The 72,089-nt window shown below is 42.7% G+C and overlaps 1 long non-coding RNA gene across 1 annotated transcript; it reads left to right on the top strand.

Moving 5' to 3' along the window:
- The first annotated feature begins 40,416 nt into the window (after positions 1–40,416).
- Positions 40,417–43,187, top strand: LOC307225385. Its single transcript, XR_013842959.1, has 2 exons — positions 40,417–40,522; positions 42,375–43,187. It is a non-coding gene; the product is annotated as an uncharacterized lncRNA (long non-coding RNA).
- The last annotated feature ends 28,902 nt before the right edge of the window (positions 43,188–72,089 follow it).

Raw genomic sequence — 72,089 nt, 5'->3', positions numbered from 1 at the left:
CTGGAAAATCGGGACACTTGGAGAGTCTGCATAATGCCAACTGGATCACTTCTATCTGTAGGGTTGTTGACACTCTCAAAGAGCTCTAATAGGTTTGTGAGTTCTGCTTCAGTAAAGCTTGATCTTCTATAGGCTTAGTTATTTTATCTTTAACAATGCTTTCCACCACTTTTCCCAGGACATGTTTTAACCTAACCAGCCTGTAATCTCCAGGGTCCCACTTCTTAATACTGGTGTTGCTGCTACTCACCTGGACAGGGTGGCTCCAGAGTTGGGGTTGCATGGGTGTGCCGGCAAGACCACCACCCTAGAAGTTCTGGCAGTGGGCCTGCATGGCCTCAGCCTTTCCACATCTGCTCCAAAGCACCATCCAGGTAAAGCAGGGGCAATGCCAGTGTCAGGAGGAGGGTGGATCTGCACCTCTGCATGTGCCATTACTAGCAGGATGTCAGGGAACTGCCATCGGAGCTCAGGGTGGTGGAGAGGCTCTCGGATGCTGGGAGACCCTCGGATGCTGAGGAGGGAACCAGCAGGGGGAGAGGGAGAGTTTCCGCTGAAGAAGAAGGGAAGGAGGTGAGGCTCAGAGACACTTCAAGCGAGACAAGTGGTGAGAGCTCAGGACCTCCCCTTGGAACACCCACTCTGCGCAGAAAGCTGTCGCGCAGAGAATCAAGGAGGAGACTTTCTGTCAAAGAGCTTTTATGTTGGAAGAAATTCAGGAAACGCCCACTGACGGATTCTGCCAGTGATTAAGGCAGCCACGCACGCATGGCTGTCCGGTTAGGGAAAGTTTGAAACTAACTACAAAACTGGGAGCATTTTAGCGCTTACGCACAAGCAACCCCTTATCCCATTACACAAGAGTACAAAGGCTTCTGGGGCAAAAATGAGTGCTGATCATTACGCAGCCAAAATGGCACCACCCATGCACAGGGGAACGCTGAGTTTTTGTGGAAGTCTGAAAAAACCCCATAACCGGGCACAGGCTGCCTCCACCAAGGAGCTGTCGGACAAAAGAAGAAATTACTGGTCATTTCACCCTGGAGTTTGAAACCTTAATAGTGGCTTTTGCGACCACTTTGCTTTCCTAGTTCTTCATGCGCTGTTCCTAAACCTGAGTGTCTAAAGCGAAGAAAATTTGTACTTGGGAAGCACTGAGGAAGCAGCTTTTCTTGCCCCATCAATAAAATGGATATTATATTGACTTGCCAGTGTGGTGTAGTGGTTAAGAGCGGTGGACTCGTAATCTGGTGAACCGGGTTCGCTTCCCTGCTCCTCCACATGCAGCCGCTGGGTGACCTTGGGCCAGTCACACTTCTCTGACGTCTCTCAGCCTCACTCACCTCACAGAGCATTTGTTGTGGGGGAGGAAGGGAAAAGGAGATTGTTAGCCGCTTTGAGACTCCTTAGGGTAGTGATAAAGCGGGATATCAAATCCAAACTCTCCTTCTTCTTCTTCTTGAGATACTGCAAGGTGGGATTCCCAGCAAAAGTTGCTAGACACTCTACCAATGAAATGTGCTGTAGGAGTAGAAAGGAGGAAAACTCCCGGTCATTTATGTTCGTAAAGTTTTCTGCCTGATGTTGCCCGTCCCCCTCTCTGCCAGGCTCTTTGACGCTTCAGCGATGGAGGTTGTCATGACAACTTAATGCATGTTTACAGCTATGACAACGTACCTCCTTGTGAAATCTGTGGCGATAGGCACACCCATTCCTTTTAGGGAGAGCATTTCACAAAGCGGATGATAATAAACTGGGCTTGCACAGTTTCCATCTGTTTTTGGTTTTGTGAATATACCATGGGAAAGAGATCCTTTCTAAAGTCATGATTATCAGGGTTGGTTTTTTTAAGGAAATAACAACCAGTCTCTACTCTGCTGTGCCTGCCATCCTTCCCCAGGATCTGCTTTGCACTCTGAGCATGCCCCTCAGCTCTGATAGCACCTCTTGTCTGCCTGGAAGGACGATAGAGAGAGGTTTGTGACATTGTCTAGAAACTGGCCTGCTGCAGAAAAACAGCATTTGCTTCTCTGTCCCCTTTTTCCTCTGACTCTGCTCATGCCTGGCAGGTGGCCCCTAGAAAGTTTCCCAGGAAGGAATATGGCCCTTGAGCTGAACAGGGGCATCTCCCTTGCCTGGAGTAGAGGATGCAAGGCGCTAGGTGAACGGTACAAAAAAAACCCTGTAAGGCATTTCCCTGTGCTCCTACCTCCCTGCTCTAAGATGTTGCCATGAATTCGCCTTCAAATCAAAATTTGAAATAGAAGTATTGAATAATAATTGTAAAATATTGTCTAAAATGTATAAATTGCTGCTGGAACGGCATTTGAAATATGAAGAGGTAAAGTCGGTTTTGGGTATAATATGCAGTTAAAAGATTGGGAAAAACTTTGGAAAGAAGGATTAAAATTTATAGCATGTAATGCTTTGAAAGAAAATGTGATGAAAATGATGTATAGATGGTATATTACACCAATGAAATTAGCCAAAATGTATAAAATAAGGAACAAATGTTGGAAATGTAAAGAAAAAGAAGGATCTTTTTATCACATGTGGTGGGAATGTAAAAAAGTAAAAAAAACCTCTGGGAGATGATATATAATGAGATGAAAAAGATGTTGAAATATACATTTATTTAAAAACCAGAAGCATTTTTACTTGGCATTGTAGGAGCTGATATTAATAGATAAGATTGTAAATTGTTTTTATATGCAACAACGGCAGCAAGAATATTATTGGCACAAAAAGGGAAACAAGCAGAATTACCGACGAAAGAAGAATGGCAAATGAAATTAATGGACTATGCAGAATTAGACAAATTGACAGGAAGGATTTGAGATGGTTCACCTTCTAAGGCTCATGGCTCCAGGTGTTCACCCAACCAGGCTGCGCCACATCAGGAGATGCTGCGAGCCCGGGGTGTCTTACTGCCAGGCCTCCTTGGCCCCCTCAAGATTTTGGGGAGCTGAGCCCCATCCCAGTGGACATTAGGGTGCTGCAGAGGCCTCAGCTCCATGGAGTTGGTCCCCTGATCTGACTTGGAACTTCCCTGGTGTTGTGTACTAAGCTTGGATCCTAGATCAATAGGCAGGTAGGCTCCTGGAATGCTTGCAGGAGCATTTCGTCGGCTTGCAGGAGCAGCCCAATCAGACCCCAGGGAGAAGTTCATCAGTGTTATGTACTGAGCTGAATCCTAGAACAATAGGATCCAGAATGCAGCAGTCTGATTGGTCCGCAGGAGTCACCCAATCCAGCTCCAAGTTGAAGTGAATCAGCAACCTGATTGGCCTGCCAGAGCAGCCATTCAGGCTTCAGGAGGAAGTGAATCCACAACCTGATTGGCCTACAGGAACAGCCCGGAATTAGCCAATCATGCAGGGCCCATTGTGTAAATAATGTATATAGAGCTAGACGTTTTGGGGAAAGCTTCATTCACTGATACTATGAGCTGAATAAAGAGCATGAAATTCACACTTGACTCCAAGTATATTTCAATCAGCCTATTAAGCTGGTAGGATCCTAGAATGCAACAACTGATTGGACTGCATGAGAAGCCCAATGAGGCTCCAGGAGGGAAGCAGAATCAGCCATTCAGATGGAACTCATTGTATAAATAATGTATATAAAGCCAGAGGTTTTTGGGGGGACTGTTTACGAGCTGCAGTAAAGAACATGAAATCACTACGCGACTCCGAGTATGTTTCACTGGCGATGAAGGTGGGATTCAAACCCACACATGCAAAGCACCATGCAGACTTTTCAGCAGACTTTTGTTCCAGTGAGCATTTTCTTTTTTAGCCAGAGCCGGTCACAATCTCTTTCTTAGTCTCCTATCTCAAGCAGGACTGGCTCTACCATTAGGCAGAGCTAGGAAGCTGGTTGTGGGAGCAGTAGCTGGGGGCAGGGCAGGATGATGCCCTGTGCCTCCTAAGCTAGCCTGTTGCCCTCAGGTACATTGAAGCTTGATGTTGAAGAAAGAGTTAACTTCTGGTATACATGGCGTAATTATGTGGAGCTTAAGGGGAACATCTGGTTCAATCAGTGCTTTGTATATATATCCTGCTAATCATTTTTGGTTTGAACCTTAAAATAACTGCTCCCAGACAGCTGTTCTCAGGAAGCCTTATATTGTGTTAATCATTTTCAGATTTCTTCCATAGCACTACATAAGTATTATTTCACTGTCAATGTGCCATATCTCTCAGTGGTTTGTCTGATTCACTAGCAGTCAAGCTATGAAATCACGGCAGAGTTCAGTTGTGTGAACAGACTGATGTGTTATGACAGCAGGGCCCTTTTTAAAAGTGAACATAGTTTGATCTCTGCCTTCCTCCTCATCTCTTGCTAAGCATATGGTCTGGGCTGGCTGACAATACATCTCAATACAGCTCAGTCACATACCCGGAACAGAGCTTATTTTTAACTTGCTCCAAATGCAATAGAGCAGCTTATGGTTGCCCTTCACTTACAAGGTTCATTAGCTGCAATTTTGAGATTGACAGGACAGAGAAATAAGAAAAGCAATTGATTGATTGATTGATTGTCAATGAGCACTTTCCTGCCTCTGTTAACTCCTCGATACACTAGGTAGGAGACTGTATGAAATTTCATTGATGCTTTATTCATCCCAGAATGCAAGAAAAGCAAAGTTAGATTGTGCAAAGACTGGGACCCCAAAGGAGACTTGTGAATGAGAGAGGCACGTAGCTGCTAAGCTTAGCCTTCTGTATTTGCTTCGGCAGTTCCCATTCTTTCTTTAAAAATGGCTTGTCTCTTTGGCAGTGGGACACAAACACATGCATGCATATCAGACTCCAGCAACCTACCCGCATTTGCTCTGTTCCCATGCAAATATGGTGCCTATGTCCAGGGAAGAAATTCATTCAGTTAGGATTTTAATGTGAACCAGCCTAAATCCTGACTCAATATGCTACCCAAAATGCTGTTTCTCCTCCAAATTTGCACTTCTCTGAATTTTTTTACTTCAATTCTCTAACCAAAAAAGGCCTACAAAATACATTTTTTGAAACGGGAGTGTGCTAAATATACCGTATTTTTTGCTCTATAAGACTCACTTTTTCCCTCCTAAAAAGTAAGGGGAAATGTGTGTGCGTCTTATGGAGCGAATGCAGGCTGTGCAGCTATCACAGAAGCCAGAACAGCAAGAGGGATTGCTGCTTTCACTGCGCAGCGATCCCTCTTGCTGTTCTGGCTTCTGAGATTCAGAATATTTATTTTCTTGTTTTCCTCCTCCAAAAAATAGGTGCATCTTGTGGACTGCTGCATCTTATAGAGCAAAAAATACGAAAAATACGGTATATATATATATTAATGAAAATAATGCAGAAAAATGCATTGCATTTGGGAACGTTGCTCACAAAAAGTATATATTGGTCAAAATGGAATAAAATGCATATAATAGGAAAAATGTGTATGAAAATGCACATGAATGTTGATTTGTGTGTGGTGTTTTTTGTGTGTGTTTTTTAAGTAAATTGGTGTGGAAATGGGATGAAATGAACTGAAGACTGGAAAAATGAGAGAAATCAAAGCTGGCACTTTTGTATCTCTCTTACTCGTGCCATATCTTCCCATCAAGCCCTCATAAAGGAATTCTACCCTGTTAGCTATTGAAAACATATTGGACAACAGTAAAGTTGCACCGCAAATGTTAACCAACATAACTGTCATGACTTCCGCTAAAGAGGTTCAGGAACTGTAGGCTGCCATGGGCACTGAGCATTTTCTGTTATTTTGGAAACCAGGAAGGTCCCAGGGGCGAGGAATTCTGCCCTTCATTTTATCCATTGGGGTTTTTATTTCTCTACGTCTTTAGCATAATGCCAGGAAAAATCTCCAGGACCATTTTTAAGAGCTAGTCCTTCTAATGAATAACCATATTTACATGCTCGTGTAAATATGTTGCAGTTTCCGGAAGATAATTAGAACTCTGTTTTAAAAATAAAGGAAAAGAAAAGCAATAACTCTTTTTTTCTCTCTCTGACAAAGTTAAAATGGCTCATTAGTGGCATGTAAATAAGAGGGGAATGAGTAAGCTGCGTGGAAAGAACCCTCTCAGCTATGAAAGTCAGTATCCCTGATGCTGATGATGAGTTTGCATGTGTCAGAATTAAAAAGACAGCCGAAGGTTGAAAGCTGTTTGTCAGAAGACTCTCCTGGGAAAGAGTGTTGATTTTTTGTTTCTTTCCTTACTCAATTATTTTTTTGCTATTAAAAGCCTCATTCATATAATATGAACTTTGCTCCAAAAAGCTTCAAAACTTTGAAGCTCTTCATGAAAACTAGGCTGGAGGAAGTTAGGAAAAAGGCCAGATCTTCAGTTGGGTTAGGAAATAACAAGCCTCTCATTTAAATTACTCTGATCTTAATTCTTACTATGGTATTTTCTAAGTACTGGATTACATTTTCTTTATGTTGCTAACGTTTTTCTTCAACGATCACAATATAATCTTCAGTATGAAGATAATACAGTGTGAATTAAGCATTGTTCTCTGAATTGAGCATTGTGTATGAATACTAGTTCATTTTTTATTACAGTGAGTCAGTGGTCCTTACTGCAGGTGATGCTTTAACTTGCTGATCCCGCTGTGTTGCTAAACTGCAGATATGAACCCAGATTAGATTATCAAATAAAAAAAACATTATCCATTCACTAAACTTACACTCATTTTCATTCTCCTTTTTTCCCCAGTGAGAGACTTAGTAGCTGTAATGTCTGTGTTTTTCATCCCCTTGGCATGCACTGTTAAGGCATCCATATACCCCTCCAAAGAATAAGTCCTGTCAAATTTGAGGCAAGAAAAGGGACTTGTGCAGCCATCACATCACATAATGACTTGGTGCTATAGGGAAACTTAAATGAGGTGTGCTCTCCCTCCTTGTCCCTCACCCCCCTCATCTGCTCCATTTGAACTGCACAAACTATGGTTTGTGCAAATCTATAATGAAAAATTGTATAGTTACATCTGAAATTGCCGGTCTAAAATTTCTGCTATGTTTTTTGGGGTGGTTTTATTTATGCAAATTCCAGTGGCAATGAGAACCATAGATCAATCATGAAGAAGTACTTCTATTTCTTTAAAACCTGCTACCCAGCCCTTTACATCTTCCTGACATACTGTCTTTCACTCAGGTCCTGGTATGTCCCCAAACTTCAGATAAAACCAAGAATTTGTTTTCATTGTACCAATTAAAAAAGCAATGGGGAAATGACCGCTGTTTCTTCTTTTGCAGCTATATTATTAACACTGGAATTACATTTTTGGGAGTGGAACTCCAGCAGCAGCACAACAGAAAATGATCTCCTACTTGGGTGCTCTATTTGAAGCCCAGCGTGTTCTCGTGACTCTCAAGAATGCCAAATTGCACATAAACACAGAGTTGAAAAGTCCAAGCCTTTCAAAACAACCACTGCCAATAAAAGGTTTGATGATGATGATGATGATTAGAAGTTGCCTTTAAAAGATACTTGCAAAACCAAATTGGAAAATCAGAACTCCTATTAGAATAAACAAGTTCCATTTTAAATACTGAAATACTAAATAAGATGGATAGCAATGTGTAATAGAAAAAGAAGCATGAAATTAGGTTAAAGGTGTGTGAAAGAAAGTAATAGAAGTGGAAAGAAATTGCAGTTGAGTAGATTGGAAGTCTAACACAAAGGTGGGGTGAGGGGTGGTGGATGGTGATGGGAAAAGGAATTATCTGTGGGACTGAATGTATGTATGTTTGAATATTTTTAAGGATTGTATGAAACGTATGTTTGTATGCTTGTATAAAAAAGGGGGGAGATAAAAAAAGAAGTTGTATTTCATCAAGTTGGACTACCTTGTTCATTATTTACAATTACTGGCAGTGTCTCTCCAGGGTTTCAGACAGGGGACACTCCCAGCCCTATGTAGATATGCCTAGGACTGAACCTGGGACCGTCTCCATGCAAAGCAGATGACCTACCCCTGAGCTGTGATGCAGCCGGTTTAGTTATGAAACACACTCTTAGCTGCTTCTCTGGGGCTACGTGACTGTCACGATTCCTGGCTCAGCAGACGTGAGGTGGTTGCATATGTACCCGTATATTAACCTCAGACATGGGACTTGTCTACCACTGGACTACAGAGGTGCCCAACTTCTTCTGCTTCCCAGTTTCCAGTCATTGGCCTAAGACACGTTTACTTAAGGAAGATCACAGAGGGCAAGTCTTCTGTCCCCTCCTGCTGCCCTGCAGTCACAGAAAACTGGTCAAGAGGGATGCAGCTCTCCTGAAGGATGTGAGATGAGACACAGGTTGCTTCTGATGAGATAAAGGTACAGAGATGTCAGGGGCCAGACTAAGGAGGAATGGTAGGAGCCCCGCTCCCTTTTCTCCTGAACCTTCCCAAGGGCAGGAGACAGTATTGATTTATAACAGTGGTCTGCAGAGGGGCATAGACCAGAGTGGGAAAGCTGAGAAATACTGGGTGAGGAACAGCTAGAAGAGGAAACACCAGGAGAGAGACAGCTGGCAGATTCAGTCTCCTTGGACAGCATTCCTGACCCCACTTCACCTAAAACTAGATGGGCTTTGAGAGTGATAGAACAGAGAGCTCAGCAGCAACAAGCCCAGATTACCCGAAGTAGAAGTGACATAGATTAATGGGAACGGAGAGGGTAAACCTTTACTGCGAACAACACCATTTCTAGAGAGATATGCATTCCTTTGTCTCTCACTCCTTTCATTTGATCTGCTTATTTACTGCTACCAGGTGAGGGATCAGATTCCCCAAAGCAAGACAGGAGGAGACTTTCTTTCCACAAACTTCCTTGGATTGTCTTGGAATCCAAACACCTTCCAAACTCGGCAAAATTTCTATATTAGACAGCAGGTTTGAACTCTAGCACTGCTCCTTTATATAGTATTAGGCTTTGTTCATCAGAGGTGTGCCAAGATAATTGCACCATGCAATGTAGCATGCTTAGGATATGGGTTCATCCAGACCTGCTGCCTAATACAGTTCCTTTACATCAGGGAGAGAACTTGTGGCCCTCCAGATGTTGCTGCACTACTACAGTTCCCATCATCCCTGGCCATTAACCAGGCTGGATGAGGGAGATGGGAGTTGGAGTCTAACAACACTGTCACTTTAGAACCTGCTCAACAGTACATTGCAGTTCCCTCATCGTTCCATCTTCACTGCTGGCTGACTGTTTCCTTCAATACCAGGGGTGTAACAGCAGGTGAGACCTGATTATAACTGGAATCCTGCTGTTAAGTTAATCCGTTTTTTCCAGCTGAGATTTCAAGCAACCAATTTAATTTATTTATTTATTTAAAACCCAAGTTAATGTGAGATGTGTGTGTTGCTTACCATGTATTCATTTAAAGCTGTTACCTTTCTATATAGCTTTTTAACACACTCTCAAAAGGCTGCCACCAAGGTTTCTGTTCTTTCATTCATTCATGTGTGTATGCACACGCTTGGATTTCATTTACTCATCATCTTATTTTTGGAATTATTTCCGAATGATGCTGAGATCCAGAATTTGGTACATCCATGATCCCTTGATTACAGAAAAGGTGAAAACAGGACATTTGTACTTCATACTTGTGCATTCAAACTTAGGGTGTTTGCAAAATATTGAAGGTAACTCTGGGCCAAAAATCTAAACAAACAGACAAACAAAACCTTATTCAGGCACAGGAGCTCTGAAAGAACAAGTAGATAAAAGTACAGTGGTACCTCGGGTTAAGAACTTAATTCATTCCGGAGGTCCTTTCTTAACCTGAAACTGTTCTTAACCTGAAGCACCACTTTAGCTAATGGGGCCTCCTGCTGCCACCGCGCCGCCAGAACACAATTTCTGTTCTCATCCTGAAGCAAAGTTCTTAACCTGAGGTACTATTTCTGGGTTAGCGGAGTCTGTAACCTGAAGCGTCTGTAACCTGAAGCGTCTGTAACCCGAGGTACCACTGTACTGGGACCACCTAGTCACAGCTCAGAAGTACAGCTTCTGTATTGTGTGCAGAAGGTCACAGCTTCAATCCCTGGCATCTCCTGGTAGGGCTAGGAATGTCCTCCATCTGAAATTCGGGAGAGCCACTTCCAATCAATGTACTGAGCCAGAGAGAGCAATGATCTGACTCTGCATAAGGCACCTTCTTATGTTCTCCTCATGCAGGTCCTTCCAGGTCCACCATTTTCCAGTGTAGCCTGCATTTCTAGGCTCCCTAATCATAATAGGAAACTTCACAAGTGGAAAAAGGCCCCAAGATTTGAGGCGGACCTATGCAAGTACAGCTCTGTATGTGATGGGCTTTCTCCATTGGGGCAGGAACCCACGTTGATTCTCAAATCAGGGCTCAATCTGCCCTATACACCATGCCAGTTTAAACCGTTGTGGTTTCCCCCAAAGAACCCCCTACAGGAGCTGTTGTTGGTTAAGAGTGGCGAAAGTTGTCAGGAGACCCCTATTCTCCTCACAATGCTATAATTCCAGAGCACCCTGGTGAAAGCAGCTGATGATTAAACCACTCTGGGAATTGTAGCTCCCAGCAGGATTCTTTGGTGGACAGCATGACTGCTTTGTGAGGGGTTCTGCTCACAACCCTCAACAGTCTTAGCAAACTACAGTTCCCAGCATTCTGTTGGGCGTCCCCTCAACATGTTACACCATTTGCTGGGCCCACAAGCCTCTTTCTGTCCATAGCTGCAGCATTTCTGCAAAGATTTTTGGAAGCTGTTTCAAGATCATGCAGTAGCTGGAACCATTGTTCTTGGCACCTGTAGACTGCCTTAAAAAAGAATAATAACTCTGACCTTGTGCAATGCATTTTTCTCATTGTCCTCTTTCCTCCTGCTGTTCTGGCTGCAGTTGGAGATTTTGACTGCAGTCCTGCACACAAGTGGGCTGCTAATTCCTATTCAAGTTAAAAGGATTTAGGTAGCCTAACTGTGAGCAGGTTTTCCATTATTATCCTCTACCTGCCTCCTAATCTCACAAGGAGTAGCTTGTCTATTGATTCCTCCTTTTCATTGGCTTTGGAGTCCTACGTATCACAGTGTAATGTTGGCCAAAAGCCAACAGTGCCTCGAACTATTATGAGTTGGGCCCAAATGCTACCACCTGGCTGCTTTATGTAAGAATAACATTTAAGGTCTTATATATAAAATAAATGTTCATAAATGTACCAACCAAGCACGTACATAGATCGGCAGAGGAAGTCCGCGCTGAAGCCTTTTTGACTCCCAAACTGACCAAATGTTTTCTCTGCAAGGAGGGAGGGGGTCACGGAGCCTTCCCATTGTTACAGGAATTTAGTAATCACCATTTCAAAGGGTGACTGACTATCAGGAAAAGCAATCAGATAAGGCATTATCAGATAACCTGGCAGACAAGAAAAACAACAACATTCAAATTTCTGTTGTAGACCACCTTTTCTGTGATGTAGGTATGATGTTTGTGGGGGGTGGTCTTGGGTATGTATGTATGATGTATGGAGGGGTGGTCTTGAGCTCCAGGGCAGGGAATTTAAAATGTCTATATAAGGGCAGGCACACCTTTGTTTGGGGTCTTCCTCCTTTTCTGCCTCTGAGAGGAGCACCCTGTTGCAACAGATCAATAAAGATCAGGCTTACTACCTGCTTTGCTTCTCAATATTCTCTGGTTGACCTCTGTTATTTTCTCCTACCGACAGGGAACCCACGTAAGGACTCTATACGGGCTCTTGGATACCCCATAAGGGAAAAGGGGCAGATTTTGTTTAAAACATTTACAAAAGAAACCTGACCAGCTTGAGCAAACCACCTGAGGCTGTTTCCTCCTCCCCCCCCCAAAAAAAATAATTATTTTTAACAATAATAAATAATAAAAACACAACATTGGCTTCAAAGCAAAGCAATGGTTTTTTTGCTTTTGCTTTTTTGCTTTTAAAAAAGAAACACTCCCAAATTAATATATACAACTTTAGCATTGATTTTCTTAGTGTGTTGCACCTGGGGTTGCTGGTAAGAAAATAATGGGGCCTTTCATTGATGTGAAAAACGCACTTTAATCAGGATCTGTTTAGTTGCCTTCATTCAATATATTGTAACAATATTGAATATTTCATTGGCACTGTTCATCATTTCTAAAGAATGTGACTTTCAGTGGAAACAAATTGACGCACACAATCCCTTAGGACCGTGATGTGCTACAAACCCCGCATGTTTGAGAGCATGTATGCACATTTCTTTCCTTTCTTTTAAAAAAAACACCTTTCTCTGTATTCAAAGCCAATGAGATTAGGAGCATCTTCAAACACCAACCACTGGGCCAACCCCCTTTGAAGTGAAGTCTGAGGCTTTGATTTCAGGTCACTCCCCATGTGGCTATCTTTAAAGTTCATCAGAATTAACATTTGGTGGTATTTTTTCACCTCCCAACTCTGACAGTTGGCACAATCATTAAGAATGGATAATAATGCAACTAAACCTCAAAGTTCCATTAAATCATTTAATGCCACATTGTTCTGTAATGAGTGTGGCATTTTAGTCCTTCTATAACATCGAATGCTTTCTTTTCAGTGGGTGTTGGGAGGGGGGAATTTTGATTGTGATTGCACTAAAGTGGACAGAGGTGGTCTGATAGCTCTCTTAGACTCAGAATTGAGGATTCCTATTTAAATCAAAGATAACAGGCGGGATTAGAAAAGGTACAGTGTTAAAGAAACCACAAAAAGGGAATTTCTAGCTTGGGGTTTATGGAACTTGGTCTTCAATAGTTGTCATTCATTGCTCATGAATGAATATCAGAATCTCATCTGACCACCTTGAGAAGACAGATGTTTTCAAAGTGATGCAATGGATAATTCCACCTCATTCTGCAGGGGAGGGGAAGGACAGGGGCAGTTAGGTATCTAAAAATTATTCTATTCTATTTATTTTATTTTATTTCGGTTGGAATTATTTACCACATTACCTTGAAAACATTTGTCCTATTCTGTGTATCTCTTTGAAAAATGTCCCCTACTGTGTTCCATCCAGCAGGTGGTTTTAAATATTAAAGCTGAAAGACTTAAAAAGAGGTTCTGAAACCCAGAAGGCATAATTTGAGATGGAGCAACATTTAACAGAAGGATATGCAGGGAGTTATTATTGTTATTTCTAAATCCAAGTGAATTCAGTGAATCACCCCCACTCTCTGTGAGCTGTTTGCCTCCTCCCCACCACATCTCCCCCTATAACAACTTTAATTCAAACATTTGTATAACATTTTACCTCTTAATCCACTGTGGGTATTAAACCTGCTATGAATATTATTATTACTGTTAATCGAGATTTGTAATCTCCTGCTAGCTTCAAAGTAGAAAAAAAAAGATTTGCTTCTCTGCCTTGTCCTCAAAACAACTTATGTGATGTAGACCACTATTATTTTCACAGGACATCTGAGGAACTTCAATTAAGTAGGGCAGAGTGGAAGGCCCCAAACTGCACATTACATTAGATCAAATGCTGGATCTGTGTGTGAACCCTCATACTAAAGAGTAAAGGACTTTGCCCTTTACTCCCCACTGTGATCCTGACCTAGATCCCTCTATCACCACCCCACTGGTAATTTGCACTGGTGGAGAATTTCCATTCTCTTCAATTATCCCCTACAGTGGTACCTTGGGTTAAGAACTGAATTCATTCTGGAGGTCCGTTCTTAACCTGAAACTGTTCTTAACCTGATGTACCACTTTAGTTAATGGGTCCTCCCGCTGCCACTGCCGCACGATTTCTGTTCTCATCCTGAAGCAAAGTTCTTAACCCGAGGTACTATTTCTGGGTTAGCAGAGTCTGTAACCTGAAGCATCTGTAACCTGAGATACCACTGTATTCAAATTTATGAAATAGAAAAGCCTGGCATTGATACATAGGTAAAGTAAGACACAGCTTGATTATAGTACAGTATTTGAATGCCTTCACACCACACCAAATCTGACCCTCACTCTTACCTGCAAAACTAGACATTATTTGGGATAAAGGGTGAGCTGCAAGAGAAAAACATAGAGTTGAAATAACCTAAATATATACCTACGGGATCAAGCCAAAGGCCTATCTATTCCACTATCTTGTTCTAATTGTGGCTAACCACAGTGGCTAGCTAACCTATGGAAAACCCACAAGCAGAACCTAGCTGCAGCAGTCAGTGGTGTAGTGTGGGTTGCCAGTGCCCGGGCCTCATGGTGAACTGGGGGGGGGGGGCGGAGAGGAAAATGGACAGATTACACACGTGCATTCAACTGCCTAAGGGTGGCTATGTCACCCAGGAGATCACAGCTACAGAGATAAGAAAAGAAGAGTTGTTCCGTTGTCTGGAGAGGTCACTTTCAGGTTCAAATGGAGAAACCATTTTTAATGGATCCCAGCAATGGAAGCACACAGCCTTATTGAGGCAGCACCAAGTGTTGAAATTCTGCATCTGGGGAAACCACCCCTGTGCCCCCCACACTACACCACTGGCAACTGTACTCTCCCCATTTGTGTTATCCGGAAAGGCTGTACAGTAGTACCTCTGGTTACGAACTTAATTCATTCTGGAGGTCCATTCTTAACCTGAAACCATTCTTAACCTGAGGTACCACTTTAGCTAATGGGGCCTCATGCCGCCGCCATGCTATTCTCATCCTGAGGTAAAGTTCTTAACCCGAGGTACTGCTTCCAGGTAAGTGGAATCTGTAATCAGAGGTACCACTGTATAACTCTTGAGCAGATGCTTGGAAACTGTTTTAGAATTCTTAAGGGTTAACTAACTGGAACCTGATCTGGACAAGATGGAAGCACTGTAGGTCAGAATGTTGTCTGTTCAGGATGGAGTTGCATTGTCTCACAAAAATTAAGTAGTACAAAAAGTCCCTGTAGAATCAAAGGGGGGGGTGGTGACTAGGAGCATCATATATCAATTTCTGATGGACTGATTCTCCAGCTATAACCCTATTTAGTCTCCAGAGATTTTATTGCATCAATCCATGCCTGGAAAATATATCCAGACTGGTCTACTACAATGTACTCTACATGGGACTGCCTTTGAAGATGGTTTGATAGCTTAATTTAGTGCAGTGGCTAAGGGGCCAAACTCTTTGACTATATTACACTTATTTGCACTGGTCCTAGAATCATAGAGTTGGAGGGGAGCTATCAACACCCTCTCTGTATCTATTTTTGTAGGACTGTGAAGACATAACTTTCAGTGTGACTGTATATCTAGAGCAGTTCTTGAGCACTCCTGAAATCATCTCTAGCTCCAGGTATTTTAGTCCCTTGTGCCAGTGTAAGCAAACGTCAACAATGCCTCTCAAATCTTTGCCAAACAGCAGAGCGTCACAGCAGCTTAATCAAAGAGAGAATGTCCTCTCTGCAATGGAATTTACAAAAGGGCAATGTTACAAAATGCAAAGTGACCTCGGAAATATCAAATTCGCTTGGCTCCAGAGCCTCATGCCACAGAGATATCATTCGAACTGACAGTTTTTAAATGTTTGACCTGATCTGTCACATTGCTACATGTAGCATCAGTTTGCAGAGATGTGACTTTATCCCTTCAGACATTGGAGGATGTTGTAGCGGCAAGCTCTGTAATACATCTGTAGGTGTTTAGCTCATGGTATTTAAAGAGCGTCTCTGAGCAGAGATGCCATTACTTTATGCGGGATGAGAATCAAATTTGGCATTCCTTTGCTGTGGATAAAGAGATGAGATCCAGGGCTCAGCTTCCAGGAACTAACTCCGTTAAAGAGGATAAACAAACCCAGCTTGCTGTCCCTGCCCCCCCCCCCCCCAGCATTCATCTCTCCCACTTTTAGCCTGGAAGAGTGTAGCAGAAATTGACTAGATTGTTAAGACTTCTCACCCTAACCGATCATTTCATTTTAAAGCTCTGCACTTGAATGCAGATCTTTTTGTTTATGTTTTAAATGCAAATAGCTGCTGCCAGGTGATTGAAATTGATTGAAATACTTTATTGTCACTTGTACAACTTGTATACAGTGAGATTACACGAGCACCCCCCACTCAGCTCTCTTAGTCTTAATTCCCCTCGTTTACTGACGCACACCCACCAAACCCGAAAGTCAGTTGCCCTGTTGTTATCTTTTCATTCAGCGGCCTAACAGCCCACGGATAGAAGCTGTTCTTTACCCTGTTAGTGCGACTAATCATGATTCTATATCTTCTGCCTGAGGGCAGGAGATCAAGAAAGTGCTGGCCAGGGTGTGAATCATCCCTGATAATTTTCCTCACTCTCCTGAGGCAAAGTTCTTCCGCTATTTCATCCAGCGGATTCACGGGACAGCCCATAATATCTTGTGCTGTATTCACCACGCTCTGTAGGTACTTCCTATCAGTTGATGTCAAACCAGTGTACCACACCATGATGCAGTATGAAAGGACAATTTCTATTGTTGACTGATAGAAGGAGATCATCAAATGTTGATTGACATGCTCTGAGGTGGGAAGGCTAAGAAATAGTGGGACCATGGAGAGGAGGAAAGGGGCAGGATGTTTAACTATTTCCTGCTCTGCAGAGTACTGAAGAAAAAAATAATCTGCCTTCCTGAAGCTGGATATTGTCTCCCCCATGCAGAACATGGGTTGTTGTTGTTTTTTGGAGAGAGCAGTTTTTCGACAGGATGAAGGGCAGGGGGAAATCTCCACATTAATTGCAGAATTATTATTATCAATTACTTTAATTTATATACCGCGCTCTATCCAAGGATCATAGGGCAGCTTACAATAGAAAAACACAATAATACATAACATAGTAACAAACAAAAACACACCCCACCCAGTTTAAAAGACCATAAATTGTTTAATACGCCAAAGGCTTGAGAGAAGAGGAATGTTTTTGCCTGGTGCCTAAAAATATGTAATGAAGGCGTCAGGGGAGCCTCCTTGGGGAGAGCATTTCACAACTGGGGAGCTACTGTAGAAAAGGCATGTTCTCGTGCTGCTGCTCTCCAAACCTCACATGATGAAGGGGCTCAGATGATAGGCACAGGGTCCAGGTCAGTTCATATGGAGAGAGGCATACACAGACCCTCCAAGTGTCCCTATTTTCCAGGATTATCCCTGATTTAGAGAAGCTGTCCCGGTTTTAGATTTGATCCCGGAATGTCCCACTTTCCCTTAGGAGGTCCCTATTTTCATTGGAGAAATGTTGGAAGGTATGGAGTTATCCGAACTCCCAAGCCATCTGAAGGTAATCCTGTATAGGAATTTAAAAAATATTTTTTTTACTGGTTTATTATGTTTTATATATATGTTGGAAGCTGCCCAGAGTGGCAAGCCAGTAAGATGTGTGGGGTATAAATAGTAAAGGTATCATTATGGAAAGGGATGTCCCTATTTTCATTGGAGAAATATTGGAGGGTATGCATACATGCAATCAACATCATGCTTAACTCTTTCATTATCAGTGTATACATGCTTAATTCTGCATGGTAGAAATAGTGATGGGTGGAGAAATGAGTTTCAGCTCACATTTCAAAGCAAAGCTGCCAAATTTGCACTTTCTGCATGCGTTTTGGGGGAGGGCACCATCTTTTCTTTCACCTCAGGCAGCAGAATATAATGAGCCAGCCCTGTTTGTATCATGTAAGCCAGACAAATCGGGCTGCACACAGAAACAGTCAAGAATCCAAGGCACCAAAGCAAACATCTCTCTCAAATTAAGATCTAATTACAATAACAACAGCAGTTCAATTAGCCATTCAATTAAGTAAAAATGGGAGGGGGGATCATATTAGTACATTTCACAGAATGTATCCTTTGGCTCCATTCTTAATGAGGGGACGGATTGTTCTCCCTGCCAGAAAACAAAAGCAGGAAAAGAACATAAATGGCATCCGTATTTCTCTGAACATAAAATGTGCACCTGTGTGAGGAAGGTTTATAATGCTGACAAAATACTCAATGGGGAAATAAATGCAATCCGCTTGCAGCACCCAGCATTTTTCTTGCTTATATGGGCACAAGAGAGATCTCTCAAAAACCTTGATAATCAGATTAGCTAACCTTTCTGTATTTGGCAACCTTCCAGAAAACAAAATGAGCACATTTGTAATGCGGTCTTGGCTCACCACTCTGGCAGCAAGATATGGACTAGCAAATGGGTGTCTATATGTTGGCTTGGAAAAAGCTCAGCTGCTTTGCTCTGCAATGAGTGAGGCCTAGGAAAGATGTCTGCTTGGTAAACTCAAATGGAAAACATGCATCTTTTCTTTCAACATTGACTAGGCTTCAACCAAAGTGCTGGGTTTTCATCTATAAGGTCCTGCGCAGCTCAGGACCCAAATACCTTTTGGAGTGCCTCTTCTGATAGTAGCCTCCAATTATAGCTAGTCAAACGCTCTTGGGAAGCCCAGAAGGAGAGTAAGAGAGCTGTCAGGGTTAGCTCCAGATCTAAGGGTGCCCTGGGCCCTGGCAGCAGTAGTGGGCAGCAGCCTTGGCTGCCTTAGGACCACCTTCCCACAACTAGCGGCAATAACAGGTTGAGCTGCCTGGTGCTGCTCACAGCGTGGAAAATGGGCCAGGGCAGGGATTAGTCTTGACAGAGTTCTGGGTCCTAGTAGCAGCCACCAAAAGATGTTAGATGTGGACACCACTCCTGAGTGCCATCACTTTGCACAGCCACAGGTGAAGCAACCCCTCAGCTGTAGCAAAATTAACGTTTGAGGCTGAAGGAAATCTCCAGCGGTGGTGAGAAAACAAAGGGTGTCTATTGCTAGCAATAATGGCTCAGTGGGATCACTCTCCAAAAGCTGAGCCAACCCAAAAAGGGTGGGGTCTTCTTAATATACATAACTGTTATCTATTAAAGCAATACATATGCATAAACTTCCTCCAATCTAAAGTTACAACACAATACATTCCTTTCTACCTGAGGGGGTTAGGACATTTGAGCAGAGCACATCTCATTGTCAAATGTAGACACTTAGGAATGTTGTTTACAACCCTGGGACTAAAGCTGCTCCTAGCACAAGATATGGCGCTACAAAGAACCAATAGACACAAGGCCTCTAGCCTGGCTAGCTGGCTGAGCTTATAGGTCTCTATGTGAATCACAACCTTGGAATGGATCTCTCATACACACAACCCAAAATGCCTGCAACTTGCTCTCTGTGAATAGGATGGCAAATGGATCAGGACATTTTATTTTATTTTTTTAAAATGTTTATTAAGATTTTTTAAATACAAATGCAAAAATAATCAACAATATAGCATATATCATAACATATTTTCAAAACCTCTTTGGACTCCCTCACATCTCCCGCTCCCACTTGCATCGTCTTAAATTTTAACCAGCAAATTGTCATCTTGTTTATATTCTTAGGTCCCATTCTTTTAAATATAGTCTAATAGTTCTCCAAATGGTTTATATTTTCCTCAATCTACTTATCGTCTTAATTCCATCTAGTTTAGTGGTGGTCATTTATTTATGATCTAGCATCCTTCTTAACATTCAACCAAATTACAATATTTTTGTAAATAAGTCCTAAATTTCTTCCAGTCTTCTTCAACCCTCTCCTCTCCCAGGTCTCGGATTCTGCCGGTCATCTCAGCCAGTTCCATATAGTCTATCAGTTGCATCTGCCATTCTTCCAGTGTGGGTAAATCTTGAGTTTTCCAATGCTTGGCGATGAGTATCCTAGCTGCTGTTGTTGCATACAGGAAAAAAGTTCTATCCTTTTTTGTCACCATCTGGCCGACCATACCCAAGAGAAAGGCTTCCGGTTTCTTGGGAAAAGTATACTTAAATACCTTTTTCAACTCATTATATATCATTTCCCAGAAGGCTTTCACTCTAGGGCATGTCCACCAGAGGTGAAAAAATGTTCCTTCATTTCCTTTACATTTCCCAGGACATTTTATTTAGCCCCCATCACAAATACAGCCCCAGGTTTATGATTTGCTTGAGAGATTCCAAGTCTGATCATGTTGTAGGCTGAGGGCTTCTAGGGTGCAAACCAGCAGATCTCCCACGAGAGAGTTCAGCATGTGCTTAATTCATTCCCTCCAGAATCAACGGGACCTAAAAGTCTTGAACTTTGACTGGACTACGTCCAAAGTATTCGCCTCTCTTTCTGAGCCCGGGCCTTCAAGGTGTAGCACCCTGCTTGTGGTTAACGCTTAGCTGGAATGAAATATTCAACGCAGCAATAGAGAAATTAAAATAATAATTTATTTGTCAGACAAATAAATATGAGGCACAGTGGTATATGGTTACCAAGCTCTGGCCTGGCCTCCTGCCATTCTGGCCAGCACTTATATTTCCTTAATCCAGCCCCCTTGCTCCTCCTGTGGCTGCCTCTGTCCAATCAGCCTGGTTGAAATTCCTATTGGCTGTTTGCTAGAACCAATCACAAAAGATACACCCATTTCCTCTTGTCCTTTTATGGGAAACAAAAAGCTATATATTCTTCTATCTATAAATGACAAATAAGTAGTAATATATCTTACATGTGTCTCAACAAGGAACCTTAATTACCAGCTCACCTCGCCCTATTGCCCTCCAAAACAGATGGTTAATCTTAAATTTTTATCTTAAACAGATGTCAAGGATCATCAATGAAAGATCTCCTTCTCTTGAAGGTCTTTTAAACAAAGGCCTGACAACCAGTGCTCTAATGATGTTTCCTGCTTGGCAGGGGGGGCTAGGCTGGTGGCTGATGGCCCCTGTGATCTCTTCCAACTATATGAAATAAGAATCTAGCATAAGGATTTAACATTTCTTAGCTTCTAATTCCTTTGCATAATTACATTTAAGCCAATATATTTAATACATAACATAAATAACCTTTTAAAAGGAAAATAAATCTTAAAAGGATCTCAGTTTAAGAAAGAAACAACTTTAGAAAAAGACTTCCCAAAATACTCTCTTCCTTTCTGCCAGCTAGATGCTTTTCCATTGCTCTTGACCTTTGAACCTTAGGAAAATATGGCTCAAGTTGAATGGGAGGCACATGGTTTTATTTTACTATTTACCCACTCTTAATTATGTTTTTCTCTGCTTTTTTATCTTCTGTAATATGTAGGGTCAGTGTAACCTTGGCTGTCAGCCTGTAATTCCCTTTGACTTTGAGAATTGTTTTCTGCTATAAATCAGGGGGCCCCCTTGTCTAGGAGGAAAAACATTTTGCCAAGGTTCTTAGGCAGCTGCTCTTCTGCCTGGCATGAACATTTGAAGATCTTTTAAGCTCATTTTAAGATACAGGCCCTGATCAAAATATAAGCTTGATAAAAATGCAGGCTTATGATTAGATGCCTCAAAGGCTTTCCTACTTAGATCTCAAAACAACTTGAAGCTGCAGCTTTGAACTCAGCTATCCAGGAATGCTCTTCTTAACCCAATTGAAATTCAACATTTTCAGAAGCACCCTTTAATTCCTTGCTACCACACTTGTTTATTGAAAGCAGAGGGGGTGGACTCCACACAGAGAGAACACTTGAAAGGAATATGAAAACATTTCAGCGTTTTGCTTTAAGTGTAAATTATTTCCACCCCAATTCAATTTATGCTGCCGAATGAGGTAGAGAAAGAAATTTCAACCATTCCCCTCCACTTTATCAGATGAAAGTCGGTATCTGAATGATGGTTTCCTTAGTTCTTTATTGCAGAATATGTCTTCTGGTTTCTGATTTCTACAGTGTTATTCAAAGGCCTTGGCTGGGTCAGTAGTCGACACAGTGAAACTGCCTCGATTTGAGTCCAGGACTTTCAGTTCTTAACAGCAGAATCTTATGCCTCTGAACTGGGTGGGGAGAGAGAGAGAGAACTGCTGAGTGATATTCAAGCCTGGTAAAATAATAATGGCACCATTATAAGTTATAATCAAATTAAAAATATTATGAATAAGAGATGTTTACCAGTATCAGAATACCTGCAGATTAATCACATTACAACCCAAATATTAAGAAAATCTGTTTACTTTGAGATCTTACACCATGCAAGGAATTGCTAACAAATGCAAATCTCAAGGGCTATTTTGACAACATGGCAAACCAACCTCCCCAGGAGAAACATGGAATTGGTGATAGGAAAGGATCTGCATTGTACCTGCAATATGAATCAGAAATATTTTTTAGCATAAATTATTAGCAATGATATCTCATTCCTAAAGTAAAAAAAAAAAAATCCTTCCAGTAGCACCTTAAAGACCAACTAAGTTAGTTCTTGGTATGAGCTTTCGTGTGCATGCACACTTCTTCAGATACACATGCACACGAAAGCTCATACCAAGAACTAACTTAGTTGGTCTTTAAGGTGCTACTGGAAGGAATTTTTTTTTGACTATGGCAGACCAACACGGCTACCTATCTGTAACTCATTCCTAAAGGATTAAGTAAAATATAACCATTTTCTTGCAATAATTGTTGGCAATGTCAGTATGCTGATGCAGACATTTACCACATTTTAAAAAAAACTGATCCTAAAATTAAACAACATTGGTGACAAATGTTCAAAGAAATTAAAAATATGATAGAATAAGAACTATCAAATGACCCATTAATGGTATTATTTGTATGTATTAAAGTAAAACCACCCAAGAGGTTCAAGAACTTGCTGCCAGCTTGTATTACCATAGTGCAAGCATGGAGAAATTCTGAAACACTTAGATTGGAAGACTGGTTATATAAAATCGGGGATATTGCATCAGTGGTCAAATTAACAAATATTATCAGGGTCAAGACAGGCTAGAAAAAGTGATAGTAATTTTATTGAAAAACTGAATGCGTTCATTGCTTACTGAAATGAAAGAATGCAGAATGACATTATCCATATACACTTGGGAGTGAAATTTAATATTAAATACATTTTTGGGTGAATTCTAATAATGATAACCTAATAAGAAGAAAAATCAGATGAGTGAAAGAACAATGGTTAGTTAAATAAGCAAACAATAATAAATGAATGCACACTTATGTTGCAACTGTATTCCCTTTAGTTGCTAACTGGATTGTTGTTTATTGTCTGAAATATTGTCCAAATAGATTTTCTTGCATTAAATATGCACATAGGTACATTTATACTACTTTAAGTGAGAGAGAGAGAGAGAGAGAGAGAGAGAGAGAGAGAGAGAGAGAGAGAGAGTTATAGTCCTCTCCTGTTGTGGCTCTCCAGCAACTTGACAGAAGTGGTTTCATTCACCTGTGCTGTTGGAGATTCTCTATAACCGTCATGGAAAATAGGAATTGAATCAGTGCCTAGGATCCTGTGTGTGCAGAAATAGAGGGTGTTTAGCACTCTCAAAATACCTGAAGGACTGTCACAAAGGTAAAAGAGGTAAAAGACTTTGCAACCCTAGAGAGCAGAACTAGAGTGAATGGGCTGAAGCAGGTGTGCCAATTTGAATAAAATATTGGTGGGTCCAGGTAAGGCCTACCTTGCATAATCGATCACAGGACACCGTGCATGCAGACCATTTGAATGGCAATGCCCATTAACTTTGCAGAGGGTGGCCCCCTCAAAAAAAAATGGTGGGCTGAACTTACAGGAGGGTAGATTTTGGTTGAACATTGGGTGAAACTTCTTAATGCTAGGAGCAGTACCATGCTCTAGTTATCTCCCGCTTGGACTACTGCAATGCACTCTATGTGGGGCTACCTTTGAAGGTGGCCCAGAAACTACAACTAATCCAAATGCGGCAGCTAGACTGGTGACTGGGGGCAGCCACCGAGACCACATAACACCGGTCTTGAAAGACCTACATTGGCTCCCAGTACGTTTCTGAGCACAATTCAAAGTGTTGGTGTTGACCTTTAAAGCCGTAAACGGCCTCGGCCCAGTATACCTGAAGGAGCGTCTCCACCCCCATCATTCTGCCCGGACGCTGAGGTCCAGCGCCGAGTGCCTTCTGGTGGTTCCCTCATTGCAAGAAGCAAAGCTACAAGGAACCAGGCAGAGGGCCTTCTTGATAGTGGCACCCGCCCTGTGGAACGCCCTCCCATCAGATGTCAAAGAGATAAATAACTACCTGACATTCAGAAGACATCTGAAGGCAGCCCTGTTCAGGGAAGATTTTAATGTGTGACATTTTAGTGTATTTTTGGTCTTATTGGAAGCTGCCCAGAGTGGCTGGGGAAACCCAGCCAGATGGGCAGGGTACAAATAATAAATTATTATTATTATTATTATTATTATTATTATTATTTAACTGGAGCTGGGGTGACCTCTTCATCATTGAAGGACCCCAAGCAGATGCTGGGCAGCAACCTTTTGGGCATGTTCTAGTTATGGGTGTCCTGCAATGAGCCATAGTTTGGGCTAACTGGCCCACAATGTGCCTTCCAGCTACATCATTCCGTAAAGAAACACAGGGCTGTTGTTCATATTATAAGTCACTCTCTCTGTAAGCCCCAACACTGAATCCTACAGGAAGTGTGTATTTGAATTAGGGCTGCCAAATGTCCGAATTTTCACTGGCAACCCTAATTTGAATAGATTGCAGAAGCCTCTTAAATGTGCAGGGTTCCATGGGGGGAAAGTTAGGAACATAGCAAGCTGCCTAATACAGAGTCAGACTAACAGCCCATCTACTTCAGTATTGTCTACACTGACTGGCAATGGCTCTCCAGGGTATCAGGCAGAGGTTTATTCCAGCCTTACCTGGAGATGCTCAGCTTAGGACCTTCTGCATGCAAAGCAGAGGCTCTAACATTGAGCTGCAGTCTCCCATGGTTCTGCAGAAAAAGTGCTAAAAAGACCAAATCCTTCAGCCGCAGTGACTCAGGATCCTTTGGGTTCAGAAGTCCTAATCTGAGGTCTATTTTGTATCCGTGCATAACCTAATAGGTCAGACATGCAATATGCAGAGCTCATTCTGGCATTTTGCAGGAAACTGCAATACATAGTTTGAGAACAATCCAGTTGTCATTTAACCGCCATTCACTCCGGTAATGGTCCTCCAGGAAATCACAGGTTTAGAAGCATGTTGCTAAATAATTAAATGCCCCAGCTGCCACAAATCCAAATAACGGGGGAGGCGGGGGGGTTTCCCCCAAACAAAAACCTTTGCATTTGATTAGCTGGCTTTCGTCACAACATTATCTGAAAGCCTGGAAGAAAGTGAGATGGAGAAGAGCTAATTAAAAAGATTGGATGTGACAACACTGATACTTTTGAGGAACAGAGATATCAGAATTAACGCAGACAGCGCTGTGTTTCCAGCATTTGTCACGTGAGGGTTTTAGATTGATAATTAACTTTTTAAAGGAACATCTCTGTGTTGCTTTTCTCACTCGTTTGCCCTCATGGTACTCGTTACAGATGACATCATACAAGACGGATGCCATATTTCATGTATATGCACGCCACTCCACACCTGGCCCCTTCATTCTCAGAATTTTAACAAGAACCCAGGGATTGAAATAAAGAGCTTTTTTGAGGCTATGCATTGCTTACTAATGATGGAAGCAGCTTCCTAATAGGAGCTTTAGAAATGTTAATGCAAAATGCCATAAATCACATGTTAATGTGTTTGGTTCTTCTAATAGCATATAGCTTAATGAAGCCCTTTTCCTTCTCTCCTTGATGTGGGTGGTCCTGTGAAACTCTGTTGCACATGATGTTGGATGCATGGCCACACTAGATTCAGCTGGTTGTTACTGTTCCCTTCTTGGGCAAGGTTCTTGAGCAGGTAAGCACTGGCGAGATCCAGGCTCTTTTGGATGAGACCAATTTTCTAGATCCATTTTAGTCAATTTATAGACTTGGCTTTGGCACAGAAGCTGCCTTTGTTGTATGATTGCCTTTGCCAGAAGAGAAAAACTGAAGTGTGCCCTGTTGATTCTTCTTAATCTCCCAGCAGCTTCCCAGCACCACCATCATGGTATCCTTCTGGAGCAATTGTCCAGGGTGGGCCTGTGTGATACTATTTTGTGATGGTTGCTCCCCTACATGGATGGCTATTCTCAGAAGATGTTGCTTGTGGTGGTCCTGTAAGAGTCAGTTTTATCCCCTGCGCAATTTAACATCTCCATGAAACCACGGAGTGGAGTCATCTGAAGTTCTGGAGTGCAATGTCAGCGATATGCTCGTGATACACAACACTATTCCTCCTTTACATCTGCAGGTGTGGCAGAGGATGTGCTAGGTCAATGCCAGGCCTTGGTGACAACAGCCAATAAAATAAAGCTCAATCCAGACAGAGTGAGGCACTGTTATTGGGTGGTTCCCTGTAGGTGATGGGTGGAGCTTGACCTTCTCTGAATGTGGTTATACCCCCTCTGAAATCATAGTTCAATTAAAGGAAATGGCAAAAGAGCAGGAGATCTGAGAGTAAAATTTTGTCAAAGTCAGTACACTAACACCATTGCATGTTTCGCTTCTCATAGGTTCTGTTTTCAAACAGAACTGGCAAGAATATTAATTCTTCATGCATACAAGTACCTGGAGGTGAAATGGGGGAAGGAGGGTCTTCAGCTCTAAGGTTCATTTCAAGGCAAGTTTTTGCTCTATAACTAACCCTCAGTACTTGTTTTTATCCCTCTCCTCTGTTTTACTTTTCAACTTTTTTTGTGCTTCCTTTAGTGCTGAGTCCTGTTGTTTTAACATTGTTTTATCTCGTTATTTTACTGCTCTAACTCCCCCATATTGCGAGGCTGCAAGAAGCTGGGCTGGGCTGGGCTGGGCTGGGCTGGGTTGAGCACCTTGCCAGGCACTGCCAATCAAAAGGTTGTGTCAAACTTTATTAGATACAAGCTATAAATTAAAGAAGAGAAACACCCTAATCATCAGAGTTACCAGCAAGCCCAAGTGGCAGCTACAGTGAACCCCCAAAGTGTGTGTGTTTTTTCTGCTGGATGGCACTGACTCTGGCCCTTTAAATTCAAGGCCAACGTATTTTGATAATAATTGACTTCAGCAAACCATCGATAACCAACTATATCTACTATGGTAATTACTAGAAAGAACTGCAAAGATCTGGGAATCATGCCAGTCCCGTTAATCAGTTCCCCAGAACCCCGAAGGAGACAGAGTAAAATTACTCATTATTTTCTCCAAAAGGAAGAGAGAAAGAGGGACCTGAATGGGTTAATCTTAGATGAGGTTATTGCTCCACCTTCCACTGTGCTGGATTGGTTAACTCAGCTTAAAGAGCTCCAACGAGATCCCGAGAATATAAACAACTCAATAAGCCTGGCCCAAGACCTGGCCTTAGCTGAGAATACCTACAAGGCAAATACAACTAATATAACAACACAAATGTTGCCTTCTGAGCTTGGAAATAACCTTCAAAGTCAGCAGGTTACTTCCAAAGGTACCCAAACAGAGGAGAGAGGTGGCTATCTGCAGGACCAGGTCCACTTAATATGCACAGACTTATCCAACATGAAAAAATTCTTAACGATAACAAATGGGTTACTTCTGACCCTAGTGGAAAATTCTGCACCTCAAGAAAGAGATGACACTCAGCCATGAATAATGGTTCTTGACTTCTCTCTCTTCCCCTCTTCCTCCCAACTTGCTTTTTTTTCTTCCTATAAGCAACTTTTGAAAGACAAGCAAGAATTATGCAGTAGAGTACAATGACTCAAGAGTTGGTCCTGTTACGTTCTGGTATCTCTGTTTTGTAACCTAGCAGAGAGGTCTACTTTGAGCTCTTGCACTTACATTCAGATGCATCACCCATTGCTGTAGCTTTGGCCTGATGTTTCCATTCTGCCTTCTATTCATTGCATTGCAAATTTGAGGGTTATTTCTTTGCTCGGTTCTTTGATGCATGACCAAATTAGGACTGTTGCCTACAGCTCTTGGAGGCGTTTCTCTTAATGGAGGCTTATGAGTAACAGAATCAAGGATGTCACTCTTCAGAAAGACTCAGCTCTTCCCATGTGAGTAACAAAGAGGAGAGCTTTGAGTCATCACCCCTTTCAGCAGTTCACTGTGTCAATCATCCAGAGCTCCGGCAAGCCTCCAGGTAACCATTATGATTGACAGCTAGGAAAAGGATTGCTGATGGGCCTGTTTATTTTTAGAGCAATTGTGACAGCAAGAAGATTGGGGGAGAGAGAGAGAGAGAGAGAGAGAGAGAGAGGCAGGCACCAGTATATGGATCTCAGAGCTCATACCAAAAGTGAAATTGTTCTCCACAAACTTTTCTGTACAGGAGTGCATAAGGATGGACATAATAATGTAAGAACATAAGAAGAGCCTGCTGGATCAGGCCAATGGTGGATCTAGTCCAGCATCTTGTTTACACAATGGCCAACCAGACGCCTGTGAGAAGCCCACAAGCAGGATTCGAGCACAAGAACACTCTCCCCTCCTGTGGTTTCCACAAATTGGTATTCAGAATCATCTCAGCCTCCAACTGTGGAGGCAGAGCCCAACGCTGATGGCTAGCAGCTCTCTCCTCCATACATTTATCTAATCCCTCACAGCTGCTGAGGACAGACCCAACAAGAGCCACAAGCTCAACAAACAAATCAACCAGCCCAACTGGAGCAGGAGCTAGCCTCAGATAGTACTTCCCACAGGGGCAAGTTCCTATAAGTTGTCTAACTTAGAGAGCCAGTATGGTATAGTGGTTAAGAGCAGTAGACTCGTAATCTGGTGAACCGGATTCACGTCTCTGCTCCTCCACATGCAGCTGCTGGGTGACTTTGGGCTAGTCACACTTCTCTGAAGTCTCTCAGCCCCACTCACCTCACAGAGTCTTTGTTGTGGGGGAGGAAGGGAAAGGAGAATGTTAGCCGCTTTAAGACTCCTTCGGGTAGTGATAAAGCGGGATATCAAATCCAAACTCTTCGTCTTCTTCTTCACTGTGGGTCGATAAGGGGACAGTCCGACTGGAACAGGCACTGCTGTTCTCTTTGCCTCCCTCCCTCCCTTAGGGCCTGGATTGTTTTCTCAAATGTAGGGAATAAAAGGTCACTTTCCCATCATCACCATCTTCATTTTATTTGGTTCTAAAGTATGATTAACTTGGGAACCAGGCCCTTTTCCAAGGATCTTCTGATACACTGCAAACACTGCAGGAGTGATTAAAACTAAACAGGAAACTTCTAGAAGTTGAACCTTTGAAAAACAAATTAATTTCAAATGGAATGGGAGAAGGATCCGAGCTTGGCAATACCAGAAACTCTCCCGCTCAACAGCCATCAACTCTAAAAGTTTGGCATAATAAATCTTTGGGGACCAGCAAGAATATTTGTCATGATTAATTGAAAAAAATAAGAACCCACTTAGTGCTAATGGTTGTTGGGGAATAAAAATATGGAAATCTGTTGAAATGATGAAGCTATCAAATTGAGAAGGGTGAATACAGATAGAAACGTGTGGAGCATCAGGCATTATTTCTTCATTAACAGAATGGGGAACCTAATGGCAATGCTCACTCCATCTCTTCGTTTTCTTTGTTGTAAATTGTTTTGTTTATATCATGATGGTTGGAATTTATTAAAACAAAACAACTATATATGTAGTTCTGTGCTTTTGCTTCAGGCATAGAGTCAAAGAGCTGGAGGCTGGAGGAGATCCAACAGCCTGGAGACAGACCTACAGATGGTTTACTCTGCCCATTGCAATTCCTTTCCATTTCTCATTTTTCGAAGCTTAAGTTCAATTAGCAAAATTTCCACATCTGTTATTTGTGAGCTTCCTTGATATAATGCACTTTTGTATGTGATTTAAACTGATATAATACATTTTTATGCACACTTTCCACTAGTAAATGCCGTTTGTTTGTTTTTTACACCTTTTTCCATTGGGGAACTACACCCCAATATTCAGCGAAGTGTGAATTTCAAAGGTTTCACAATAACTGCATCAGACCTGAGGAAACCATTCCTTAGTGAAAGATTAGATGGAGAAAGTTAAAATCGGGTTCCTTACATTTGCAGTGGATTAAAAGACATCGGTTGCAATAATAGAAATGTACACCCAATATTTCTGATCTGACAAAATGAATAAGAGGACACATTTGTTACTAATCTCACCAATGATTAGCTACTTGTTTCAATTTAGGAATAGCCTGGAGAAGGAGGGAATCTGTAAAGTAGACATAATTCAAACAGAGATAAAACTGTTGAACTTTCTTCCCCCTGTTTCCTTGTCACTGTGACATTATATTGTTGACTGATAAGGGTTTAAGTGATTACACTGGCAATGTAGAACTGAATTGGCACAGATGCTAGCAGTCGTTTTGATTTCTCTGGTGAACTGAGACCTAAGCAGCACATCCAAGGCCATGACATTATATATTGTGTCTTGTTTTACACTTATTTCCTGTTGAGTAAAGAGAGTAAAGAGGGTGTCTGTCTAGAAATGAGGTGGGGGTTATGTTTTAGGGGTGCAGTGGTGATCATAATTCCTGTTAATCATTTGTATTGAATTTTGTATAAACCAGAAAGTGATAGATGTGGTTGATCTTGTATCTTATATTCAAAACTATTATCATTCTCATCTTAAACATCTTTTCCTCCGATCTTAAATCCTAATTATTTCATTCGGACTTCCTAGAAAATATACAATTGCAGCCAGCGTTGATTATGGCTGATTAAGGTTGGGAGTAAGGCTTAAATTAACCAAACAACTCATATGAAGCTGTCAGTTGTGGAAGACCTACTGGCTTGTTCTTTAATAGTGTGGTTTGCAGGAAAATGCGTGCTCTCATGATACTATAATGCTGTAAATATCTGACATACACCTTTGCCGTACTGTTTTCAACACCTACTAAAAATATTTTTGGTTAGGCAAGCCTACCCAGCAGACACGGAACTTTAGTATGCATGTTTGTTTTAAAACTGTTGATTTCTGTGTTAATTGCTTAACCCACACAAGATGTCAAGAAAAGGATTTGTTTTTTCATATGTGGTAGGATTTGGAAAAAACCGAAGGCTGAAAAATTGCACATAAGACTTTGTTTCCTGGCACCAAGTGAACTCTATCATCATTACTAGACAGTCCACATAGGCCCCATTTGCCCCATACATTTAAACCACTATGGTACCACTTTAAACAGTCACAGCTTCCCCTATAGAATTATGGGAGCTGTAATTTGTTAAGGGTTCTGGGGGTTGTGTGTTCTTCTCACAGAGTTATGATTCCCAGCATTCCTCATGATGGTTAAACCACTCTGTCTCACCAGAGTGGGGGCCATGCACAGCCCCCTCTTCAGGTGATGGATCAGCTGTGAAGTACGGGTTGCATACTGTGTGTGACTGTCATGTGTGCATTTTGTGTGCCCAAGAGAGTGTGTGTGGTGTATCCACACTCATTTGTGACTATGCCCACTGCTGACATTTGGTCCTTGCAGAGTACACCCAAGGGTGATTACATCTCCCAGACCAAAGAAATGTGAGCAACCCTGGTTTAAGTAAATCACATGTTACTCTGTACCTGGATTGAAGAATGTCAATGTGACTTGCTGATTATTATTTTCTTAATCTTAACCTTTTCACATTAATAAATTGAGCTAGAGGAGTTCTTTTCTTTGGACCACTCTTGAATTCCACAAGGACATTCTGTATTGAAATGCCAATATTTCTTTCCCTCTAATTATGACTGCCAGGTAATGTCATGGGTGAACCACAATGTTACATTTAATGAGATGAAATATGACACACACAGTTCACCACCAAGTCACATATTTCAGGAGCACATTATTAAGAAAAGGGAACTGGACAGGTTTTGGTTTATTTTAAGGAACCAGAAAGTTTTTGACCTTAAATGTATTTACTCAGTTAGAGTGGGAATAATTAGATATCCATATATGTATATAATTTAAAGCAATCTTAGGAATGTTGGAATCTTAGGCTACTGTTCTTTAAAACAACAAAGAGATGAAGTTGTTGCATCCTGTTGACAGATCCTGCATTGAGCAGGAGGTTGAACAAGGACTTCTGAAATCCCTTCCAGCTATATAATAGCAATTTTTGCATGGCAGTGTGGTCCATTATATGACTGTATTGCAATATTAAGCCTGAAATTCTATACAGCACAGGTGGGGGATGTTTTTGGTATTCACCCTTGACCAACTGTGGGCTGTTTGCCCATGGTGGACCAACTTACATATATCTTCATGCACATACAACATAGGCCCATACAGAACACACACCCATTCATCCTCTTTTCTGCTGAAGAAGGGTGAGAGCCAGGAGGGAAAGTTCCCAACACATTCCACAAGTACTCAGCAGATATGAAGCCCAATGGGGCCTTTCCCAATGGGAAGGTCCAGACAAATACATTTTGGCACCTAAGGCAGACGCCAAAATGGAAGAAGATGATGGAAGGAGTGAGGGAAGATCTACATTAGGAAGAGATATTGACACTGGGATTTGCTGTCCTGGTGGATCCTGCCTGCTGAGGTGGTCACCTCATCTTGCCTCATGGGGGGGGGCTGACCCTGAATAAAGATCGACATCGGGATCTGCTGCCCCAGGGTTTCCTGCCACCTGAGGGTTTCCTGCCACCTGAGGCAGTGGCCTCTCCTTACCTCATGGCGGCAGCAGCGGCTCCACCAAGAGGGATGTTTGGCGTGTTCACTTGCCCCTTCCAAAAACAGCTGAGGGCTTCTTCTTTTTTAAGGGTTCCCTCTCCCAGAGCCAGTTATATTATCACTGCAGCCAGTGCTGCTACTGTTGCTCATAGGGGCAGAGAAAGGCAGGTTGGGGTGTTATTCCTCTTCCCCACTACCTCTGCTTCCATTGCCACAAAAATGGTAGGGGGTTGGTGGGTTGTCCAGAAAGGCTTAGCAGGACAGGGCCAGCCCACAAGCCAATGGTCCGTCCCCCTGCCTGCTATATAAATTTACTTAAGAGTAAGCCCCATTCAGAAAAATGGGGCTTCATTGGATTGTGCTGTAAGAGAGTTAAACAGGTATGCATGTAGATTGATGAGAGGCAGAGGACCTTAGCCCAAATGCAGCCCCCCAAGCCTCTATGTCTGGCCCTCAGGACTCTCCCTAGGCCACACCCCTCCCTAACCACACCCATCTACTGAGGCCACACCCCACATGGGCTCTGCTCAGTGTTTTTGTTTGGCTGGAATGTGTCATTGGGTTCTGATCATGCAAGTTGCTTGTTTGGTTGGAGGGGTGGGTAAAAGGTTTTGGGTGTATGTATACTTTTACCTGAGTATAATGCAGCCTTTTGTACAAAGGTAAGATTCCCACCCGTTGCTGCGCCCACTTTTGCATCTGGTCCCACCCACCACCAGCAGGCAGTCCTCGGAAAGTTTGCACTAGAGATTGTGTAGCTCTCAGGCTGAAAGGAGAAGGTTTCCTGTTTCTAATATAGATCGCTCCCTGGAACCAAGCAAAATGCTCTCCAAAGGACATTTAGCCACTTGGAAATGGGAGTTCAGGGCGACATGAATTATAGCCGCTGTTTTCCTGCTGCCCTGCCAACATTTTTGATGAATGTCTCGGAAGAATACTATGTGATATGAAAGCTTTGTCAAGGAGTGTGTTTTGTGACAACCTTTTGACATCACACTGAGAGCTCCACAGGTGATCCTCTTCAGGCCAGACTGAGAAAGGTGCATTGCCACAGCTAATATAGCACTCTGAGACGCCTCGCTGTTTTGGGACTTTGACAATAGAGATGGCTTTTTCCAGATTGTGGATTTTCTTATTATTTAATAAGGCTGCATATTTTTTTTCATGGCATTGTGATTTTATGTGCTGGTTGTCAATCAGGGTTAGCTTCGTGGTGCATTCTTATAGAAGTTGCTGGGGAAATTTATCGTTCATACCTGTTACATTAATAAAATTAGACCTTAGGTTGTTTTAAGGGTTTAGGTCACCCTGTGCAGGAGGTATTATCTTAACAAACCTCTGAAGGGTTCTCATACATTGCTTTTGTGACTTCTACTTTAATAGAACAAATATTAGATATCACAGGAGCCATTTCTGGGGGGCCTCAGCACCCACAACATTTCCACTGTGGATGCCTGGCTGGGAGACCCAATGTGTTGTGTGTGTGACGTCACACAGTGTGACATAGGTGCCATGTCCATGGGCCCGTGAGGAGCAGAGACCTCCTCTGGAAGATGTGCCCTCTGTTGCCCCATCCCCACCACTGCAGCAGTGACCAGGCCAAGGCCTCCACCAAGAGGCTCCATTGAGGCTCTCCAAAGCCGCAGACACACACTGGAAGCCAGACATACAGCTGTGATTCCTGCTTTGCAGGACTAGATGAGCCTTTGGGTTCTTTCCACCTCTCTTGCAGGGTTGGGGAAAGAAGGAAGGAGCCACAATTTTACTTGTGAGCCTACAATTTGATATCTTTTAAAAACCACTGGGGGAAAAGTTTGTTTGTGGACAGCTCTTTCAGTTTACGAATTCTGAAGTTGTCCCTCTATCAACAACAGTATCCTGTGCTGGCTTTGAAGAAGGAGCTCCTGTGAAGTCCTTGAAAAGGAGGGCTTCTCATATATTGTAAACCACTTAAAGAAGGCTCCCATTGCGTCCGTACAGGAACAGCTGTGCAGGAGCAGCCAGGAACAGCAAGAATACCCCTTCCCCTTGCTTTGTAGTCTCCAAAAAGGCAACGTGAAAAGAGAGCCATTCTCATTATAGAAATGGTAAACAAAATGGGATCCTGTTACATGATGTCATTTGTATTTGAGGGCCATTTCAGAAGATCGGTGAAGGTTCCTGAAAGCAACCTCCTTGGGGAAATCAACTACAGAAATGACTACAGCAGCAGCAACATTTGACATCAGGACTAATACTGCCGGGGAGATAAAGGAGAATTGTTGCCAAACTTCTATGGAGGAAAACCTAGTAGTTTATAAGAAACATGGGCTTTGTGGTAGAATTTTGTGGACTTGCTAGACTTGTTTGTCCTTGCTAGACTCTAGGGCTGAAACAAAATGTCATATAAAATTAAAATTGAGAGAGAATTCCAGAATCAGTTCAAGTTTTTTTGAATGTGGAACATTTTTTAAAAAAAAAAGTTTTGAAATTTGAGTCTCCAAGCAGGCAAAGTTGGTGAATTTCAGTACAAAGTGATGACCTTCCAGACTAATGTTCTTATTCAAAATTAGTTATCCAGCAACTTTTACGCATAAATGTTCCAGCATAGTTTTTGACTCAAAAATATAGTAAAGTACATTTATATTATTTTACTACAGTCGGGCAGAATATAAATTTTATGAAGTGAAGAATAAATAGAAAATATACATTTCAGGAGGAAAATTCATTCAGACAGGTTTCCACTAAAATAGTGTAAAATAAATATTTAAAGGTGGATTTTTTGGTGGGTATTTTGTTTTTATTTATTTTATAAAACATATGTACCGCATGATTGTAAAATAAAAAAGAACTATAAAATTATTGGTAAAAACATTTAAATATTTTTAAAAAATAAAACCAGCAACAAACTAAAAGCACACCAGCATTCTAGGTATTTGAGTAGGCTTGTCGAAACAAAGATGCTTTTAGCAGATGACAAAAAGAGTATTATGAAGGTGCCTGCCTGATATAAATAGGTGATATCAGGTGATTTTATGGGTGATTTGTGCACAACAAAATCAACAAGGAAACATTTGCCAAGAATTAAGTAGACTAGGACCAGACAGTTCTGTAAATTAGATTTTGATGCAACCCCAAGATATTATTGAGTATTTATCGCCATTTTCTTTTGGTCTTCTTGTTATGGGTAAACTGGCTCAATTGCTAGAGACAAAAAAGCAGACCAAGAGCAGCAGCAGAACATCCAAGAAACAACTGCATAGAGAACTGGGTACCAATCATTTTTCTTGGTCCCAGAATTCCTGTAAGTCTTTGTATCAGTATTTGAGGAAGGCACCTGAGGTGGACCCCAAAATTGTGTCCTCCTACCCACTAGAGAAGAAGGGATTAGTGAAGATCCACATCAGGAACAAGGAGGGGAATAAAAAGCTACATCAAGATCTGCTGCCCCTGTGGAGTCCATCACCCAAGGCAGTCACCTCACCTTGCCTCATGGGTGGGCCGGCCCTGGCTGCCATTATATTAATGTTGAACTATGTCATCTTACATATACTATACAATGGGCATATTCCATGGGACATAAATGTCCATCCAGACCCGTTATTTTGCTAACCTGATATTAAATGCAATTCACAAATACAGAAACAGGATAGAACTGATTTATGAATGAACATAGGGCCACATCCACACCACACATTTAAAGCACTATTATGCTACTTCAACAACAACAACAACAACAACAACAATTTATTATTTATATGCCGTCCATCTAACTGGGTTCCCCTAGCCACTCTGAGCAGTTTCCAACAAACTAAAACATTAAGCACAGTAAAACACCAAACATTAAAAACTTTCCCGTACAGGGCTGCCTTCAGATGTGCTTCCCCCAAGGAATCTTGGGAACTGCTGTTTGTTAAGGTTGCTGAGGGTTGTTAGGAACCCCTGTTCCATTCCCTGAGCTCTCAAGAGTGGTTCATGTATGATAAGGCTATCAGTGGCTACCAGCCAGGATGGCTATGCTTTTGCCTCCATGGTCTGAGGCAGTGATGCTTCTGAACAGCAGTTGCTGGAAGCCACAGGGGTGAAGAATGCTTTCAGGCTTCCCTTGGGCACCACCTGTGATAACAGGATGGGCTGTTGGCCTCGTTCAGCAGGTTCTTCTTACTCTCTTCCTTCCTTGGACTGTGGGTTGGTTTTAAAACTTCTAAATCCGACATTCACTGCAAAGTTATGGGGTGGAAGAACCCCATAAAATGACAGTAAGTGCACCCTTCGCTTTTCACATGAAAACATGAAGCCATAGGATGTGATTGAATCAATCGCACATCCAGCCCACTGCACAACCTGGGTTTTAAGCAATACTAACAAAGAAAAAAACGTATAGCATTGTTGAGGGGCCTATAATTAAAGAAGTGATTTAACTGCTTGTTTGTCTGATTTGGCAAATGGCAGATTTTCTTTTTCTTTTTCTTTTGAGCTACCGAAGCTGTAATTACACTGCATCAGGAACTGTACATTCGATAATATTCTGTTGTGCATGCATATGACTGACTGTAACGCTTAACTTTTCTAGGAGAATAATAGCAAAAAGACCAAGGAGGTACAGAAACAATGTGCAGTTCGCAGTCTCCCCAAACTCTTCATTTAGCTGTCTATGTAAACATGCCAAGTTGCCATAGTAACTGCCACATCAGGATACTATTTTTTTTGTACCTCTGAGATACAGAACACTTCCTTTGCCAAAAAAAAACAACTCCAAAAGAAAAATGGGATGATGAAACACCAGCATTTTGTACAATTTAAGAACATGATGGGCTTTTGAAAGCATATATGAGAAGAAGGCAGGAAATGACCCTATAGCCTTGTTTAAAACATGCAGATTAGCCTGTTGGATCAAACCAATGGCCCATCTAGTGCAGCATTCTGTTCTCATGGTGGCTGTCCAGCCTCTTCATGTGCATCATCTTCTGCTGTGTTGGGTTTCAATATTAAATGGAAAGCAGCAGATAGTTTGCCACAATGCTGCTTCCCTACATACAACATCAGCATTACCTAGTGTGGCATTCATACAGAGCCCCTGGTCGTCTCACGGACTATTGACACGTACACCACTAATCCGCTGCCACCAACCAGGTCCTCCCCGGTAAATCACTTAGTCTCAGTCAGGTTCTTAAGTTAACAATGAAGATTGTAGTTTATTGCAAACACAAATAAATTTTAAATGCATTTGAAACGCTGTTACCCTTTACCCTCTTAGTCTTATTTTATTCTGTCTCTAACTCTTCTACCTCCCCTCAGACAAGAACCAACTGCACTGTCTTTTTCCATCTGTCTGCCAACTGCTTTCCCAACTGCCTTTTCCCAACCAACCAACCAACTAACTAAACCTCGGGCTAAGCCCTGTTATAAACACGTAGGCTGCACCTCTGGCTTTTCTATTGGTCTACCTATTAACCCTTTCTCTCCCCCTGTACAGACATTTTCAAACAAACAGGCAAACGCCACACCTAGGAAAATAGGAATGAGCCTTGTACCAAATCTTATACACTAGAAATGCCCATCTTGGAGACATTTGATATTGAATTTGGGACTTTTTTGTGTGCATGTGCCTTACCACAGATCAATGGCCCTTCTTCAAAGAATACTTCACATCATTCTGCATTCAGAGCAGGCTGACAGTATCACTTGCACAGCCGGCCTTACAGCAATGCACCATCCCATCTGCTCCTGTTATCTACACAAGTTCTCACTGCTACTGCCACTTCTTCCTTATCTGGCAGTGGGGGGGGGGCAGGAGGTGCCCACGGTGGACCCGGATTTAGTACAGGACCCTCCACCCCCCACCCCTCTCCACCAGAGAAGCAAGGAAAAGTAGCTGCAGTGGCAACATTGGCTTCTGGCTTCCGGCAAAATCTGCTCCCCACCCACACAAAAAAGCACTTGGCATGAATCAGAATCTTAGATGCCTTATTTTATCTATTGATTCTAAAAGTGCAGATTTGAAATGAACACTAAAGACTTGCACTCACTGCCATCAGAGTCAGTAGGCGCTTTTTCTACTGACGCAAATGTGCAAAACAGCAACAACCATAAAACCCCAAAACTTGCTAAAAATTATCCACAACAGTTCAGGCTAAAGTGGATTGTGAAGAAGAAGTGCATAATAACGCAAAACATGTAACAAAATGAAAGTATTGGTGATGTGCAAAGTGGGGGAAATGAATCCTAAATACACTTAGATCCTGCTGCGTTCTGCATTAGTTTTAGCATGAGAAACAGATTTTGGTGTCATTGTGGAAAATGTCTCAGAGAATCATCGCAGTGGTGTGCTGTTGCAGCCATTGAAAGGTCTGCAGAAATTAGTGAATATGAGGAATGAATACAACAGTCTTGAAAATGGCATGCCCCTGTAGGTGAGACTGGGTTGGCAAAGTGGTTTGAAAGCTATTTTATTATTTCTGTCCCAGTGTCTCACACCAGAATTAGAAGCTTTCCCCCTTGCCATGGCAATTCCTCAAAGAAAAAAGCAGATTGCAGAACGGCCAGGGCCGGATTTAGGTTTGATGAGACCCTAAGCTATTGAAGGTACTGGGGCCCTTTATATGTCCAGCTGTCCTTTGTCAACAACAAATTGTCACTGTTTTTGTGTTGAATATATGCTATATGGTAATTTATGGATCTAATAGGTATCTAAAGCCATTTGCACATGCAGAATGTAGGCTATATATAGAAATGAGCAAACCTGTGATATTTTAGGGAGTAGGCTAGCAGGCGGGGCCCATTACTTACATCATAGGAGCCTGAACAACACAAAACACTGTTGCTGTATGTAGGATTTATTTTATTTGTTTTTTATCTTATATTTTGGAAATGTACATTCAGGTGTTTTTTTCCTTTAATTTTTTTTGGGGGGCCCAAGAAAGTGGGGCCCTAATCTATAGCTTTTTTAGCTTATATGTAAATCCGGCACTGGGAATGGCCCTTTATCCCAATTACTTCTTTCTTTGGATGTGTTGGATTCTCCTCAGGGAGACACATCTGGCATCCATGTCTGTTGATGGGAAGTATAAACAAAGTCATAATAAACAAATTAAATTTTACTCATGCAAATAGTCTTGAGTGATGGATCACCCCAGGTGCGGTGATCAATAAGAACCCTCCCTCTCCAATATTTAAAGGTAAAGGTAAAGGGACCCCTGACCATTAGGTCTAGTCGTGGCCGACTCTGGGGTTGCGACGCTCATCTCGCTTTATTGGCCGAGGGAGCCGGCGTACAGCTTCCGGGTCATGGGGCCAGCATGACTAAGCCGCTTCTGGCGAACCAGAGCAGCACATGGAAACACCGTTTACCTTCCCACCAGAGCAGTACCTATTTATCTACTTGCACTTTGACATGCTTTCAAACTGCTAGGTTGGCAGGAGCAGGGACCGAGCAATGAGAACTCACCCCATCACGGGGATTTGAATCACCGACCTTCTGATTGGCAAGTCCTAGGCTCTGTGGTTTAACTCACAGCGCCACCTGCATCCCTTCCAATATTTAGACTATATCAATTAGCAATGCTAGGGTTAGTCTATGAAAATAGGATAGGGCCTGGTTCTCAAGAGATCCCATTCAATTTTATGGAGCAAAACTGGAAAGCTTGTACAAGAGAGTAGTGGACACAGTTCCAAGGCTGAGACAGGGTCCTCCCAGGCAGTGATGGCTCAATGCATGATACTGCCTGGAGTAAGACATAAATGCATACCCTCCAAATTTTCTCCAATGAAAATGGGGCGTCTTATTCATTCATTTATTAATTCATTTCCCACCCATCTGACTGTGTTGCCCTGTAAATGAATAATCCTGTCTGACAAACCCCTAAGCACCCCTAGCTACTTCCCTAGTGAGGCCCTATCTGGCAGTTAAACTGTCAAATTCTACCTTTATGAACCTCACTCTCACTTGATTGGCCATTTCTCCTCTCTGCCCTGATTGGTCAAGGGTCTCAAGGATGACGTCCCAATGGTTGATCCATCACACAGCCATCCAGTGCCCAGAAGCCTCCAGGTTATTGTACCAGCTGTTGTCTGAGTAGACAACTACAGGTAGTTTGGACTGCTGTAGTCACATGGAGACCTCTGAATATATGCTGGCTGGTTTATAAGCTGCTGTTTGAAACAGACCTATCATTCTCACATTATTAGGTTGTGTGTGTGTTGTTGTTTTTTAAATGTACCATGTCTGTAGGAAACAGCACCATTCAATGGAACAGAAGGTCAGCATATTCTTAATTTTATTTATGGATTATGTACTTAAGAAGAAGAACGACCAAATAGTAATTTAAAGGACATTTAAAATGTTTTCAACAGACATCACAGAGGAACTTTATCTGAAAATCTCATATATCTAATGCCTACAGTGTTTGCCAATACAGTGTTTATTTCTATACCTTGGTCACACAGCAGGAGAGCCATAAATAAATATAGCCTCCACAGTTGGTTAAATGGCTTTGGCCAAAAGCTCTCCTAGTCTATCGGAAAGAAGAAGTGACTTCCAAGTGTTATAATTGCTATGCTATTTTTTGTCTGAGTGGCTAAAGTGGTTCTGAACAAGCCAGAAGCAAATGCTGAATGCAGAGCTTTGTTGTGGTCGAAGCAGATTTGCAGCGGACGCAGCTCTGCAAATATGAAGTAAAAATGGCCAAAAAAAGAAATGGTACCCATAACACCACAAAACATAACATAGAGATCCTGCCCTAATTTTTGTACTTTGCACTGGATGAAATGTCTCCAGCTTCCCTTGGATTTACTTGGATATGACCCGAGTTCTATTTTTTAAAAATGGAAAGGAACTGAGATCATTGATGCTGACATCAAGACTTGTACAATGATCCTCAACCCCCCAGCACTCACCTGTCTTGCAAAAGGATTCAGGTAGGGAATTAAAGATACACCAAGTTGCCCTTTAACAGGTTTATTTGCTAGATAATAATAAAAAGTACAAAGCATTAAAAAGCTATTTGAGTTGCTGGGGAATTCCCTCCTGAACACCAGTGCATCCTACATTCCATTTTCACGTTTTTTGGTTGTTGATTGTGAAAGCTAACATGTATACCTGAAGGAGCATCTCCACCCCATCGTTCAGCCTGGACACTGAGGTCCAGCTCTGAGGGCCTTCTGGCAGTTCCCTCACTGTGAGAAGTGAGGTTACAGGGAACCTGGCAGAGGGTCTTCTCAGTGGAACGCCCTGTGGAATGCCCAATCGAGTGTTAAAAACAATACAGCATTAAATATTGAAAACTTCCCTAAACAGAGCTGCCTTCAGATGTCTTTTAAAAATAGGATAGCTGCTTATTTCCTTGACATCTGATGGGAGGGCCTTCCACAGGGCGGGTGCCACTATTTAGAAGGCCCTCTGTCTGGTTCCCTGTATCCTCACTTCTCGCAATGAGGGAACCGCCAGAAGGCCCTCAGTGCTGGATCTAGAGCGATGGTGGGGCATTAATGGGGGATATTGGAATATCTGCTACAGTGTCCTAGGCATCAGAAACCATGGGAAATTTCAAATACCCTAGTAGGGAGGTCAGGAGCTCCAGTTCCCTCTGGTTGCTGGGATACTGTTGAGAGCATCTGTTCCTGTTCCTGTTTCTGCTTCTGCATAAGTAAGTTCTAGGAGAAGGTGCAGATGGGAAGCTCCCAGGTCCCATCATTGTCCTGGTAACATAATAAGTATTACAGGGCCACATTTATGAATGGACACAGGGAGGAAATGTATTATTTTTCTTGTGTAGAGGATTGGGTTTTTCCTAAGTCCATTCTTAATTGAGCCAGGATTTCTGGAGTGCCTGGAAGCGGGGTGACAATGACACCTGTCCATCACTGTGAAAAGTGTCTTTAAAGATCCTTCCTGCTAAAGACCCATTTTTTAAAGACTTCATTTTCAATTATTCCTATTCAGGGAGGCCGATCATAAAAGTTTCCCTCTCCCCAGCCTGTCCTTTTGTCCTTACCCTTCTGTCCCTCGCCCAATTCATCACAGTTCCTTCTGCAGCACTAAAAGCAATGGAGGCTGTGAAGCAGTGGGATGCCATCCACTCTCCTGATCAGGCTGCCTGCTGAGACCAAGTGATTTCAAAACACAACTAACATTTGAGAGCAGTGAAAACACAGTGGGAGGATGCCATTCGGTAGCAATCACCCCGAAGCTGGTCTGGAACACTCAGTTGGATTACCTCTATTGAAGGAGCAGAACCCTCGGAGCAGCTCAGATCTTTTCCCAGGCATTCTCCTATTGAGAAGGAATGGCAAAGAGGCAGGTAATTGGTTCAAGCCTGCCATGGCCCTCATTGATTTACCTGTCTGCCAGGTGTGCAGAAACACAAAGCTGTGTGGATTCCATGTGTTCCAAAGAGATGCCAAAACTTCACATCTGGCACAGAAGATCTGCTTCCTCCTGAGTTCTGCAAGCTTTCATGGTTTTATTGTTGTGAGGAATGGGGATTTTAGCTACTGGCATTGTGAAGAACAGCTGGATTTGTGTGTGGTTTTGTTTTGTTTTTTTGGAAAAGAGATAAGTTGATCAGCTATCAATCTGACTGAGTGGCCTTGGGCAAAGACACTGTCTCACAGCTGAACCTACTCATAGTGATGTTATGAAACAAAAATACCATTCTGATAGCCAAATTAGACATGGTGCTAAACATTGTCACTTGGAATCACATTAGAGGTTGTGTTTTTTTATAAAATAAAATAAAAGAAGAAGTTATTAGTAGATATGGGAGGCATTTTTACTGGGACCACTATGCATGGGGAGGTCCTGATTAAAATCCACACACATACAAGCTGTTATTCGTCCTGGTGGTGGGGGAAAGCATTGGTCCTTAGCTTCTTGGAGGAAAGTGTGAGATACAAATGCAAAACTCTTAACCATCTTATGCATATTTGGAAGTTATGTTCTACAAAGATGCCTAGAACCTATTCCCAAGTAACTTTGTACAGTCCTTGAGAGCAATCCTTTGATTGCAGCATCAAGTTTGGCCTGCCAAAATTCGTCAAATCTATGCAGTAGATTAAGAAACTTATTGATTAGGAAGATTAAGAAAAATGTGGTGCGCTGGAGGATAAACCAAGTTAACAAGGTGAAAACTAATAAGCACAAATACACACACAGAGAGAGAACAAAATCCACATATTGACAGCTGGGATGCGTATAGTAGAACCTAACCTAAAGAGCTGCATTTTGCACTGAATTAAATGGACAACATATTGTAAGTAGAGTGTGCTCTGTGTGTATTGGAGTTCTGATGCCTGCAGCACTGTCTCAGGGCGAGACAAATGTTACAAAAAATCTATAGTGAATCCATATTTGTAATATTATAATAATACATTTTGCATGGAAGATTTGTTGAATCTCAGGCTTTGATGATAACCCTTCAAATGTTATTCTCAAAAATTCTGAGGCCATTGCTGAGGGAAGGAGTACTATGGAAATCATCCAAATGAACATGCCAAAATTAAAGAGATTGGTGGAAACAGTGGCGTAGCGTGGGGGGTGCAGGGGGGGCCGGCCGCACCGGGCGCAACATCTGAGGGTTAGGGTTAGGGGGCGCAAATCCACGGGTTAGGGGGCGCAAATTACTTGCCTTGCCCCGGGTGCTGACAACCCACGCTACGCCACTGGGTGGAAACAAACAAACCCCTGCTAGATCCTCAACAATTGAGCGTGCTGATTGGTTAGGGAAGTTTATAAATGTCTTGTGATATCATTTCCTGAAAGGAAAGATGAGGCATACTGATCCTCCCCCTCTTACTTTAGGATGGGGGTGGGGTTTGATTTAGTTAGTATTTAAAGACAAAGCAACCTAACTTGCACTTTCCCAAACAATACATAGACCAAAATGCTGCTGTCCTTCAAAATTCACACCTCTCTGAATTTTTCAGTGCAGTTCTCCATTAAAGTAACGTGTGCAAAAATGCATGAAGTGTGCATAAAAATGTATATATTCGTGAAAATAACATAACAAAAATTAAGGGAAATTACATTGCAAAAAATGTGTGTACAAAAATGTGTTTATTAAAAGCAATCCACACTAAGATTATTGATTAATTTTCACGAGAACTCTCAAAATAAATAAATCACAAGCTGATGTGGAAATGTGAAGACATGGAGAACTGAACTTAAGATGGAAGAATGACAACTTTTGTGTGACTAGCAGAATGTCTTGGGAGATTGAAATATTCGCCCAATTGCTTCTGAATGTTGCCATTTTCTATATCAGCAAGCAGCGCCAGTGGCAAACCAACAGATATCCATAGTTAGATGCTGATAGACACTGGGGCTGTTCAAAGCTCTCCTGAAAATGTTGTTACTCTTATCAAAACTCTTTTAATTTCTCCCTTATAGATCTCCTATGTTTTGCCCAGGCACAGATTTCCAAATTCACCAGATATCTATATTTATGAGGCTTTGCATCTTTACAGACTGTAAAATGGGAAACATCCCTTTAACAAAATGCATCTTGTAAATATGATTTACATCATTCACCCAATATCAGCAAGGGATACCAGCAGAGACCTGCAGGCAGTTATGTAAGCGCCAAGCAGATATGTACTCTGCATCTCCAGCCATGTCTGTTTCACAAGACACATCCAGGATCCATTACACCGGCTGGCTGTGTCTTTTCATTGCAATTGGGACATGCTTTCTCCATTTGGGGCTACTAGTTCTTAAGTATGCCTAGTTCTAGTTAAACAAGTTAAAATGTAATAAAACATAGAATAAAACACTGAAGCTAGTGTGTGCTGGTTGTCTGGAACAAGGTCATTGTCTGCATTCCTAACTTAATTTATTGTTTATATTTTTTATTTAATGTATTTCTATACAGCCCAATAGCCTAATCTTTCTGGGCTATTCACAAAACAAAAATAAATATCATAAGGCATTGTGGGTGGGGTGTTTTTAATGTATCTATATTTTAATGGGTCTGTGTGGGGTGGTTTTTGGTTTTTTGGTTACTTGCAAGTAGTTTGCGGTTGTTTGGGCAATAAAAAGTGATAAATTTGAAGAAGGGAGGGGACAAGGGGTTCACTGATACCTCATGACCAAGGGCCACGAGAAACCTGGAGTCGACCCTCTAGCATGATCTATGCAATAACACTTTCCCTGCTTGTGGCAACTAGCAACTAGCATTCAGAAGCATGCCAAAACAGGATGCTGGGTAGGCCTTTAGACTGATTTAACAGGGCTTTTCTTATGTTCTTAGTGGAAATGATGCATAGTGACAGGCATGGAGAGTCCTCTCCTCCTCTGGTAGCATCAAAGGCAAGAACTTCATATTTTACAGTGGTACTCAGGTTACATACACTTCAGGTTACATACGCTTCAGGTTAAAGACTCCTCTAACCCAGAAATAGTGCTTCAGGTTAAGAACTTTGCTTCAGGATGAGAACAGAAATCGTACTCCGGTGGCGCAGCGGCAGCAGGAGGCCCCATTAGCTAAAGTGGTGCTTCAGGTTAAGAACAGTTTCAGGTTAAGAAAGGACCGCTGGAACGAATTAAGTACTTAACCTGAGGTACCACTGTATAGTCCTTTTTATTCAGTCATCTGGTTGTAAGACAAGAATCCATGTCTCCACACAAAGAGAGATGTTGGCTGCTCTGAGCCTCTCCTTTTCTGTCCCCATCAACATCTTGAGCACCAACGGGAACTCCCAGGAGTCCCACCCCTATGCCTTCTCTTTTCTAGAATGTGGAGGGACCGATGGGCCCATGGAGATGGAGGATCCCCCATACTCTCCAGGGAGGTCTCTGCTGGCTCACTCTCACCTCACTTTCCTCCTCCACTATCTCGTAACTAGGCAATTCTTCCCCTTCCTCCTCTTCTTTGGAGAGAAGCTGATCAGACTGAGTGCACACTTCCCAGTCTTCCTGTTCTGACCATTCCCTGACACATAGTGAACCAGGGTTTCCACATACTCCAAGTATTTGCCAACATAAAATTCTGCCTCTTTGTAATCCATAGCTCAAAATCTATTTAACAGAAGGGCAATAAACATGTCTGCATTTTAAAGAGATATTCACCCTGAAGCATGTTTTTAGGGAAGCTTTTCTGCATACCTACCTTTGTGGCAACACTTGTTCCTTTAGATAGAAAGGAAACCATCGCAAGTGTCTCATTTGCTTAAGGTCAGCTTGAAATATTACACTTGCAGCTGCATTAAAAAAAAGTGATACATTTTATCCATTGCGTGGTATATAGAGAATGGCAGGTTGTTCAAGAAAGAGCAAAGCCTTTGATTTCTCACCTTGTGAATGTCGGACTTGATAGCTGTGAACATCAGGCTCCAATTCAGAAGGTTTAGTGGCCTTAGGAGGATGCCAGCTCTCACCTTAATGGCAAAGAAGCTGCAAAAATGGCCCCAGTCATCATCTGAGTGACAGCAGGGCAATTTCAGCAACAGCAGTAGCAGGTGGTTGGCATGGGGACAATAGGCAGTAAGCGATGAGACATCAGCGGCTACAACTCTTTTATCTTCTCATCCCTGGGCTGAATAACACATATGTACATGTACATCATTTCACCACATTCATTTATGGCAGGTGCATGTGTGAAATGGTATCAAAGTGCCAAGGTGATATGAAAGTTCTTGTTGGTGTTTGATGTGTGATAGGCCTTTCCCACATGAAAGCCATCAATTTGGTGCTAGAATAATAAAATACAGTGGTGCCTCGCAAGAGGAAATTAATCCGTTCTGTGAGGCTCTTCGTATAGCGGTTTTTTCGTCTTGCGAAGCAAGCCCATTGACAGTTTAGCGGATTAGCGCTATTAGCGGTTTAGCGGCTTTAGCGATCAGCTGTTAAGCGGCTTATCAGCGGATCAGCTGATAAGCGGCTTAGCGGCTTAGGAAAAGGGGGGAGGGGGAAAAACCTGCAGGAACTCGCAAGACATTTTCGTCTTGCGAAGCAAGCCCATAGGGAAATTCGTTTTGCGAAGCGCCTCCAAAACGGAAAACCCTTTCGTCTAGCGGGTTTTCCATCTTGCGAGGCGTTCGTCTTGCGGGGCACCACTGTAACTGGGCAATCCAATGCGTTCGGTGGAGCTTACTTCCAACTCAGTGCATTTAGGCTTGCAGCCTAAAGCTACAGCCCCAGACTTACTTATCTGGAATTAAGACCAACTGAACACCATGTGACTTGCTTCTGACTAAGTATATTGGGGAATTCTGAAATAAATTAGAGTGGAAATTGTTCATGTTTATTTATCCATTCCATCTACAGAACAGAAATCAATCCAGCACATATGATCAGTATCTCCTGCTATTGTTTTCAGTCTGCAATTAATTAATTCAGCCTGTAATTAATGAGGTGTGTCCCCACCTTACATTTGCATTGTGTTTTCTTTGTGCTGAAGTGAACGGCCTTTGCATCCAAACAAATGGTGCAGAATAATGTAATTAATTGCATAATTAGTTAGCAGACTACAAGATGAATAACTAGGGTTTTTGTCAGAGGCCAAACTGCAGAAGAATGGAAACAGCAGTGCCTGTGATGGACACAGGTCGGAATGCTAATTGATGCCTTCTTACACACCTGCTTCTGAGTAGATGTGTATAGGATTGCACTGTTAATCTTGTTGCAAAGCAATTCAGGCTGCAGAAGTAAATCCCTTTGAGACTTCGGAATGTACTGCTGAAAAAGCATCCATAGAAATGCACTGAAAATCGCCGAAAGAACTCACCCATGTGGGGTAGGAGGGTATTCAGGCAAACCCTCTTACGCATTAAAAGCATTGTGAAGGTGCTGCAGATTAGCCCCACCCCCCACTGCAAGCACACCCTCCAGCCCCACCCTCTGCAGATCACATGGTCAGCCACTGTGGGAGGTGACTCTACACACATACCAGTGTATGTACGTAGAGCTCCCCTAACCTCCGTGTGGTAAAAAGGTAAATGTAAAGGACCCCTGGATGGTTAAATCCAGTCAAAGGCGAATATGGGGTTGCAACGCTCATCTCGTTTTCAGGCTGAGGGAGCTGGTGTTTGTCAACAGACAGCTTTCTGAGTCATGTGGCCAGCATGGCTAAACCGCTTCTGGTGCAATGGAACACTGTGATGGAAACCAGAGCGCACAGAGGGTATGGAGTTATCCAACCCCTGAGCCATCTAAAGGCAATCCTGTATAGGGAAGGTTTTTTTAAATGTTCAATGTTTTATTATGTTTCTTATATATGTTGGAAGCTGCCCAGAGTCCTGGGGCAACCCAGTAAGATGTGCAGGGTATAAATAGTAAAATTACCATTATGGAATGGGATGTCCCTATTTTCATCGGAGTAATGTTGGAATGTATGCCTGCATTTGGGAGCCTGGTGGAGGAAAGGAATTAGGCTCAAGGTATCAGTGACATGTATCATTTCTGCTTCTTTACTTTTTGAGATGAAAAAAAATCGGAGCGGCACAAATGCTCACTTCCTTGAAACGAGTTACAAAAATTCCTGGCAACTGTATTTACAGCTTCATCTGTCACAATAGTTAGACCACAGTTGCCTAGGCATTAAAGTGATGCAATGAGCTATCAAATCACTTTAAGAAGGATTCACAACATCACTGCCAGTCAGTTCATACTTTACTTGCCCAAAACAAAGGTCACCGTTGTTTTTAATATGACACGCTACAGCCCAAATCTATGTATGTCTGTGATACAGTGTTCAGTAGGCCTTACTCTCTATTCAATTAACTGTCTTTGTCTACAGTACAGTCACACTATACATTTAAAGCTCGATGATACCACTTTAAACTGTCATCGCTTCCCCCAAATAATTATGGGATCTGCAGTTTGTTAAGGGTGCTGGGAGTTGTTAGGAGGCCCCTATTCTCTTCACAGAGCTGCATTTTTCAGAGTGGTTTAAAAATCAATCCTGCTTCTTGGGGGCTGAGGGAATCGAAGCTGTGTGAGGGGTACACAGCTCTCCTAACAACTCCCAGCACTCTTTACAAACTATAGTTCTTAGGATTTTCATAATGGTTTTTATAGTTATTGTATCTATAGTTGTGAATGCATCTGATAGTGATTTATCTTTATATTCTCAAGTTTCTTTTCTCTCCCTACCCCATATTATGTCTTAAAGCCAACCTGTGGCTGATGGAAGTTGTAGTACAAAACATCTGAAGGGCACCAGGTTGGTGGATGCTGGCCTACACAGTAGGTAAATGATGCAGAATTCATACAATCATTGTAAACGGGGCCTTTTCTTCTGTTAGAGGGGAAACAGCAGCCATTCCTCAATTCAGTTTCCTTGTATGGAGCACAGATACACAGCTACCAGTGCAGAAATGCCTAGGGAAATACCACTGACAGAAACTCAGGGAAGTTGGGCTTAGACAAAGAGCCTGCAATAATTCCTTCAGTTCCCTTTGGGAAAACGTTTCCACCCTTTTGACAGAAAGCAAGCGGAAGAAAAATAGGTGACATTTCCTCTCAGAGTTGTCTGGACAGAGTCCTAAAGTATAGCCAATTGCACTTCTTCATACACCATGGTGTGCTGTCAGACAGCAGCATGAGGAGAAAATGATGAGTTCTGCTGTTTGATCAATCAGTGAGAAATTAAGTTGGCCTACCTTTACCTAAGTGACATGGCTGCTCCTGGCTGCTAGTGACAGTTATTAGATACTTTATTGATGCGAAGTTCGGTAGCCCTATTGGACGGCAACTCAACCAAAGGAAAAGAAAGCAAACTTACTTTATAGAAAATCTCCTCAGTGTCAGCTGGATAGCTGGGTGTGATACTCATTTTACTTGTTTTTATTACATTTATATATCCCACCTTTTTGTCATGGAACCCAACTGCAGTGGCAACCAATTCTATGACCAACTCAAAGTGCTTGTTTTGACCTATTAAGCCTTATGGAGCTCAGGACCACAATGACTCTATGTGTGATTTCTCAGATGTTGGTTGCAGGTAGTTCAATAGGTTTTACTTCCAAAGAAGTATGCACAGGATTGCAACCCTCCACTTTTCATCATCATGAACCTATTTTGTCATTAAGAACATCTTCTGAGGCCTCTCTCCATGTTCTCTCATCCAGCAATTGCCTCAAGCAGCAGGGGCAGCAAATTTAGGTGCCTCCCCAGATCTCCTACTTGCTTGCCCCACTGGCCCAATCATCCATCCAGCGGCCAACCAGGCTGTTATCTCCTATATGGTGTTCAAGAGCCATCCTCTGCCCTCCTCCTCTCCACTGTGCCACTTCTTCCCCATCTGCACATCTCTTGTGGGTGAGATGCAGAGCTCATTTTATGGTTATCTTCCTATTGAGGCAGCCAAGGGTGTCTGTGAGGGGTCCTTCCTATCATCGAACAAATCACCATTGATCTGCTCTCTGAGCTTATCCAGACACCCATGGAGCCATATAATACAGTGGTACCTTGGGTTACATACGCTTCAGGTTACAGACTCTGCTAACCCAGAAATAGTACCTCGGGTTAAGAACTTTGCTTCAGGATGAGAACAGAAATCATGCTAGGGTGGCGTGGCAGCAGCAGGAGGCCCCATTAGCTAAAGTGGTGCTTCAGGTTAAGAACAGTTTCAGGTTAAGAACGGACCTCCGGAATGAATTAAGTACTTTACCCAAGGTACCACTGTATCAGGAAGCACAGGTGGCCAGGGAGGGTGCAGAGTGGTGGAGAAGTGTTCACTAGAAAAGTAAAAAATTGCACATCACCCTTGACCACTTGAGAAGGCAAGCTCAAAACCCTGCTGCATGCACAGAAATTCTAAAGAAATTCTAAAAATGCCCTGAGACTCGGGCAGAAAAATGAAAGCCGCTTCCTCAGGGAGGAAGACCTTTAATAAATCAGAGGACCGATTGTTTTTCTGAGAATTTAGAGCACATATTTGTGTGTGTGTGTGTGTGTGTAGAGCTGGAACCATCAAGATTCTAATGTGTGTGTGTATTTAAAAGAAAAGCTTCTAGTCCTTGTGAATCCTGGAATAAATGTGCACACATGATAGCAAACTGTGATGATGGTGAGCTGTGATGATGACCAAAGACTGAAGTGAAACAGCTTAAAATCTCAACTCAGCCAGCCTCCAGAAAGGATTGTACGATAATCCCAAGAACAACGGACAGAAATGAACTGTCACTTTCTCTGTGCCACCGCATGGAAGTGAACAGTAAAAGTTAGGCAAGGTTAATTGCTCTGTAGGGATATAATGTTGTTTTCCTTTATCCTCCTTCCTTTTTTTGAGCAAAAGAGACCTGATTGAGAGCACTCACAAAAGGCTTTTGTTTTCTTAAGGTTCATTTTCCCTGTGTTATAATAACTTTCTCCCCCCCCAAAAAAAAATAATAAAAGAAATAGTGGCTGTGTTGGTGTGTCATGGAGAGAAAAGGATGGAGCATTCTGGGCTCTGGTCCAGAAATGTCTGCGTGCAGCAGTAGCTGCTTAAGCACAATAAATGGCTGAGGACAAGTTTTGACATCAGCGACAATAACCTATCTTGAAGAGATAAAGGGCCACACAAGGTGATGTCGTCTGAAACGAATACAAAGGAGACCATAAGGTACACACACACAAAAATGCTTTAAGTGAAAGTCTCAGAATATTTCAAGCCTACCAACTCTTCTTAAGGAGAATAATTGCTGTCAGGTGTAGTTATGTAGTGCTTATTAGAGTTTCATTGATCTCATGGTGACATTGGTGCAGCAATTGACTGTATAACTTGCAGTTCCCATGAACTTTGATGATTCTGTTGGATCAATACATTTTTGGCACATCTTACCTAGGAAACTGCCTTAGACCAAGTCAGATTATTGGTCTATCCAGCATGGCATTGTCAATGCTGGATCTTTCCCAGCATTACCTGGGGATGCCAGGGATTGAATCTGGGACCTTCTGCATGCAAAGCAGATGCTCTACTACTGAGTCCTCCTCATTAGTCTCCATGTTGTCCCTTGTAGAACCCAGCAGGGAAGACGATGGAGACAACATGACAATCAGTTGGCTCTGCCTGTCATTGGCTCTGGCTCCATCCACTGCTCATTTCCTTGCCTTTCGCCCTACCAGTCCCAATGGGCATGCTGGTGGCGCTGTGGTCTAAACCACTGAGCCTCTTGGGCTTTCTGATCAGAAGGTCAGCGGTTTGAGTCCATGCGACAGGATGAGCTCCTGTTGCTCGGTCCCTGCTCCTGCCAACCTAGCCATTCAAAAGCACACCAGTGCAAGTAGATAAATAGGTACCGCTGTGGCAGGAAGGTAAACAGCAATTCCGTGCGCTCTGGTTTCCATCACAGTGTTCTGTTGTGGCAGATGCGGTTCAGTCATGCTGGCCACATGACCCGGAAAGCTGTCTGTGGACAAATGCCAGCTCCCTCGGCGTAAAAGTGAGCTGAGCACCGTAACCCCACACAGTTGTCTTTGACTGGACTTAACCATCCAGGGATCCTTTACCTTTACCTTTTTTTTTTACCCAGTGGGCCGCCACTGAGTGTAACATATGCTACAATGAACCCACCATTAGACCAGACCTGTTATTACTATATCTTTATTATATCTTTATATATACTTGCTTGTTTTCCCTAATGGGTCTCAAGATGACTATATTTCTTTGATTTTATATTACACCCCATTTTCCAGCCAAGATTGGCACCCAATACAGCTACCATTAAATATACACAAAAGATATAGTATCTTAGCAATAGATGCTGGTGCTTGCCAGCTTAGCTGGACTGTGTTGTGTGGTAGATGCTACTAAACTTCAACTCCCACCAGCCCCAGCCAGCATGGTCAGTGGCCAGGGATGATGGGATCTGTAGTCAGGCAACATCTGGCAGGCCTCTTGTTCCCCATCCCTGCCTTACAACTGTCTTCATTTTCTAGGTTTTAAAGAGGCTGTGGAGCATCACTCTTGTGGGAAGGAAGTGCTTTGTAAAAGGGAATGTGCTCTCGGCTTCTACAAAATTAATGGTAATTAGTCTCAAATGAAAGTACTTGATCTTACTTGTTCCTTGCACAAAAACATAGATGCAGGATTTGTGCATTGAATTCTTGGTGGTTTTCAATCTTAAACTTACCTCAGTCTTAATTCATTCCCACTTGAAATGAAATGCATTCGTTTATTTGGGGAAATATCAAAGACACACAAGGGAAGATCTATGTCATTTCTCCCCTTTAGTTCCTTCCTTTTACCAGGGACTTTTTGTTATGTGAACAAACAGTATATTCGATAAGCTCTTGTGATGTCACAAGCAGATTATGCAGGGAGCCAACTGTATCAGTGGCAGATCAAGGGCTCTGGCTTCTTCACTGCTTCCAGAATGACAACCACTCCCTGAACTTGTCATTCCAAGTAGTTGTATGTAGTTTATTTTTAACATCCATGTATCAATTTTTTATTTAGAACATGCTCTTTAGTGGGGAAAAAGCTCCAAGGATGACTTGCATGCAATCAATTAAAACAGGACAGTTTCTGCCTGCAGGCTTCTAGAAGACATGGCACAAAAGGAAAAATGATCGGGGATGGAAGAGGAAAACAAGCAAACTCAGGCACCAATTATTAAAGTTAAACAGTAGTTCTCATAATGACCTGCTGGAATGGAAACAGTTCAGGGACAAGAGGGGTCTGATGGAGCTGGTCCTTCAACACTGCTGATGGAATGAGTCTTGTTTCTCCTCTCTCCTGCTGCAGAGGGCTAGAGACCAGCTGAACTAGTCCTGACTGCTCTCTCTTTTTTCCAGTAGTTTCCCCACCTCCACTTTGTGCCACCTTTGTAAGATGCCTATTTATCTTCAAATGTATTGAGAGAGGAGGAGTCAGCAGAAGATAATGGATGTGTACTTAATGCTTTGTATTTCTTCACAGTTTGCCCTTTTCCTTATATAACCAGAATTATTCATTTCCGTAGTGACTCAGGATTAAGAATGGTTTCTTTAACATGGGGAAGCAGGAGAGTCTAACTCATTCTTTCATGTTGGTGCGATACATTGTAGTCATCATGGTGGTTGTTTATTTTTAGTTAAAACCATGCACTTAATGGCAGAGTTTCAAAAAAATGACCACATTTCCTTCAATTAAAAACACTCTCCCTGCAGTGAATCCATCACCCCCTGAAACAATAGGCTTAGAGCCCTGCAATTAAGCTGAAGTGAGTTTCCAGGATCCCCCCCCCAAAAAAAAGAATACCAATTTAGTTTGCTTCTTTTATTAATAGACTGCCCAAAAAAACACCTCCCAGTTTCTATTTAGAGAAAGGACAGAGCTGCTTTATATATAAATATACAATGGATGATTATGAACCTTTACAATTATTATTCTCCTCAGATATAAAAGTGAAACAAAGTGTTTCAGAGCATTTCCGGGCATAAGTTATGGTTCTCAAAAGGGATATTGTAGACTTGGAAAGGGCTCAGGAAAGGGCAACCAAAATGATCAAGGGGATGGAAGATGAAACATTTGGGACTTTTTAGTTTAGAGAAAAGGTGAGTTAGAGACAGCATGATAAAAGTTTATAAAATTATGCATGGCACAGAGAGAGTAGAACAAAGTTTTTCTTCCTCTCTATATATCTATATCAATCTCAATACAATACAATATATTACAGACTCAGGGTCAAGTTTCCCTGACTTTCTACACTAAGCAAAATCTAACTACTAATTGCAAAACAGTGGGGGAGATGTGACAGCTTCATCAAACCTACCTATGTCACCACACAAACCAAAAGCAACCATTATTGGAAGAATGGAAGGATTATTGAAAGGAGATGCATTTTCATCATGTTCCCTCCAGATGAGTGCCATGTTTATGACACTATTTCACTGGTACATGAGCTGACTTTAGCTTAATTTGTTAGAGCTGGAGGTGCAAAAGACAGGGGGGGGAGCAGTCCAAGAACACAAGGAAGGAAACCTCTAGACAGAGAAAATATGGTTTATTAGACCCAAAGCATTCTGACTGAAGATTAGTTAGGGGAAATCAGGAGTGGACCTTCGTGTGGAATGGCTGAGAGCTTAGGTATGGTTAGGAAAACAAATCTGGAGGGCTGCACATGTGCTCAGAGGTACCCTTTACCCATCTTTAAGGCTGCCAACCTTTTGGGGACCTGGAAACTGGAGAAACTGGAAACTGGAGAAACTGATGAGTGCACCACACGCACACACAACGAAACCACGCACAAACCACAACTTTCTATACTGACTACAAGGGAACACTTCTTTCAAGTCTAATCTCAGCAGAAGAAGAAGCAACAGGAAGGAAACTGTCATATGTCGGGGGACCCTTCAGCAGACACATGGACACCCATGGGTGCCACATTAACAACCCCTGGTCTAAGTGGACATCTGCTCCATTGAGCCCCTGTGCAGATATTTGGCCCAGTAGGTAGATTTCAGGGATCAAGGAAAAGAAAAGAAGAAAAGCAGATCCCACAAGTCTGAAGTCTGCCCACTCCTCCTCAACATAAATCTTTAGCCAACCCTCTCTCATGTACAGAAGTAGAATAAATTATGCAGCAGAAGCAAATATTTATGTATTATTCAATACTCGTACAGCCTGTTTCAGCACAGGTTTATACGTGTTTAGGTTAGGCTTTTTTTGTAGTGGAGAGTTAGTGGGATCCACACACCAGGAAATTTCAAATCAGAAATGTGTTAGCATTGGAGATTCATTACAGTTTTTAAAGCCATGGCTTAGAGGGAATAAGCAACCTTCAGCATTGTGGGACAATTCCACATCATAGATTCAAGAGGGAATATATCACGTTTCACAAACTCTTTCTCCAAAGGCTGTTCTTGTTACACATATTGTTCGTATGATGCTTAAATTCTGAACGTCAACCCAGCATGAGCACTCAAGGCAGAAATGATACGATGTACATCAAATTGTAGCTCTTACCTGGATGATAACAGTAGTAAAGAGAGATGTTTATGGTTATTCAGCTGGAGGTAATCCAAAATTCTGATGACACTTAGTACAGTGCTGCTTTTTTATAATCAATTTCCCTGTTTAATTTCTGTTCACAGGTAGTGGCTTCATATAGGGTCTAACTAAATTGATAATAACCGAGCACAATGAGGAGTGCTGTTTTGTCTGTAATGTATTCCTCATTGCTGACTGAAATGAATAAGTATTCTGCTCATCCTTCTTCCTCTACCCTAGAGGTTACCAACATACCACCTCTATGAATAGTCTTGGTTAAATAGGTAAAGGTAAAGGTACCCCTGACTATAAGGTCCAGTCACAGACAACTCTGGGGTTGCACGCTCATCTCGCTCTATAGGCCAAGGGAGCTGACGTTTGTCTGCAGACAGTTTTTCTGGGTCATGTGGCCAGCATGACTAAGCTGCTTCTGGTGAAACCAGAGCAGTGCACGGAAACGCTGTTTACCTTCCCACCAGAGTGGTACCTATTTATCTACTTCCACTTTGATGTGCTTTCGAACTGCTAGGTTGGCAGGAGCTGGGACCAAACAGCGATGGAGCTCACCCAATCGTTGGATTCGAACCTTCTGATCGGCAAGCTCTAGCTTCAGTGGTTTAGACCACAGCACCACCAGCATGTTTAATATCCCCTCACAAATCCACAGTTCATGAGAGGCTTTTGCTCTTCCTGCTCAGTTCCTGTTTGCATTGGTTCAGCCTTTCATCCACTGAACATCCCCCACTTAAACATGGTCACATTACATTTGGTGCCTGAATTGGACATCCACTTTCCCATTCATTTTGAACAGAGGACAGTCACAAACAGCTTTTCTCCATGAGCTAGCATAGTGGTGGCTGATTTAAGTCCCTTTTCTCCGCTGGTGGGAGTGGATAATGGCAGGGAGATAGGGCCCTCTTTTTAGACGCTTCTACCCGTGACAGCCATGATGTCATGTGTATCTCAGCTTCATCTGCCTCTGCTCCAGAAGCACCTGGTGTGATTTCACAAATGCAACAGGAGGAGGAGGAAGGAAAAAAGATGAGGGGCTGGAAAGCAGGCACTCAGGGATGAAGGGGAGAGGTTATAAACCATTATATCTCCAGATGTCAAAGAGGAGGGAGCAGATCTCTTGGCCTATTCTACTGCCCTTCTTGGGGAGCCCAGAGCCTCATCAGGGAGTCAGGAGGACTTCTTTGTAGCTTAATGGCATCTTTGTAACTGTATAGCAGGCATTGGCAAACTCGGCCCTCCAGATGTTTTGGGACTACAACTCCCATCATCCCTGACCACTGGTCCTGTTAGCTAGGGATGATGGGAGTTGTAGTCCCAAAACATCTGAAGGGCCGAGTTTGCCTATGCCTGCTGTATAGCATCATCAGTTATGTGTCTTGGAATCTTGAATTTTGGACCTGTACTGCTATTAGCCTGAATAAAGTTTTTCTTTCTTTCAAGCAAGCGTTACTGGCATTGTGTTTTTGAATGGGATCTTGGCACATTTTGTTTTATGCCACACCCCCTCCACTGTCATTTTGTGACTGGTGCCCATAGAAGTTTATCAGTTTTCCAAGTGTACCCATTGGCCCCAAAGCTGCGATCCTATTTGGACATAATTAGGAGTAAGTCCTAGAAAACACAGCACAATTTACTTTTGAGCAGACATGCAGAAGATTGTTCTCTTACTCTGAGTCTGTTGAAGAGAAGGCGAGACAAGAAGTGGCAGACTATTGATTTATTTTTAAGGAAAGGGAGCAGGTGGGAAAAGCAAAGCTACAGTAAGAACATGCAATTTCTTCATGGCTTAAAAATGTCCATCTGTTCTTGTTCCCCTGAATACTTAAACGGTGATAGATAGATAATCTGCCTGGTTCCTGAAAGCTCAGGACAGATCGCATGAGATTTTCCACTCCTTGATTCTGAATTGAGCAATGGCCCTTTGCAATGCAAATTCATCTGCCAAGTTAAATTCCAACCAGACCCTGTTTTCCTTCCATTCATTTACTGCTTGCTTTATATCTTGGTTCCAGCAGTTTTCCTGCCTACATGTTTCAGTCAAAGTTGGTTCGTTGGTTTTGGAGTCTGCAGAGTGAATAAACAACTGTCCTTGTAAAGCATCAGGGGTCTTGAAATTGGCACTCAAGCAGCAGGACACAGGTGTCTTACCCTTTCATCAGTGGTGTTAATTTGCTAAAGAAGGAAACTGCCAGCAGTTTTGCCAAGTTATCACTCTGGAATTATTGTCTCCTCACCTTTGACTCCTCCATTATTGTTCAGAATCCTCATATGGAGTAGAGGAGAAGGTTCAGCTCTCGCCTCCACCTGCACCATCTGCCTGTTTTTCTTAGGCAGCAGCAACCCAAGGAGGATGGTAGGGTTTTGTGTTGGGAATTTGATATGAGATACACATTCATAACCCTAACCATAATAATAATAATAATAATAATAATAATAATAATACAATTTATTATTTATACCCTGCCCACCTGGCTGGGCTTCCCCAGCCACTCTAGGAGGCTTCCAACAAAATATTAAAATACAGTAATGCATCAAACATTAAAAGCTTCCCTAAACAGGGCTGCCTTCAGATGTCTTCTAAAAGTCTGGTAGTTGTTGTTCTCTTTGACATCTGGTGGGAGGGCGTTTCACAGGGCAGGTGCCACTACCAAGAAGGCCCTCTGCCTGGTTCTCTGTAACTTGGCTTCTTGCTCTGAGGGAACCGCCAGAAGGCCCTCGGCACTGGACATCAGTGTCCAGGTAGAGCAATGGGGGTGGAGATGCTCCTTCAGATCTTGACCGCAGTACTAGTCGCCAGAGAGAAGCAGAGTAAGGTCCAAATTTTTACTGTTGTAGATGATATAGGCTCAGTAAAACAGCTCTGGATGTATTTATATACAGACAAATAAGTTCCAGCTTGTAGCCTCTGGTAGGTACAGAAATGTACAGAGACATACAAATATGAAGTATCTCTGTTGCTCTAAATAACTCAAAAAAACTCAAGATATAATGCTGGACAACTAACAGGCTCAGACAGATTCAAACAACCATATTAATTGACATACATTAATCATTGATATAGTTGGGGCACTGGGCTGTTGCCACAGCAACTGGCTCGGTTGACCTTGCACCTGTGATTAGCTCATGAAGGAAATTAACTCCTTCTCATGTCCAGTTACTCCAACATTTTGTGGGTCTCGCATTTCATCATGGCTCTCTTCTCCCCACACCTGACTTCCTTTAATATGATCTCTTTCAGATTACATCATGTCTCTGGGGTAGGAAGTAGAGTCCAAGAGAACTGCTGCTCTGTAGCATCTGCATGCCCTCCCAATGAATGATAGGAGCTTGACCCAAAAGCCTATGCCATGATACATGGGTTTCTGGGGCAAGTTCCAATAAGGAAATATTTGGGACATCATTATTATTATTATTATTATTATTATTATTATTATTATACATTAGCCACTGGTTGCTCAAAGGTCTCCAAATGACTTATAATGCATTTAAAAACATAAACATAAATGCAGTATTTATACCATTAAAATTATACAAAATATTAACAAATTCACACAAAACACCTACAGTTCATTAATATATATATATATATGGCTATATAATAAAATTGTAATGATGTCATCATGCTGTAGTCTGAAAGGGGTGGCAGCCCCTAGCATGTATGCACTGAATTACACTAACCTGGGTCTTAAGGGTTACATACAATGGATTCGGATGATAGTCTTATGTAGCTTAAGTTTCACATATGAGGATTTGAACACATACGTATATGAATCCAGTATTAAAAACCAGAAATAGATGCAATGCTTAAACTTGCTTTTTCAGAGGTGACTTTGCAGGAGCCTTTCTTCTTGACTCATGACTTGTTAAAATGTGTGTTTTGGATGGAATATGCACAGAAGTAATAATGCCACACAGCTGACAAGGATCTATTGTTTAATAGCAAGGAGCTGCGCAGAGAACCTGCACTTGGACCAGAGGTTAATTGATGGAATATTTCCACAAGGCATCTGCCTGCTTAAGCATTCTGTTCATGATGTTAGCCTGTCCTGCATTTGTGATTGCGTCTCCCAGAAAGAACAAAATATAGGAATGCACAAAAGTTCTTTCCCTAATCTACAGACTTCTCTTGTTATTGCACCTCAGGCAGAGAACATTACTATTAACAGTTTGTATCTTCAGATAAATTTATCTATTAATGTCTTTATTTATTTTTTACATTTATATGCCACTTTATTTTCCAATGAGTTTGAGGTGGTGTACATGGTTCTCCTCCTCCCTATTTCATCTTCACAACAACCCTGTGAGGGAGGTTACACTGAGAGATGGCGACTGGCCCAAGGCGGCCGTCCCAGTGAGCTTCATTGCTGAGTAGGGATTTGAACCCTGCTCTCCTAGGTCATAGCCCAATACTCTAACCATTACGTAAAAGAAACGTTTTCATTTACCCTTTCTACAGCCATCTGCAACATAAACACCCAAAAGCCATCTTCTATGGGCAAGGGTGCCTCTTGAACTATGTGGGGTCAGGCATAGGGGCTGCTGGGGGAACACTTTCATTCTGTGAACTTCCTTAGAAACCAAACCCAATTTGGGGCAATTCCTCCCCCTGCATCAGTCTCCCTTCTACATTGTTCAGAGGGATCCCTGACCTTCCAGAGAGAGATTTTGGGGGTGCAGCTGGGTTGCCTGAGGAGGAGGGGATGAGACATTTTCACATTAACTTATCATCTGATCCAAGACAAGGCTTAGAAACATCAGTGGAGATTATGAAGTTTCTCATTTTTGAGGAGATTTCACCCCTCCCATATCCAAGAATCTCCTGAGGAGCTGCTGACTCTCCAGAGAGGAGGAGGCGTGTCCTGTTATCTACTTATTCTGCCCAGCACCACATGTGTGTGAGAGAGAGAGTCAGTCAGTGTATCGGAGATAGAGTGCTAGAGATCGTGTTTAGAGATAAGATTGCTGCTAAGAGCAGCTGCAGGCACTCAAAGTAGCATTGATTTATGCTCAGAATATTTAGCTCTGTATATAGTCTTGTATTATAGCTGTAGCTATAGAATAAAAGGAGGATATTCTACAGAGCTGCTCTCCGAGTGGTTTATACTCTGCAAGACTCTGCAAAACGCTGCTGCGCAACGACTGTATTATTGTGGAAGCTAATCCGGTGCTCTCAGCACTAAGCTGTGAGTCCACAGCACTGTGACCTGTTCCTGTGAGAAAGGAGGTCTCTGGCAGTGCTACCCAGCTCGCCTAGCCCAGTCGGGGTTGAGGTGCATGAGTCCAGTTGGTACACTGGCTCAAGGGCGATGCTGACAATTTTTCCTATCTCACACTCAGTTATTCACATTTTAGCAGCAAGTCATGATTTGTTTGTTTGTTTGTTTATAAAATCTTCATGAAAATCAATCAACAGCTCTACCTGAGGGCACTGTTATACAGTGGTTCTGCTCCTTCCTCCTGTGCCATGTTCAGAAAGTGGTGATGGGGCATGAGTGTTCAGACCCCTGGGCTCTCACTTGTGTGGTGCCTCAGGGTTCTGTCCTCTCCCCCATGCTTTTCAACATCTACATGCAGCCGCTGGGAGAGATCATCAGGAGGTTTGGGCTGGGTGTTCATCAGTATGCGGATGATACCCAGCTCTACCTCTCTTTCAAATCAGAACCAGTGAAGGCAGTGAAGGTCCTGTGAGTGTCTGGAGGTGGTTGGAAGATGGATGGCAGCTAACAGATTGAGGTTGAGGTTGAGATTGAGATTGAGGTTGAGGCTGAATCCTGGCAAGACAGAAGTACTGTTTTTGGAGTACAGGAGGCGGGCAGGTGTGGAGGACTCCCTGGTCCTGAATGGGGTAACTGTGCCCCTGAAGGTGCACAGCCTGCAAGACATTTTGGACAAACGGCTGTCCATGGAGGCACAGGTTAATTCTGTGTCCAGGGCAGCTGTCTACCAGCTCCATCTGGTATGCAGGCTGAGAGCCTATCTAGTTATCTCTCGCTTGGACTACTGCAATGCACTCTATGTGGGGCTACCTTTGAAGGTGATCTGGAAACTACAACTAATCCAGAATGTGGCAGCTAGACTGGTGACTGGGAGCGGCTGCCAAGACCACATAACACTGGTCTTGAAAGACCTACATTGGCTCCCAGTACATTTCCGAGCACAATTCAAAGTGTTTGTGCTAACCTTTAAAGCTCTAAACGACCTGGGTCTAGTATACCTGAATGAGTGTCTCCACCCCCATCGTTCTGCCCAGACACTGAGGTCCAGTGCCGAGGGCCTTCTGGTGGTTCCCTCACTGCGAGAAGCCAAGTTACAGGGAACCAGGCAGAGGGCCTTCTCGGTAGTGGCGCCCGCCCTGCGGAACGCCCTCCCACCAGATGTCAAAGAGAACAACAGCTACCAGACTTTTAGAAGACATCTGAAGGCAGCCCTGTTTAGGGAAGCTTTTAATGTTTAACAGACTATTGTATTTTAATATTTTGTTGGAAGCTGCCCAGAGTGGCTGGGGAAACCCAGCCAGATGGGCGGGGTATAAACAATAAATTATTATTATTATTATTATTATTATTATTATTATTATTATTATACCTGGGGATACTGTTTATTGAACCTGGGCAGATGATCTACCACTGAGCTATGGCCCTTTTCCAATATCAGTGCACATGTTAGTTAAACTAGATTGTTCAGAAGGAGAAGAGGAGCTGTCACACATAGCTGTAGCTGGATCCCCCTGATTACAGCTGTTTCCAGACCAAACTGCAGATTCAAGGAAACATTTGTGTGGCTCTACTTAGCTGTCATACAGCAGAGATGCAACTTTTAAAAGTTACCCAAATCTATTAAGCTCAGAACTCTTCCATCAAATTACAGCTGGGAAAGTATAGCAAGAAACTGCAAAAGATACATGGGTTTCATCAAAGCCAGAGAATGCAGCAGGAGAGAATTGTGTATCTGTAAGGGGTTTCGAATCCCCTTGCAAAATGGTAGATAAGATCTGCACATCGATTGATAAAGAAGAAAAAGATGCATGAATAATGGAATAATCAGATTCAATGGAAATCAACAGAATTTAAAAGGGATGCATTGTTACCAGAGGAGATGAAAATGAAGCAAAATTGGAAGAAAAGTTAGTAAATAAGAGAACAAAATCTGAGAGTAGACAGAAAGGAGATGGAAGGGGTTTGACATAAAAGACAAAAATAACTAGAAAGGAGGCATTTCTGGGGAAAAGGACAGTGCTCGGGAGACTGGAGAACAGACATCAGAGTGTTAGCATGAGAAAGAGCAACAGAATAATAAATAAATCAACATAATTCCTATGTAAGAGTGTGTATATATTTCTCATTAGTATCTGAATGGGGCTGCTGAAGTGACAGCTACTCATGCTTTAGAATATTATCAATATTTAATATGTGTAAACATCTGATAATTAATGAATAAAATATTGTATATAAGATGCTGGCTCCCAACTTACCCAAAGCCTTATGAAAAATGCATGCCTCCAAAGACTCATTAACCTTTCTGTGCAATGGCTGGTAGGCTTGTGATTCAATCCAGCAGTGGAAGGATTGTAATGATTTCGAGGGTGGGGGGTTGCTTAGGAGGGGTAACTGGATTTCACTGTAAAATGCACTCTGAAGGCCAAAAGAACAGCATGGGATAGGGAAGCACAGCCGGTATTTTTTTAACAATGGACTGAAGGAATGGTCACTTACTACGAACGAGATTCTGAGAAATTCATGAATGGGTTGCAGCATCTCTGAAAGCAGTGGGAGTTGCTCTGTTAGAGTGAACAGATCACAGCTCCACCAACCTCAGTCTTTCATTAACCAACCTGCATCTGCCTGCCTTCTGACTTTCAACCTGCCAGTGACTAACAGTACATTCCTAAGCAAGTCTGCAGAGATACTACTGCAGAGAAACTGCAGAGATACTAAGCATGTCTGCAGAGATATTTAAAAAGATACTTACTTGGAAATAAGTCCCATTGGAGAAAGAGTGCCTCTCACATCTCAGCAGACATGTTTAGGATTGTAAGCTTTAGGACTGAAGGGACGCGGGTGGTGCTGTGGTCTAAACCACTGAGCCTAGGGCTTGCCAATCGGAAGGTCAGCAGTTCGAATCCCCACAACGGGGTGAGCTCCCATTCCTTAGTCCCTGCTTCTGCCAACCTAGCAGTTCGAAAGCACGCAGAGCAAGTAGATAAATAGGTACCGCTCCGGCGGGACAGTAAACGGCATTTCCGTGTGCTGCACTGGTTTCGCCAGAAGCGGCTTAGTCATGCTGGCCACATGACCAGTAAAAACTGTCTGTGGACAAATGTCAGCTAGCCAGTAAAGCGAGATGAGCGCCACAACCCCAGAGTCATCCGCAACTGGACTTAACTGTCAGGGCTCCTTTACCTTTTTTATCTTTAGGATTGAAACATAAATAAAGCCCTCTCCACATTACTTGCATGTAGAGGGAAAGACCATCATCATGAGTTTATTTGTATGCCACTTTTCAATGGTAGAATCATGCTCCGAGTGACCCACAACAACATACAGAACAGAACATTTTAACACAATTCATTAGCAGATGCTTTTAGCTATAACCTGTATTTGGTTGGTTTTTATTTGATTTGCATTATCCATTACAACACAGAACACAATTCAAACAAAAAGTTGCGTTGCTATCAACAGAGCAGACAAACATCTCATGTTAACAAAGAATGAAACAATGCCTAATGATAAAATACAAAACACCCAAATAGCAGCAAAAAGCATACTGCCCCCCAGGCATGGGGTGTAGCAAGGCAGGTGGAAAAGACTGCCCTTCCAGCTGCCTCCATCTTTGTCCTCATCAGGTTAAGGTTAATAAGCCCAACCATCGCTGGAACCTCCCATGATTTTGAAGCCTGACTAATCAGAGCTCTACATCACACAGGGAGCTCCAAGTATAGAAAAGTCTCCCTGCTACAGATGTTGACCTCAACATGATGGCAGGAGGATGACAAGCAGGAGAAGCAGTGTGCCTTTGGGGGTGGGGGTGGATGCATGGCTCCCAAGACCCCTTTCAACATACTGGCCCTCTGCACATGAGTTCAATGGGACTTACTTCTGAGGAGGCATGGTTTAGCCTTGTGCTGTTAGACTGGATCCAACCAGTTGAGTTCGAGGTTGCAATCCTGAGTACTTAGGAGTAAGGCTGACTATACTCCACACCTTTAAAGCACCCCAACAAAGAATCATGGGGAATGCAGGTTGTTAAGGGTGCTGGGAGTTGCCGTTCTGTGAGTGGTAAACTACAGCTCCCAGAATTTTTGGTAGTAGGAATGTGCTTTAAAATTCATGGTGTGCATGGTATTTACTCTGAGTAAACATGCTTAGTAGTGGTACAAGGCTCTACGCTTGCCTAACTCAGCCATGGACTGTGTCGTGTTCTTCACAGCCTTTTTGGAAGTCACTCTTGTCTGTTTCAGCACCATGGAGAGGGAAGAGAAGTTTGGAGGCTTTGCATCTCACTGTGAATTCTGTGCCCCGCATCTTCTGCATGTTCCCCAGCTTAAAAAATATTTTATGATTTCGGGTGTGTGTGTGTTTGCCAACAAACATAATTTGCTGTAATTGCTGTTATATTTTATAGGGCATTCATTCTGGACAACAGCGCACAGCATAATGAAACCAGTCTAATAGCTATAAGGGCTTTCTCCCCTCTGTCTCCCTCTCTCCCTTTCTTTTACACAGAAGTGAAAACTAGAGGCCCTTACAATTACAATGAACAAAATGTTTTCTCTTTGGGGCTATAATTAATATGTACAGACACATTAGAATGACAAGTATAATATGACAGTTTGCTAACAAGAGTTCAAAAAAATATTATAATGGTCGCCTCATGAGCAACGCAGAGACCCTGCTGTTTTCCTTGTGGCAATATTTACTAATGCCAAACATGGGCAACTGCCAGCCTTAGAGATTCAGAATTAGAGTCCATAAAATAGCACACATACTGGATCTCTCTAGAAACTGTGAGCAGAAGGAAACATCATAGCTCTGTGGTAGAGCCTTGTGTGTAGATGGTCCCAGTCAGGGTACCCAGTCAGGGTAGAAAATACTGAGCTTGACTCAGTATCATGTAGGTTCCAGACACTCACCCATCTAGACACTGACAAGACCAAGACCTGCTTATCTCTACTTACTTATCACATTTATATCCCATACTTTCCTCTAAGATCAAGATGACGTACATCATACCCTGCAATTGTCCCAAAAGAAACAACACACCCCATTTTCTCCCACAAGAGCACGGCAGCCATTTTGGGTATTGTGATCTTGCCTGAAAAAACGTGCTTTGGGGGGGCAATATCTTGGACAGCACTTCAAAGTGCATGTTTTGGGGTGCTGTGTGAGCACGGCCCTGGAAAAGTGTGTCTTTTGGGCTCCACAATCTCACATGACTTGGGCAGGAGCATGGATGGGAATAACCAGCTAAATGCCATCTTCCCAAATTGTCCTCTTCTTTCCTCATCGCAGTGCAATCATTGAACCACAGTACTTCCATAATGTTAGGATTGAGTTTCAGTTTATTGACCATGTCCAGCCCATTTTCTCATTGACCCTCAACTAACCCATTACAAAGCCAGTTCAGCACTTCAGTGGCCTTACCTGATAAGTAGTAGAGCTCAGGGTCATCAACATACTTTTGAGACTTCACTCCTGAATCTCTTGATGATCTAATCCAGAAGCTTCATATAGATCTAAGGAAGACAAGATGGAGCACTGTGGAACCTTATACTGTAGCCTTATTGAAGTTCACCGATTGGGTCTGCGTTGCTCCGGGACAGGAGGAAGGAAATCAAAACGACACCAAGGTTGGTTCAAAGAAAGAGTTTATTCTGCTCTCCGGATAGCAGAAGGCACTTGCGTGATTAGTCCCCAGCAAGTCCAAAGAAATGACAGGTTTCATGCAGTTTATATATCCTCCAGGCACCCTCTCACTCCTCCCCTAGGAGCCCAACCACGTCGGCCTACGTACACAGGTTGACATCACATATGTTCCTGCTCTGGTACTCTCAACCATAAAAGGATCTTCCTTCCTGTACTTCTGACCATAAAAGGATCTTCCTCTTCCTACTCTTATCTGGGACGCAGAGGTCACCATTTGTGGTTCGAGGACCCGACCCCCGCCATGTGAAATGAATACACAAGGACACGCGATATAAGGTTAATGGGCAATAAAAGGCCACAACTTTATTGATTACAGCAGTGAAAAGGTATTGGCTTAGGCATTGGATGTCTAGAACAAGTGGGTTTATTCACCAGTAGGTGGAGCCTGTTGATGCTAATCCAACTATACGCTCTCCCCTGATGTCACCGAGGGTCGTGCCATGGCCTCCTGCCAAGCCGGCATCGGACAGAATACACAACCGCCAGATTCCTTTAACGGAATACCCAAAAATTGAAGGCATAGGCGATGGCCACATCTAGCCCTTCGACACACCACAACACATTATTCCAATGCCTAACCTACCCACCAATACCACAAAAGTTGTGACGATTGCTACGAGGTAGGCGAAAAAACCAAAAAGCCTAATGCCAAATGGAAAAATTCCTACCAGGCCCCCTGGACAACCAGGGCGACCAACCTAAGGTCCATAGCAAGGCCAATGAACTAAGACCCTAAGCTAAAAGGGAGTGGAGGGTGGGTGACTCGCGACGAGGCAACGGAGAAGAATGAGGCCGAGGCGAGGCTGGCGCTGCAGCAAAAGGCTGCTGTACACGCCCCCTCGGAGGCACCTGGTTGGGTACATGCCGAGGGGCATGGGCGCCAGCCAGGTGAGAGGAGGAGGCAGGGGGCTATCGCCCCCCTGCTAGGGGCGGAGCTCGGCTCCTGCCCACAACCACTCCCCTCTCTTGCAGGGAGGAGAGTCTTTCCGAGAACACACTCTGGCGTTATTCCCAGACGTGGGTCTGCGCGTCTTTTGTGGTCAGCACATAAGATAAAGTTCTGATGCCTTTTCTTTGTTCCCCTGAAGAGCCAAGGCCATCCCTTGCCTGTCCTGATAAAGGACAGAACTGTTTATGCAGTTGTGTCCTTATTATGGTTTTGCTCAACAGTTCAAGTTTTACGCATTTAAAAGTGCTCTCTTTTGAAAGAACAAATGGGGGGGGGTTGAGTCAGTTTTTAAACTTACTACACAGAAACCCATTCCTTCAATACCAGTAGTGCCAAGGGGCCAAGCAGAAGTCCTCCCCACTGCAAGTACCTCCTTCTGGAACCTGCTCTGCAACTAGGAAATAAACTGTGGGAAGATTCATATTGGAGTAGGTACTTATTGGAATATCCAGTCTCAGACTATTCTGGATCTAGTGTTGGTTTCAGCTTTCCACTCTGGGAAAGATAACCAAGGCAACCACACTGGTTTTGGTTGCCACACCTTCCCAAGTGTTGCTCTTTATGTTCTGAGATCCTAGAGAACAAGAAATAAAATACCCCTCTTCCTCAATGGATTTTTAAAAACATACATACAGAAATATATGTTCTGAGCAGCACTGGCTCTTGATGTGTTCTATGATTTCAGAATTACCTTTTCATCTCCCCATCATGACCCCAATGCTCTTGCTAATGCTTTCCATTTCACAAAGCAACACGCTGAAGTGTTCCTTCAGAACATTAGAGGAGACCTTTTGTTTCACAAACAAAGACGCAGCGCTGCTACAGATTTGACTCGGGTTCCTGGTTTCTCAACATTGTGGATCTGGAACATTTACAAGCTCCCAGTACAAAAGGTTCCCTAGCCTACCTGAAAACAGATCAACACATCTAGAGTCATGTGTGATCACAGCTGCCATGCCTGTTTTACCATTATTAAGAAACAAAGGAAATCAAGGGGCATTTAACATGCTGCTCAGTCCATGCTTAAAGTGCTGGCAATGGTAGCTCCATGAAGGGGCAACTACATTTCCTGGATTCTTTGGGGGATGTCTTGTGCTTGAAGCGTGGGTTCATTATGCTTTGAATACATCATGTAGAGCTGCCCTCAATATTAGTTCAACTTTAGTAGCATGTCATTCTTTCACAGGCAGGAGTATTCTGTGTCTTTGCAAACAGAAACAAGGATTATTTTCCTATCATTCTAGCACTTAACTGTGATTAACTTGTCTCTTATTACCTTCAAATTAAGGATTTGTTCAATGATTACTTAATGTTTGCATATTTAATATCTAAAGTGCTGCTACATTGGATTCACACACACCCTTCTTTCCATTACAGAAGAGCAGAGTTTCTTCCTGATTATACCATTCCCAGGGCATACCACTAAGGGGAATTGGCTAAGCCCGCCCAGAGACTGAGAATACGATTTCCTCAATTGTTCCAGGGACAGGTCCAGCTGCTGCTTTGCAAATGCTAATGGGAGGAGAGACCTGCTGCAGAAGCATAATGCTATGATTCGGGGAAAACCGCAGCCAGCCTCAAGTCCTGGGAGGATTTTGTTTTGTCTTGTTCCACTGAACAAGTGTTAACTAACTTGGCACCCGCTGCTCTGGCATAAAGAAGTCAAGCTGTTGCCGCACAACAAACAGAAACCAACAAGCTGATGTTTCCCCAGAACAGGAATCGCATATCCAAAGCTCACCAGAGATGTAGTCATTTGGCACCGGCAATGTTCCTGGCAAGCAAGCTTCCTTACGTTATAAGAAAGCAAGGGGAATTGCTCACAGATGCACTGGAAGGCCTATAGTTCAGTGATCGAGCATCCACAGCCTGGAGGGGCCAGCCTAGGGACCACTTGCCCATTGCACACTTTGAATAAAGTAGAGCAAGTCCCCCTGGGAGCCATGGGACATGATAATGTTCTGTCACTCTCACAGGGAATTGTGCAGAACAAGCATAGCTGCCCCTATGTAAACACTTCCCACACACAATTACCTCTGAGAGTGGTGCCTGTAGCACAGTGATAGAGCACCCACCTTTCATGCAGAAGGTCCCAGCTTCGATCTCTGAGATCTCCAGGTCTTTCAGAGATTCCCAGTCTGGAACTCTGGAGAGCTTCTGCCAGTCAGCGTAAAACAATGTATGTGCTAGATGGCCCAGGATTAAGCAGCTTCCTGTATTCCTCCTTCACCAAAAATGAGTGCAGAACCTCTTGAGAATGAAACCTGGCTCAGTTCCAAAGATAGGCAAATTCCAAAGCAGGTGGGAAACCTTTTTCAGAGTGAGGCCCACATTTCCTTCTGGGCAGTCCTCCAGAGGCTACCTCCCAGTGGCTATTCTCTGCTTCCATAGTTGGAGGCAGTAATATTTCTGAATACCATTTGCTGGATGCCACAGGAGGAGAGTACAGCCTTGTGCTCAACTCCTCTTGCAGGTTTTCCACAGGCATCTGGTTGGCTACTGTGAGACCAGGATGCTGAATTAGATGGACCATTGACTGATCCAGCAGGTTCTTATCATGTTCTTATGTCCTTCATGTGGACCAATGAATGTAGAGTTTACCTTTATACAGCAGAAGTGTTTCTACACAGACTCACACACCCCTGCCTTTCCTCCATCTGGTGGCGGTGAGTCTGAAGCATTATCAAATTTCAAGGACACCTTCCAGGCAGGTCAAATCGCTCAAGGAGGATGCACAGCAGGTCTCCTTTGCCTGGCCATAGAGGATGTGGCCAGACAGAGAGGGCTGAGGGTCCACATCCCTGCCCCTTTCCTCTTAAAAATTTACCATGTTCGCAGACTCTTTGAAAAAGAGGCAGACAAAATGAGCACCTATTTCCCATGGAATGAAGATTTCACCACAAACAGCAGGGTTTGGCACAGGACTGATTAAAGATGCCTGGGACTGCACAGCTAATCAATCCATTTAAAAGATTTATGTGCCAGCTTTCTGCCTGGCAATGGGCATCTCAGGTGGCTGGCTGGCTCGAAGAGAAAATTCAAAATGCAATAAATGCATTAAGATAGAATCACAAGGAAAACAAGGAAAACAGTGAAGCTGAAAAAGGTCAACAACAACAGTACAATATATGCAAACAGGATATAAATTAAATTGGTAACTAACGCAAACATAGCCCAATCTAGACTCCCCTGAGAGGAATGGTGAGCTATAACAGCAACAACCACCTGTATCCATAAAAGGCCCACAGGGGACAAAATCCAACTCAATCTCTCGTCTCATCTCTTTATTAACTGTTCTGTTTGATAGCTTGGGAGCTCACCTGGAAATCCTCTGAAAGAAGTAGGAACCTCCTACTGGATAGACTACCAATAACCCTGAAATTATTGAGGGAACAAGGAGAAGGGGACGACAGAGAACGAGATGGTTGGACAGTGTTCTCGAAGCTACCAGCATGAGTTTGACCAAACTGCGGGAGGCAGTGGAAGACAGGAGTGCCTGGCGTGCTCTGGTCCATGGGGTCACAAAGAGTCAGACACGACTAAATGACTAAACAACAAACCCTGAAATTGCCAATTTGGCATACTCTCTTTATATCATTTCTAAAATCGTAATAAATCATAATGCTATGTGGGGTACTGTTTTTGTTTGTTACTATGGTATGTATTTTTGTGCTTTTGTATTGTAAGCCGCCCTGTGATTCTCAGATGAAGGGCAGTGGAGAAATTTAAATAATAATAACAATAAATACATGGCTTTGTTTCTATTGAATTTTCATCCAGTTCCTTGGAGTTCCCATCAATGAGGCACAAATTGCTGGGTATAAAATGTTTAAGACATAAAGAAATAATTACAGTGGTACCTCGGGTTAAGTACTTAA

This window comes from Podarcis cretensis (genome assembly GCF_951804945.1).
Source record: "Podarcis cretensis genome assembly, chromosome: 10".
NCBI lineage: Eukaryota > Metazoa > Chordata > Lepidosauria > Squamata > Lacertidae > Podarcis > Podarcis cretensis.
This window is presented reverse-complemented; position numbering and strand designations above follow the sequence as displayed.